The following is a 72,089-nucleotide window of genomic DNA, read 5'->3' on the forward strand; positions in this document are numbered from 1 at the left end:
ATTTTTCTCAGTTCATAAAGTTTGATTTCTTTTTCTATCCACTGTCAGTGTGGCCTGCCTTGGAGTTTATTATCTGAATTCGATTAACTTGGATGAACTTATTCCATCTAAAAACTACTATTACCTTTCTAATGAAAGAATTGAGTAAGAGAATAATTCTAGGAGATAGTGCTGTCATGCAAAAGCACATTTTTGCTCAAAGCAGATTTCTTCTAATTCAAATGGGCTGTTGACAACTGTGCACCACTAAGTATACATATTTATTTGACTATATTTAAGTGTTTCAGGTACTACACTTATAATAGAAATATTAAACATCAAACTTAAGGTAGCAGCATTTGAGTTATCATTCAAGGCCATGGATTTCCCTCCTTGTTATTTAACCTACATGTACATATGCTGCAACTCTTTGTCAAATTGACTGGAATATTAATAACTCTTGATCCAAGCTCTAGCTACCCAATTCAGTTCCATGAGACCATGAGGTAGAGTTGAGAAACTAGACTCAGGCAGGTCTGGAGTCTTGAACCAAATAAATATTTGTAAAAATTGGAAGATAAATTCATTCTTAAGAGGGAGTAAAATGCAGACATCCAGCTGGATATCTCTCTGTAGCAGTTGGAGAAAAGAGAAAGGGTGAAAATTTTGCAAACCAAATATTGTATTTATTAGAAAGGTACCCAGTGGTACGCCTTCCTGCATAGAGAGATAAGTGTTACCTTCTCATATAGCTCCTTCCTACTATTCTTCCTTGCACGGTTTACCATCATGGCTTTTCCAGGGATAACTCAGATAATCTTAGCTATCTGCTACACTTTTATGTTGGACGGCTCTTTTATTGTGTCTCACATCCTCTTTGTTTCTTTCATCCTCTACAGAAGATACATGCTCATCCTAATCCACCTGGGGGAAACTAACTGTCAACTTTTTGCAGAAGAGCGTCTGAGACAAAATCTAAATATCTCCCACCTCCATACCTCTGCTATTCTTATTACATAGATTTTGGAACAGAATGTTTTCTTTACTCTCTGACCTAAATTACAGAATCACTATCATTATGTTGTCTCTTCATTTAAAAAAAAAAAAAACCTGAAACTGTAATATTCCTCACATAAATGTCACTTTTTGGATGGCACTGGGTTTTTTGGGTTTCTGCCTGACACTTTGCACTCCAATCATGGCTAACAACCAGAAATCACAGAGTCTGTTACAAGGAGGTCCCCTTTGGTATTAGGTGATTTGCAGTAATAATAGTAGCAGTGTGAATAATTGATACTGTTCCTATGGTCTCCCCACTCTCCCGGTCTCCAGCTGCATAATAGAAGTCTCTGGGAATCTTTTTATCCACTGTCCAGAAGACACTCACTTACAGGACTAGTTATGAAATCCTAAAGACAACAATAGCCAACTCTATGGACAGGATTCTATGGTTTTCAAAATATTATAATGCAGGATAAAGTGCCCATGGAACTTTACCACCACGACCACTACTATCACTGCTACTGCATTTGAAATACTTCAGCCAATCTCGCCTTCTCTGAACTGTTACAAGGCTTTTGGAGAAGCAATCTTTCCGCTATCTTATGTGAAAAAACAAAAACAAGCAAACAAAAAAATATTGCCATTGAGTATATTCCGAATCATAGCAAACTTAAAGGGCAGAGTAGGACTACTCCAAAATGATTCCAAGTCTGTAAATCTTTATAGAAGCTGTCTCACCTCTATACCACTGAGTGGTTGGTGAGTTCAAACTACGGACCTACTGTTTTGCAGCTGAGCTATTAGCCACTGAGGCACCAGGGCAACCTCTGCTCCCTTATACGTCTCTTCAATTCCATTTGAGGCTATATGTTTTTGTATCACCTCTTAATCACAAATTCCTTAGGGTATTATTTTTGAGCCCTTACGTGTTCTTTCCTTGAAATTTTTTGACAATAAATTCCGTGTTATTGTTTTAGCAATCATCTATATACTAATCATTAATAATCTGTGTTTGAAGCTCCAGTCTCTTCTCTGCATTTGAGTCTTATATATTTGGTAAGTCTTTATAGAAATTTGCTTAATTCTGTGTATGAATCTTGTATTAAACATGTACAGAATTGAACTTGTCATCTTATTATCTCTCTTCATTTACACTGCCAGTAAAGTGTGCCTTCATCTACCCAGTCATTAAAGCCAGGAAAAGACTAGCTGGTCTTTTTTTTTAGTGTAGGTAAGATTGTGGGAAAAGGCATATTCAACAAGTAGCTGGTGCACTGATCTAGCACTGTTTGCATGGTTATTACATTTAGGAGAGCATGCGGGCATCTTTAATTAGCAAATCATTTTTATATTAAGCATATTTTATGGGTGCAATCAGAGAATATTTCACGTAAAAATATACCTTATGTTTTGGGCTTTTCATTAAAATATAATTTCCTGATTACCAGCTCAGAATATATGTTAGATTAGGCCTACTAATATCCATGGGATAACCCTTGAGAAAATAATATGAGACTATTTAGTCATCACTCTGCTAATTTTTTTTAATAGGTTAGCATTTTAAAACTTATATTGTTTTCCTGTACTATTATAACATCCATCAGCTTGCTTCTTCCATCCCACCCCTGTCCCTCATCTATGTTCTCCCTGCAATGTGCTATATGCAAGGAAGTCAACAATTTAAGTTTTTTTTTTAAGTGAATCAAAGAAATAGCTACTGCATTCAGTATGAGAACTGCAGTAATAAAATTCACAAATTTATTTTCATAGCATCTATCGCTTACATTTGAGCAACTCGTTGTTCAAGACTAATGAGATTGAAAAATGTTGGCTGATAGCTGAAAGAATCATGACTAAAATTGTTCATATTCTTATGATTTTTTTTCTTTGCAAAATTTTTGATAACTCTGGTCAAAGACATTACAGGTTTCAGGAACTAGGTAACCATTTTACCTTTTAAAATTATTTTGAGAAAGAGAAAAACAGAAACAAATATGGAGTGCTGTAAAAGTGGCAATCAAGAAATCCTCATAAGCACGACCCTGGCATATCTAGAATTACTTTCTTGCTTTCATGCGTATTTTATCCATTTCAAAAGCCTTTCCTCAAAACATAACCAATTCATCCATTTATTCTTTCATCCAGGATATACAAACCGAGTATCTAGTAAGGCAAAGGATCACATTCAAGAGTAAGGATGCAATGCTGTACAGGAAAAAAGAATCGCTGTTCTCATGGGGATTCTATTTTAAAAGTGACTTTCCAAAGTGCATTTAATGTCACTAAATATCAAACCTGCCCACCACTTTATTTGCCAAAATTTCTTTCTTCTCAGCTCAAGGCAAAGCGCCATTTGTATATTTACATATTCATACAGTTCCTAAGTTATATTTTTAGGGTCTCATTTCCATTTGTAACACTAGTTCCCTTTCTGAGCCTCAGATAATATAAAGCTCCTTTAAAAAACAGATACTGTATCTAAGTAAGTTTTTTTATTTGCAAAGTCTATAAGCTGTATTGAATATGAAATATGAAATAATATTTCTTTTTATGAAAAAGTAAATAAATAGGTAGATTATTTCCTCTTATGAGAGGAATTAATAAGAGGACTTCATGTGGAAGAGGATAATGGTTTTACAGTACACTCTTTTCTTGCTATTGATTTGTTGTGTATTCAGAGTCGCTGTTATGAGTAAAGCCACTCCTGCCTTTTCTCTCTCCACCAGACACTTACTGACCACTGATGTCTCTAATACCGGAAGAGTTGCAGCATCATCCGGCAGATCTTCTTGGTCTTGACAGTGTAAACAACTGGATTGAGCACTGGAGGGGTGAGAAAGTGCAAATAAGAGAGCAAAACAAGGATAGAAGGGAAAGTTCTCTTCCCAAATCGGTGGATCATGGACAGTCCAATGAGGGGAATGTAGAAAAGCAGCATAGCACAGATGCGGGAGACACATGTGTTGAGGGCTTTGAGGCACTCGGCTTTTGAGGTGATGGACAGCACTGTTTGGAGAATCAGCCCATAGGAGAGGACAATGAGTACTGAATCCACCCCCACTGTGGAGAGCACCACAAAGAACCTATAGGCGCTGTTGATGTGGGTGTCAGCACAGGCCAGCTTCATGACGTCAGGGTACAGACAGTAAGAGTGGGAAAGCAGGGGATTCTGGCAGTAAGGCAGCTTCTTCAGCATGATGGGGGCTGGAATAAGGAGACCAATACTGCGCACAACAATAGCCCATTCCAAACTGGCAACCTGGGTGTTTGTGAGGATGGTATCACAGCAAAGAGGGCTGCTGATGGCGACAAAACAGTCAAAGGCCATGGTCAGCAGCACAGAGGACTCCATGATGGAGAATGTGTGGATGAAGAAGAGCTGTGCCAGGCAAACACCCTTCGCCACCTGTCTGAGACCCAGCATGTAGATGATAATCATGGTAGGCAGCGTGGAGGCAGACAGGCCCAGGTCAGACACTGCCAACATGGACAGAAAGTAGTACATAGGCTGATCTAGGAGGGTCTCTGACCTAACCATCCAGAGGATCAGACTGTTTCCTGCCAGAGATGCCCCATACATGGCACACAGGGGAATGGAGAGCCAAGCGTGCACAACCTCAAGGCCTGGGAGGCCTGTTAGGAAGAAGAATCTGTCATTGCTGTTGGAGTCTGACATGATGACCTGGAGAGGCAAAACTCTAGGTGTAAGTGCAGTCAAAAACTCTAGAATCTAAAGAGTTGATGAATCAAAACATATTACTCAAACTAGGACCTTGCAACAACTTTCTCTACAGTGTAGTTCTGAATACTCACATGTCAAATATTTCCTTTTAAATGCGAAGTAATCCAAAGCAAAGGACACAATTGTTTTCCCGACAGAAGGAGATTACACATGAGCTGTCTGAATCAGAAGACATCAAAATAAACCTCCCAAAGAAATGGAGATTGAATGAAAAACTGGTCAGGAAGGGACCTGAGACTATCTTGACTCCATCTGGTCATTGTGCATATTCTCAAAGTAAAACCAAGCTTTTTGAACTAATTCGTGTGTCAGAGTTGAATGTAAAATTCAAGGTATCCTCAGTTTCTGATGTCTTGCTTTCATAACTTCAAACCGTCAGGTTAGTAAATATTTATTTCCATAATAAGATAAATGTGAGAATTACACTAAAAGCTTATTGTTGAATATTATAAAATGTTTTTCTGGCATGTCAAGGTGTTCATACTCCCCACACATATTTTTGGAAAATATTTTTAAAGGAATGAAATTGTTGAATAATAAATTATATATTCTTCTAATTTTGTATTTTTTTCTCAAATTTCTGACTCTAGGCATGTATGTGTGCTGATAGACGGATCTAAGAGTCTGAATGTGAACTGAAACTCAGGAATGTTAGAATTAGGAGGAAGTTTATAGGCCTTCTGACATCCCCCAGCATTGTATTGGTCAAGGTCCAATGACTGAAAAAAGACAAAAAATCCATCAAAATAACATCTCATGTAGGCCTCATTTCACACTACAGTTTGTCCCCCAAGTCTTTGCCTTTGACCTCAGTAGACATCCGAGTTGCCCACACAGCTATCTTCCAAGATAGATTCCTTCATATCAGAAACTAGTAGAAGAGAATTCTATTTTAAAGCACCCTGTAATGTCTCTTCAACATAAATCAAGCCTGGGGTTTTCTGGGAACCCATTTTATGAAAAATAGCCAATACACTCAACTGAATTTTCAGAAGTCTTATAAAATACCATATTTTTTTTCCCCAAGAAGGCATTAGCTTTAGCCTTAATTACACACACTTTCAATTCATTTGTCTCCAGATATGTGCTTTAGTATGCAACTCCTTCTTAAAAAAATCCTGATTATGAACGCTGTAACTTTTCTGCAGGTAGCAATGTTCAGGTGTAATCTTTCTTATTTATATTTCACTTTACAGTACTGTAAAGTCATTTTTTCATCTATAATTTCAGATCTCCTTAACCCTCTACATTGGAAGTTGAAGATTTATTACGCTTTGTTTCCAGATAAGGAAATAGATCCTGCAAGAGAATAACTAAATAATACTCCCAAAGACTTATATTCAAAAATCTTTATTTGACAAAGGACTAGAACAAAATCCTGGCCAATTCCATTATTTTCCTTCTATATGTTATTTTATTTTAAAAGATAGAGGTAGCCGTCTGCTGTGTTTTGAGAATCAGAAGCCCGAATTGACTTTCAGCCATATATCTGGTAAGCTAAAATTTTCATGAAATCCTCATTTAAAAAAAAGTATAATAGCCACTTCAGATTTCACTATCTGCAGCCACATAGTCTATTATAAAGCCCAATTCATTTGACTAAATGTGTTTTTCAGTAAATATTGGCAAGCACTCGTGTTTTTACGTGCTGATATATCAGAGTGGATAAGACAGGTACAATTATTTATGTGATGATCATGAACAAGATGAACACAAATAGAGATAAGTATTGTTGCGGATATAAGACTCAAAAATGTGATCAATGTTACTGAATTGTACATGTAGAAACTGTCGAACTGGCATATGTTGTGTATATCCTCAACAACAACAAAGTAAATAAAATTATTTAAAAATGTTGTATCACTGCTAATTTCTTAGTTTTGCTGAAATCACTATGCTTATATAAGACATTAATACTAGAGGAAGTTGGGTAAGGGATACATGGGGATTCTCTGTACTAACTTTGCAGCTCTTCTGTAAATTCAAAATTATTTAAAAACAAAATATTGAAAGTAAATAAATAAATGTTCTTTACTCTCTAAAAAATAAAAAAGACTATAATGTGCCCTGGTGGAAGGGCTGCCCATGAGCACATGAATTTTAGGTTAAGTGTTCTAGAATAACTCTCAAGGAGGAAGCTGTTGAAGTAAGCTTAGAATTGAAAGAAGGCAGCCATTTCAAGAAGTATGTGTACAAGTGTGACTGTGAGTGTGTGTGTCCATGTGTGTGTGTGTGTATGTGTGCCAGAGAAAGAGAGATATTTAGAAAAACATCAGGTAAAGGGAAAGAGCATGAATCTTTACTGTCTACTGTAGCTGATGCAATGGGTGGGTAGCTGGAAGATAGAAATCTGTTCTAACTAGAGTGGGGTACTAGAAAGAGAGGTAGTAGACTGATATAATTTAGATTGCAATTTATCTCTGAGAAAAGCTATTCATTCATCTTATAAAAATGAACTCTGCAACTGTGCTTACTAGGTATACAATCTGATGGTCAAAGAGAATAACTCATTAAACAGTAAAATATATTATTGCTCTCCAAATGGCTATTAATGCAGACATGGTGGAAAGGAAAAGGTTAATAATTAAAAGTCATAGCTTGAAACCCCTAGCCCTCAGTTGAACTACTGAAGATCCCAACACATACTAAGTTTGGTGATGGTGTTTGCAGTATCTGAGTGTTTTCCATAACAAAACTTTCACACTTTCTTACACTTTTAAGAACTATTCTAGGATTTTTCTGATTAATTATACAATCCCCTGTAGATTTGACATGTGAAAACACAAGCACAGGAAACCTCCTTGGCTTGAGCAAAATCAAATCAGCAATATTACTTTCATTGTACCAACCAGGACAATGAAATGAGCATTAGAAAACAAAGATTTGCTATCTATAGATACATGGAACATGTCTCATGTGTTTTTCTAATTCTCATATTTATCCATACACCTGGTATTGGACATGTCTAAGAGACTATTTGTTGTAAGAATAAACTCAGTGATTAGAAAGTACTGCAAGACAAAAGCAAGAAACATGCTTTTTGATCCTAGCTTCACAACAAGCTCACTGAATAAACATGACCAAATCTCATATTCCCTTTGGGGCCCTATAAATTGGAATATAGCATACCCTCCCTGCTTACCTGATTGTGTCATTTGAAGTTCCTAGAAATTATTCAGTGCAACATATGTTGTGAAATATATAATTCAATATTATGGTAATTGCCATTATAATCTGCTGGGGACAATTGGAACATTTCTTATCTATAACCGAGTAGAGGATTGAGCAGAAGCTCATTGGCCACAGATTATGAGAATGGACTCTAAACTAATTGCTTAAAGGAGTTCTCCCTGCTCACTGGTAAAAGAGCTCCAAGCCTGTGGCATGGCAGGAAAAGCAAAGTGGGAAGCAGTACTGTACTTTCCCTCAAATCAATATGTAGTCTTTGTCCACCCACATGAGAATTTACATCGAAAGCTCACTGAAACTCATACTGTGTCATGATAACAAAAAAATGAAGGTACTTATTTCCCCAAAGAAATCTCTCAACACTATATGCATGCAGACTGTATTAAGGATGTGTGCATCAAAAATGGGAAATTTTTAATAACAAAGTTGAGTCAAATGTATATATTTTTAATTTAGGCTGTCTTTTAATCTTAAAATTCTTACAATTTTAATCTTCAAAGTCTGTCTTCACAGTAGATAAATCAAGTATTTAGGAGAAAATACTTAATATCAATAGCTACAATCTTATTGATTCAGGCTATACCTCTGTCATTTTCTTTTTTTTTTTTTCCCTTCAAGGGGAAAGAGACATATTCTAGCCTTCTCCCGGTCCCATTCTCTTCCACCAACTTCTCTCAATCTTAGCTTAACTTTATTGAGGGACAGAAATAAAATCTTCCCATAAATTCAGATACATCTACATCAAGATTTATTTAAGAAAAGGAAGAGTTTCCAGTAGGCTTCTAGCCTTTCTCTTATTAACACATTCTACTGGTCATCTGTTTTGCAACAGCACATTTAGTGGAGATCTTTAAGGAAATTGTAGCTCACAATTTCTTCTGGAAGATACCTTTGCATGTCAGTTCTGTTTTGTCTGTCTAGTCCTCTGATGTGCTGTCATTCCATCATTTGCCATAAAGCCTATTGTTACCATCATCAAACATATGACTGTTTCTTTCCTTTCAAAGCACCGCAATATTAATTCACCCTTAAAGACAGCAAAACTGGGTATATTTCTTCCCTTGGTTAGATTTCAGTGGCAAAGAACTTTTAATGGGTAGTAATGTTACAGCAGCCTGACCAATACTCCAGATATCTTGTCCTTCGGGAACACAACAGGTACCCTAGGGTTGAGGAAAGTCATTACCAAACATGTTTACTATGTGCTATAGAGAGCCTCCAGGACTGGGAAATCCTTGGGCCTTTTCTAAGTCTGAATTTTTCAGTTTCTCACTATCCCAGGTTGATGCAAGTCTAAAGCATAAGCATAGAAGAAAGAGGAGCTCCTTTAAGGGGTCCCATTATTGTGGTCTATGGTGCTGACCATCTAAGCAGAGTCTACACTAAGGCAAAAGTATGGAATGTGTGTTAGAATAAAGGCATGGGGTTGTGAACGGCATTGCAGGAAGAGGGTCAAGATAAACTGAAGAACAAAGGCTAGAAACAGCTATGTGTACATGAGGCACAACAAGACTCCAGGTATCTTTTCTATATCTGGAATGCAAAGTCTAAACCAGAAAAACTAGATATATGAGAGAAGAAATCTTAGTAAACTAGGAAATGTACATATATGAAAGAAGAAAACTTTGTATGCCATACTAAGGTATTTTAACCTCCAAACTCAACTCATATGACAGTTATGTAATGAAATGTCCCTTGAAATCATCTAAACAATTAAGGCTGACATTAGTGGTCAGTCCCCATTTTCCCACGTGATCAGCTGGAATTACACAATTTGTTTTTTTTTTTAATTTTTCTCAGTTCATGAAGTTGGATTTCTTTTTATATCTACTGTCTGCGTGGTCTGCCTTGGAATTTGTTACCTGAATTCGATTAACTTGGATGAACTTATTCCACCTAAAAACTACTCTTACCTTTCTAATGGAAGAATTGAGTAAGAGAATTGTTCTAAGGGGTAGTGCTCTCATGTACACGTACACTTTTACTCAAAGCAGATTTCCTCTAAATCAAATGGGCTGCTCTATTACAACTGTGCACCAGTAAGTATCCAGGTGTATGTCACTATGTTTAAGTGTTTCTGGTACCACAGTTAGAATAGAAATATTTAGCATCAAACTTAGGGTATCAGTATTTATCATTCAAGGCCATGGATTTCCCTTCCTTGATGTTTAGCTTACATGTATGTATGCTGCAATTCTTGTTCAAATTAACTGGAATTTGGATAACTCTTGATCCAAACTCTAGCTACCCAATTCTGTTCAATGAGACCATGGGGTTAGAGTTGAGAAACTAGACTCAGGCAAGTCTGGAGTCTTAAACCAAAAAATTTTTGTAAAAATTGGACCATAAATTCATTCTGTGCATCTTAAAGATAGTAAAACACTGATATGCATCTGGATAACTCTATGGCAGCTGGAGAAAAGAGGAAGGGTGAACACCTTACAAAGCAAATATTTCATGTATTAGAAAGATATCCAGTGGTATGCCAGGCTGCAGAGAGGTAAGTGTGACCTCCCCATATAGCTCCTTCCTACTCTGCTTTTTTGCAAAGTTTACTATGTCATGGCTTTTCCAGGGACAACTCAGAAAATGCCAGCTACCTCCTACACTTTTATTTTGGATGGTTCTTGTTATTTTGTCCCAGGTCCTCTTTGTTTCTTTCATCCTCTACTGAAGATATATGCCCATCCTAATCCACCTGGGGCAAACTGACTGCCAGCTTTTCGCAGAAGAATGTCTGAGACAAAATCTAAATATCTTCCACCTCCATACCTTTGCTATTCTTGTTGCATAGATTTTGGAACAGAAAAATGTTTTCTTACTCTCTGACCCAAATTACAGAAAAAAAAAAAATCACTATTATTACGTTGTCTCATTAAAAAAAAAAAAAAACTGAAATTATTCTATTCCTCAAATAAATCTCACTTTTCTGCCTGACACTTTACACTCCAATCATGACTAACAGCCAGAAATCAAAGAGTCTGTTACAAGGAGGTCCACTTTGGTGTTAGATGATTTGCAGTAATAAGAGTGCCAATTTGAATAATTGATAATTTTCCTATGGTCTCCCCACTTTCCAGGTCTCCAGCTGCATAATAGAAGTTTCTGGGAATCTTTTGGTCCACTGTTGAGAGGACACTCACTTATAGGACTAGTTATGAAATCCTAAAGACAGCAATAGCCAATTCTGTGGACAGGATTCTATGGTTTTCAAAATATTATAATGCAGGATAAAGTACCCATGGAACTTTACCGCCACGACCACTACTATCACTGCTACTGCATTTGAAATACTTCAGCCAATCTTGCCTTCTCTAAACTGTTACAAGGCTTTTGGAGAAGCAATCTTCCCACTATCTTATAAAAACAACAATAAACCCATTGCCGTCGAGTCTATTTTGACTCATAGCAACCTTACATGGCAGAGTAGAACTACCTCAAAGTGATTCCAAGGCTGTAAATCTTTACAGAAGCCGTCTCATCTCTATACTGCAGAGCAGTTGGTGGGTTCACACTGCCGACCTGTTGTTTAGTAGCTGATCTATTAACCACTGCTGCAACAGGGCAACCCCTGCTCCCTTATACATCTCTACAATTCTGTTTGAGGCTGTATGTTTGTGCATCACCTCTTAATCATTAATTCCTTAAGTTATAATTTTTGAGCCACTATGTGTTCTTTCCTTGAAATTTTTTGGCAATAAAATCCATTTCATTATTTTTGTGATCATTTATATACTAATCATTAATAATCAGTGTTTGAAGCTCTAGTCTCTTCCCTGAGGTTGAGGCTTATGTCTTTAGTAACCTGTTGTACAAATATTTTTAATTCTGTGTATGAATTAAACGTGTGCAGAATTTAACTTTCTATCTTATTATCTCTATTTACACTGCCAGTAAAATGTGCCTTCATCTACCCAGTCACTAAAGTCAGGAAAAGGCCAACTGGTCTTTTTCCAGTATAGGTAAGACATATTCATCAAGTAACTGCTGCACTGATCTAGCACTATTTGTACAGTTGTTACATTTAAGGAAGCATGTAGACAACTTTAATTAGCAAATCATTTTTATATTAGGCATATCATATGGATGCAGAAAATATATCACTTAAAAATATACCTTCTGTTTGGGCTTTTCATTAATATATAATTCCCTCCTTATCAAATCAAATTAAAGTGTTAATATATGCCTACTAATATCCCTGGGATAACCATTGAGTAAATACTATGAGACTCTTTAGTCACCACTCTGCTATTCTTTTTTTAATAGGTTAGCTTTTGTTTTTTGTTTTTTTTTTAATTATAATATTGTTTTCCTGTACTGTTATAACATCCATCAGTCTGCCTCTTCCATCCCACCTGTGTCCCTCATGGATGTTCAACTTGCAATATACTATGTGTGAGGAAGCCAACACTTTAAGTTTTATTAAGTGAATCAAAGAAATAGCTGCTGCACTCAGTATGAGAACTGCAGTAACAAAATTCACAACTTTATTTTCGTAGCACCCATCACTTACATTTGTGCAACTCAGTGTTAGAGACTAATGAGATTGAAAAATGCAGGTGATAGCTAAAAGCAAATTGTATTCTTGTGATTTTTTTCTTTGAAAAAATTTTTGATAGCTCTAGTTAAAGACATTACATGATTTAGGAACTAGATAACCATTTTATCTTCTAAAATTACATTAAGAAACTGGATTGAGCCCTGGGGGGTGAGATAGTTTAGATAAGAGAGCAACACAGGGCTAGAAGGGGATGCTGTCTTCCCAAATCAGTGAATCATGAGCACAGCAATAATGGGAATGTAGAAGAGTAGTACAACACAGATGTGGGAGACACATGTGTTGAGGGTTTGAGGTGCTCAGCCTTCGAGGCAATGAGCAGCACTGTTTGGAGGATCAGCCCATATGAGAGGACAATGAGCAATGAGTCTACCCCCAGCGTGGAGAGCACCACAAAGACCCCACAGGTACTGCTGATGTGGGTGTCAGCAAAGGCAAGCTTCATGACGTCCAGATGAAGGCAGTAAGAGTGGGAAAGCAGGTGATTTTGGCAGTAAGGCAGCTTCTTCAGCATGATGCGGGCCGGACTAAGGAGACCAACACTGCACATCACAATGGCCAAGCCCAAGCTTGCGATCCAGATGTTTGCGAGGATGGTGCCAGAGCGAAGAGGGCTTCTGATGGCCACAAAACAATGAAAGGCCATGGTCAGCAGCACAGAGGACTCCATGATGGAGAATGTGTGGATGAAGAAGAGCTGTGCCAGGCAAACATCCACCACCACCTCCCTGACACCCAGCATGTAGATGGTGAGCATGGTGGGCCTTGTGGAGGCAGAGAAGCCCAGGTCAGTCAGTGCCAGCATGGACAGAAAGTAGTACATGGGCTGGCGAAGGGTGGGCTCTGATCTCACCAGCCACAGGAAAAGGCGGTTCCCTTCCAGGGATGCCACATACATGGCACACAGGGGGATAGAGAGCCAGGTGTACACGGCCTCAAGGCCTGGAGGCCGGTTAGGAAGAAGGTGTCATTGTTGTTGGAGTCTGACATGATGATTTAGAGAGGCAACACTCCATGCAGAAGTGCAATCACAGACCCTAGAATCCAATGAGTTGATAGACAAGAACATGTACCTCAAACTAGGACCTTGCAAGAACATTCTCTACAATGTTGTTCTGAATACTCATAGTCCAAGTGTTTCCTTTTACCTAAAAAGTGAGACAAAGCAAATGTCACAGCGTTTTCACTGACAGAAGGAGATTATGCATGAGTAGTCTGATTCAGCAGACACCAAAATAAACTTCCCAAAGAAACAAAGATTGATTGAAACACTGGTCAGGAAAGGGACTGAGACAATCTTGACTCCATCTCTTCATTGTGCATATTCTGAAAGTAAAACCAAGCTGTTTCAACTAATTCATGTGTCAGAGCTGAATGTGGATTTCAAGGTACTCTCAATTTATGACACGTCCTGCTTTCATAACTTCACTATGTCAATTAGTCTACATTTATTTCCATAATGGAATAAATGTGAGAATCACACTGAGAGTTTGTTGAGGAACATTACAACATCTTTTCCTGGAATGCCAATGTGTTCACGCTCTACACACATATTTTTAAGGAATGAAACCATGGAAAAATAAATTATATGTTTCTAATTTTATATTTTTCTCTCAAAGTTCTGAGTCTAGGTATGCATGTGTGGTGATAGGTAGATCTAAGAGTATGAATGTAAAATGAAACTCAAAAAAATTAGAATTAGAAGGAAGTTTAAAGGCTTTCTGACATTCCCCAGCATTGTATTGATGATGGTCCGGTGACTGTAAAAAGACAAAAAAATCATCAATAAATAACATCTCCTATAGACCTCACTGTATATTACAGTTTGGGGATAGAGCCCTTGTCCATAATGTGTATGCCTTAGAACTCAATGATACCTGAGCTGCCAAGCCACATATCTTCCAACATAGATTCTTTCATTTCAGAAACTAGTAGAGGAGAATTCTATTTTAAAGCATCCTCAAAACCCTCTTCAACATAAACCTAGTCGGGAGTTTTCTGGAAACCCATTTTATTACCAATAGTCAATACAATCAACTGAGTTTTGAGGAGTCTTATAAAATTCTCTCTCTATATAATATATATTTTTTTCCAAAAAGACATTAAGTTTAGCCTTAATTATGAACATTTCAACTCATTTCTCTTGAAATGAGCACTTTAGTATGAAACTACTTAAAAAAAAATCTAGATTATGGATCCTGTAACTTTCCTGCAGGTGGTGATGTTCAGGTATAATTTTTCCTATTTGTATTTCACTTTACAGTACTTTAAAATCATTTTTGCATCTATAATTTCAGATCACCTTAATACTCTTCATTGTGAGTTGATATTTCATTATGCCTGGTTTTCAGATAAACAAATAGAGTCTACAAGACCATGACTAATAATGCTCACAAAGACTTATATTCTCAAACCCTCATTTGATGAAGGACTGGGACAAAATTGTGGCCAATTCCATTATTTTCCTTCGTACATTTCATTCTATCTTAAAAGACAGAGGTAGTCCTCTGTTTGCTTTAAGAATCAGAAGCCTGGGTTGACTTCCACCTACATGTCTGAGTAAGCTAAAAACTCTCATGAAATCCTGATTAAAAGAAAAAAAAAAGAATATATATATATCTATACATATATATAAAATAGTCATGTCAGATTTCACTATTTGCAGTCACACATTAGTCGTTTGACTAAATGTTTATTCAGTACATAATGACTGGTAAGCACTCATGTTTTTAGGTGCTGGCATTATAATGGTGGATAAGAGGTGAAATTATTTCTACTATAAAGCATCATGAACAAGATTAACACAAATAGAGATAAATATTGTTAAGGATATAAAACAAAAAAATGTAATCAATGTCACTGAATTGTACCTGTAGAAACTGTTCAATTGGTATATGTTGAGTATATTCTCAACAACAAAATAAATAAAATTATTTAAAAATGTATCACTGCTAATTTCTTAGTTTTGCTAAAATCACTATGCTTATATAAACCCAGTGAAAACCCAGTGCCTTCGAGTTGATTCCGACTCATAGCGACCCTATAGAACAGAGTAGAACTTGCCCATAGAGTTTCCAGGAAGTGCCTGGTGGATTTGAACCACTGACCCTTTGTTTAGCAGCAGTAGCGCTTAACTACTATGCCGCCAGGGTTTCCTAATGCTTATATAGACATTAATATTAGAGGAATTTGGGTAAAGGATACATGGTGATTCTCTGTACTATCTTTGCAATGCTTCTTTAAATTCCAAACTATTTAAAAACAAAACATTGAAATTAAGTAAATAAATGGTCTTTACTCTCTAAAAGAAAAAGACTATAATGTGGTCTGGTAGAAGGGCTGCATATGAACATGTGAATTTTACGTTAAGTGTTCTAGAATAACTCTCATGGAGGAAGCTGTTGGGGTAAGATTAGAATTGAAAGAAGACAGCCATTGAAGAAGTATGAGTATGTGAGTGTGTGTGTATGAGAGACAAAGAAAGAGAGAAACTTACAGAGACATCAGGTAAAGAGAAAGACCATGAATTGTTTTTGTCTACTGTAGCTGTAGAAATGTGTTCTAACTAGAGTGGGGATATCACCAAGAGAGGTAATGGACTGACATAATTTAGAATGCAATTAATCTCCAAGAAAAGCTATTCATTCATATTAAAAAATTGAATTCTACAACTGTGCTTTACTAGGTATACAATCTGACACTCAAAGAGAATAACTCATTATAGAGTAAAATATATTATTGCTCTTCAAGTGGCTATTAATGTGTTCAAGGGAGGAAAGGAAAAGGTTAAAAATTAAGAGGCATAGCTTGAAACCACTAGCCCTTAGGCAAACTGTGGAAGCTCCCAACAGGTGCTAAGTTTTGTGATGGTGATGGCAATCCTGACCAGAAATACACTCAGACTGGGATGGCACGATGCCTTTTTCATAGTCATTAAATATAAACGTAAAGAGGGGTGGCGATTATAATCACCAAAGACATTGTCTTATTGGTGGTAATTGTTTTAGGAATATTATCAAGTTGATGATCAGATCATCTATTTTTTAGGATAACTTATACTGCTGTGACCCAAGCCATGGTATTTTCAATCACCTCATATGCATGAGAAAGCTGGACAATGAATAAGGAGACAAAAGAAGAACTGATGCCTTTGAATTATGATCTTGGTGAAGAATATTGAATATACCATGGATTACTAGAAGTATGAACAAATCTGTCTTGGAAAGAAGTAGAGCCAGAATGTTCCTTAAAAACAAGGATGGCAAGACATCATGTCAAGTGCTTTGGACATATTATCAGGAAGGACCAGTCCCTGGAGAAGGATATCATGTTTGGTAAAGTAGAGGGTCAGAGAAAGAGAAAGACCCTCATCGAGATGGATTGACATAGTGGCTACACAAAACATAGCAATGATTGTGAGGATGGTGCAGGACCAGGCAGTGTTTTCCTTTGTTGTACATGGGGCCTCTATGAGTGAGAACTGACTAGATGACACCTAACAATAGCAATAACATCCTGCTATGAGAAGTTGAAAAATTTCTTTTACCTCTTCTACATATGGTTTTATATATTTTCAATAATTTATTGAAAGATGGAAGAAATATGGAAAATAATATAAATAAGTTGAAAGAATGGTTAAGGACTTCATCTAAAGAGGAAGCTGCTTTCCAAGTAACAGTTTGAATTCTCAGTATCTGTGAATTTTTCATAACAGAACTGTCACAATTTCTTACACATTTATGAACTGTTCTAGGATTTTTCTAACTAATTAAACAATCCCCCTGCAGATTTGATACTTGAACACAAAAGCACAGGAAATGTCCTTGAGGTGAGCAAAATCAAATCAGCAATATTGCTTTCATTGACCTAACCAGGACAATGAAATGAGCATTATAAAAAAAAAGGTTTGATAACTACAGATACACGGAGCATGACTCACTTATTTTTCTGTTTCTCATATTTATTCATGCACCTGTACTGGACATGTTTAAGGGACTATTTTTTGTAAGAATAAATTCAGTGATTAGAAAAATATGACTGCAGGGCTAAGCAAGAGGCATGCTTTTTGATCCTAGCTTCACAACAAACTCACTGAGTAAACATGATCAAACTCCATATTCCCCTTGAGGTTCTGTAATTAGACTATAGCAATGACCTCCCTGCTTACCTGACTGTGCCTTTTGAAGTTTTCTAGAAATTATTAAGTGCAATATATGTTGTGAAATATATAATCGAATATTAGGGTAATTTTCATCATTATTTCCTCTGCTGGGGAAGATGGAACATTTCGTTCCTTGTCTATAACTAAGGAGAGGAGTGAGCAGAAGCTCATTGACCACATATTATGAGAATGGACTATAAGCCAATTGCTTAAAGGAGTTCTTCCTGCTCACTGGTGGGTAGACTTTAAAAGAGCTCTATGCCTGTGGCTTAACAGGAAAAGAAAAGTGGGAAGCAGTACTGTACCTTCCCTGGAATCAATTTGTATCATTTCTGCATACACATTAGAATTTACACCAAAATCTCATTGAGACTCATACTCAGTGTCACAATAATCAGAAAATGTAGGTTCTTATTTCCCCAAAGAAATCTCTCAACACTACGTACATATGGACCATATAAAGGTGGTATGCTTCAAAAATGAGGAATTTTTAATAACAAAGTTTTGTTTTGTTTTTTTCAATTTAGGCTATCTTTTACTTATTCTTAAAATTCTTATAATTTAAAGCTTCAAGGTCTGTCTTCAAAAATGATAAATCAATTATTTAGAAAAAAGTTACTTAAATCAGTACTTATGAGTTTATTGATTCAGACTACGCCTCTGTCACTTTTTTTTTCCCCCAAGAAGAAAGAGACTTATATTCTCGCCTTCTCACCATCCCATTCTCTTCCACCAAACTTTCTCAATCTTAGTTTGACTTTTTTGAGGGGAAGCAACTAAATCTGCCCATAGATTCAGATACATCTACATCAAGATTTATTTAAGAAAAGAAGATTTTCCAGTGGGTTTCTAGCCTCTCTTTATTACACATTCTATTGGTGAACTCTTTTGCAACAGCACATATGGAGGAGATCTTTAAGGAAACCGTAGCTCACAATATCTTCTAAAAGATATCTTAGAATGTGGGTCTTGTTTTTTCTGTCTAGTCCTCTAGCTTGCTGTCACTCAGTTGTTCACCATAAAGCTTAGTGTTGCCATCACTAACACATGCCCCTTTCTTTCCTTTCAAAGCTCCACTATATTAACTCACCCTTAAAGACACCAAAGCTGGGAATATTTCTTCCCTCCTTTAGATTTCAGTGCAAGGAACTCTTAGTGAGAGGTAATATTACAGCAACCTGGCCAATGCCCTGGATATCCTGTCCTTGGGGAACACAACAGGTACTGTAGGATTGAGTACAGTCATTACCAAACATGTTTACTATGTGCTATAGAAAGACTCCATGACTGGGAAATCCTTGGGCCCTGTCTAAATCTGAATGATTCAGATTGTCATTACTCAAGCCCAGGTTGATGCAAGTCTAAAGCATAAGCATGGAGAAAAGAGGAGCTCCCTTATATAATCTTCTCATTCTGGCCTAAAGTGCTGACCATCTAATCAGAGCTCACACTGAGGAAAAAGTATGGATTGTGTGTTCAAACAAAAGTGTATGGGTGTAAAGTGCAAGCCAGGAAGAGGGTCAAGAAAAATTAAAACACAAATGCTAAAAACATCTAGGTGTACATGAAGCACTACAAGACCTCAGGTGTCTTTTCTGTATCTGAAATGCAAAGTCTAAACCAGGAAGAGTAGATATAGATGATAGAGATAGAGATAGATGATATAGATATAGATATAGACATAGACATAGGCATAGACAGAGACAGATATAGATGATGTAGATAAGACATAGGCATAGGCATAGAGATAGATATAGACAGATAGAGATAGAGATATGAGAAAAGAAAATTTTGTATGTCATGCTGAGAAATTTTAACCTCCTAAACTCAGCTAAAATGGCATTGATACAATGAAAGCTTTCTTGTGATCATCTAAACAACTAAGGCTGGCATTCAGTGGCCCATCCCCATTTTCCCAAGTCACGAGTTCAAGATTTATAATTTCTATTTTTTTGTTTTTTAATTTTCTCATTTTAGAAAATTTGATTTCATCTTATACCCACTGTATGGCCAAATTTGGAATTAATTAGAGGATAAGTTATTAGATTTTGATTACCTTGGATGAATTCCACCTGAAAACTACTATAACCTTTCTAATGGAAGAATTGAGTGGGAGAGTTATTCTTTGAGCTACTAACCTTATGCACATGCACAGTTTTGCTCAAAGCAGACTTCTTTCAATCCAAATGTGCTGTTCCTTCACAATTGTGCATCAGTGAGTATGAATGCATTTGAGTGTTTCAGGTACCACACTTAGAAATCTTTAACACCAGACTTATGGTAGCAGTATTTGGGTTATAATTCAAGACCATGAATTTCCTTTCCTTGATATTTAGCCTGTGTATATGTATGCTGTAACTCTTATTCAAACTGAATGGAATATAAGTAACTCAGTCCAAGTCCTAGCTACCCAATTCTCTTCCATGAGACCACACTTTAAAGTTGAGATGCTAGCCTTGGGTAAATCCGGTGTCCTGAACCAAATAAATATTTGTAAAAGTTGGTAGATAAATTCATTCTGTGGATCTGAAGACACAGTAAAACAAAACAGACATGTGTATGACACCTGGAGAAAAGAAGTGTTGAAAATTTTGCAGAGCAAATATTGGATTTATTAGGAAGGTATCCAGTGAAATGTCAGACTGCAGAGAGATACATGTTACCCTCTCATAGATCTCCTTTCTATCCTCAATTTCTGCGTGCTTTCTTACAGAGTTGATTGTAGCCTGGCTTTCCCAGACACATCTCAGAAAATCTCAGCTATCTCTTATGCTTTTATGTTAGACAGCTCTTGTTAACGTGCCAATAAAATATTTTAAAAAATGTAGCTCAATAATCCATTCATTCTTTCATTCAGCAAATAAAATTGAAATGCCTAATATATGCAAAGCAGTACATTCAAGAGACTGGATACTTTGGTGAAAAGGGAAGAAAGAATTCATTCCCCATGAGGATTATATTATAGTAGAAATTTTCTGAAATGCATACAATGTCACTAAATCCCAAATCTGCCCAACTTGTTTGCCAAAATTTCTTTCTTCTCAGCTGTTAGTCCAAACACTATATGTGTTTTTTTTTTTTAATAAATTTGTTAAATTCCTATTTTTTAGAGTCTCATTTCCATTTAGAATACTAGTTTCCTTAATGAGTCTTAAGGACTTAATGTGAAACTCTCCTACAAAACAAAAGCTGTATCATATATTTTTGGAGTCTATAATGGAAACTAGTGTATTGAACATAATAGGTTTTTAATTAATATCATACTTTTTTAATGGAAGACTAAGTAAATGAGAAGGTGGATTACTTCTTCCCATAAGTGAGAGGACTTCATGTAGAAGATGATGTCTCCTTTACTTTCTACTCCTTTCTATGTGACTCATTCTATGCTCAGAGCAACAACTATACTAGAACCTCTCCAGTGTTTTCTTTCTACAGCAAAGATTTAATGAGCCTGGATGTCTCTGATGCCACCCCGACTAAACCTGAAGAGGCGCAGCATCCTCACTCGAACTTCCTTGGTCTTGATAGTGTAAACAACCGGATTGAGTACCGGCGGTGTGAGAAAATGAAGATAGGAGAGCAGCACACGGCAGGATGGGGAAGCCCGCTTCCCAAATCGGTGGATCATGGACAGGCCAATCATAGGTGTGTAGAAGAGTAGCACAGCACAGATGTGGGAGACGCATGTGTTGAGGGCTTTGAGGCGCTCAGTCTTTGAGGCGATGGACAGCACTGTTTGGAAGATCAGCCCGTAGGAGAGGACAATGAGCACTGAGTCCACCCCCAGCGTGGAGAACACCACAAAGAGCCCATAGGCGCTGTTGATGTGGGTGTCAGCACAGGCCAGCTTCATGACGTCAGGGTGCAGGCAGTAGGAATGGGAAAGCAGGTGATTTCGGCAGTAAGGCAGCATCTTCAGCATGATGGGGGCCGGAATATGGAGACCGATACTGCGTACCACAACGGCCAAGCCCAAGATGGCAACCCGGGTGTTTGTGAGGATGGTGCCATAGTGAAGAGGGCTTCTGATGGCCACAAAACGGTCAAAGGCCATGGTCAGCAGCACAGAGGATTCCATGATGGAGAATGTGTGGATGAAGAAGAGCTGCACCAGGCACACGTCCACAGCCTGGCACCCAGCATGTAGATGGTGAGCACAGTGGGCAGCGTGGAGGCAGAGAGGCCCAGGTCAGTCAGTGCCAGCATGGACAGAAAGTAGTACATGGGCTGGTGAAGGGTGGGCTCTGACCATACCACCCAGAGGATCAGGCTGTTCCCCACCAGGGAAGCCACATACATGGCACACAGGGGAATAGAGAGCCAGGTGTACACAGCCTCAAGGCCTGGAAGGCCTGTTAAGGAGAAGAAAGTGTCATTGTAGTTGGAGTCTGACAGGATGACTTGGAGAGGCAGAACTCCAGGTAGAAGTGCAATCACAGGCCCTAGAATCTAATGAGTTGATGGGTCAGAATATATACCGTAAATCAAGGCCTTGCAAAGATTACCCACAATGTTCTTTTGACAACCCGCAACCTTATAATTTGCCCAAGTATTTCCTCTAGTCCATAGATAAGAAGTCATTCAATGTAAGGTGAGCTCAAACTATTAGAATTAATTCTGCCTAAATGGTAAGCCTGACTTAGGAGCTTTACAGCAAAATATACTTCCAAATCAGTGTTTGAAATATGGTTCTGGAAAGTGACTGAGGCAATCTTAGTTGGTCCTCCATATTGGAAAATTAACTCTAGATTCCAATATAGTTAGTGTGTTAGATCTCGAACCAAAATCCGAGTGTTCTTACTTCCTGTTCAGTCTCTTTTCATCACTTTATGCTGCCTTTCAATAGGCATTTCTACAACATGGTGAATATGAGAATTTAGCAGAGAAATCATCTGTTTATAATTAAAAAAAAAAAAATCCTCCAGAACATGGCAGCACACCAGTGTGAGCACGCAAACACAACCTACAAACACACACCATGCAAGATGACAAACTATTGCAAATATTTTAGACATTTATATAAATACGATTCCTTATCTAAGTGTAGTTATGTATGTGGTATACTAATTAAATAGAATAAATCTTAACTCATTACATACTAGAATGGATGCCTTAAGGTAAATCTGGAACTATTCTGCATTATTCTAATTAGAATACACAAACTAGGAAAAAAGGCATTGACTTGCCAATGAATCAATATTTAGATCTACTTGTAAATTAATATCCAGAGAAATATCAAATCTGGAAATAGATCTCTGTTTTCTGCCTTGAACTTTGGGCAGTTTTATATCCTACGTGTCAGCTACCTCCCTATATTTAATCCAGTATAGGTTTCCTCTTCCAAGAAGACAGTGAAAGGTAACTGAGTTTGGAAGTGTTTTCACTTCCCTCCTAATTACAAAGGAAGGAAACTTTTTGGAGTTCTCCAGAAATGCAAAACATTAAAGAACAATAACTGGCAAAGATGAATTAATTTGAGGGGTCTAATTTATTCTCATATTCAGAATTTTTTTTTTTTTTTTGTATGACATCGTTTTTCCCTTTAATTTATCTCCTTCTAATTTGTCTTAGGGTATGCAACCTAGCATTCCTTTCATTTTGAAAACAGTCTACCAACTGAATTATACCACCTTTTTCTTCTTCGGATAACAGTATACAGGTGCAATCTATTACATTTGTATTTCATATAATTTACAAAGCATTTTTATATATACCATTTTGAAGTACCTCAACTCATAGGACTTGTCAGATTAGTTTTTTCATGCCTGGTTTCCAGAATAGGAAACTTAATCTTTAAGAACTCAAGTATGTAACTTTCCCAAGCCACACATGTCCTTAAAGGAGGAATTTTTATATCAGGACTGAAACTAATCCTGGCTGACTTAGTGGTTTGCACTCTGAATATTGTCACCTGTAGCTGAAGACAAATGTCAGTTCTTAATAAACAGACCCAGAATACTCACAGGTATCCTTATATCAAAGTAAGCTAAAGACTCATAAGTTAATAATCATTTTTTTAAATTTCTTGTATGATGGATTCTTCTGGTTTATCCTGTTGTAATCAACTTTATTATATCAGATTAGATGCTTGCGTTTTCATTCAGTAGCTAACAACTGTTCTAGGTATTGATTTAGATGATGTAAATAGAGCTATGAAAAGAAAGTCTCAGTAACGAAAAAAACATTGAAGATTATATGCAAAGAAAATAAAAATGTGGAAAGAGAAACATATATTTTAAATTAAGAGTTTAGGGAATAGCTCTCTAAGGAGATGGTATTTGAACTAAGAAGATAGCAAGAAGTAGCAAGACAATCAGATATTGGTGCGTGCATGTATGAGTGTGATTTTGAGTGGGAGGGGATATGTAGAGGAGTATCATGAAAAACCTCAAATTCTTAGAGCTCCAGTTAACTAAGAGACAGGAATTTACTCTAGCTGGATTTGAGATAGCAATAAGACAGATAAGGAGCCCTGGTGGCAAAATGGTTAAGTGCTCAGCTACTGACTGATAGGTTGGTGGTCCAACCCACCAGCTGCTCCACAGGAGAAAGAGAAAAGACCTGGAAATCTACCCTCATAAAGATTACAGCCTAGGAAAACCTATGGGGCCATATAGGGTGGAGTGAGTTAGAATTAACTCCAGGGCACACGACAAGAATAATAAGATAACAGAGAGTACAAGAACCAATGCTATTCCTCGAGAAAAGTGAATTTCACCTAGAAAGAAAGAAAAGTAAACAATTCTCTGAATATATATATATAGAGTGGCTCTGAAAGTTTGGACCTCAGACTAGTGGTATGAGCAATAAGTAGGAACTTCTAAGAAATGTAAATTAATCAGGCCCCACCCAAGACCTATTGCATGAAGATTTCTTGAGTTGAAGCCTGGCATTTGGTGTTTCAACTATCCCCCCAGGTGATGCTGATGCACACCAAAGTTTGAGAACTATTACCATGCATCATCAGGTATAGTATTACTTCTTAAAAATTTGAGTGCAGTGTTCTTGAAGGCTCACTAAAACACAGGTGGGAGGAGAATCAAAGGTTATGAATTAGAAGGAAAAGTACATCTTTAGACAAAGAAAGAAACCTCACTCCTCTTTGCTAAGCTCCGAGATGGTGCCCGCAAGCATGCACAGGCACGAACACTAATTCTTTGATTGAGATGCCCCGAAGGATTTTACCACATATCATTAAAATCCAAACAGCATATGGTAATTGTAATAAACAAAACCATTATTTTGTTCCTTATAGTTTATTGAGAAGAGTACCAAATTGTTAATAAGGTAATCTGTATTTTGGCTACCCTCTGCTGCTGTAAAAATTTGAGCAAGCTGTTTTATCCCTTCTACATATATCATTATGAATTTCTAGGCAGTTATTGACAGAGCTAATGTGAAATAAGATGAAAAAAATGGTGAAAGACATTGGCTAGAAAGAAATGTACATTTGAATTAACTTTTTAAATAGTCTCTATCTGGGAAACCCAACTTACATTCACTCTTCACTGTTTCTTTAAGTTCAGAGAAAATCTTTAACATGCCTTTAACAAACTAAAAGGTCCTTTGTTTCACCCATACATCTCAGTGCAGGCAAAATCAGGACTCTTGATTTCATTGCACTTAGCCTTCAATTAAAAGGACGTTATGAAAAAGTTATTGAGATTCTCATGTATGTGGGGTAGACTATATTTGTATATTTCATGCTCATCTCACTGCCTAGAAGATGAATATTTCTTATAGTTTCTGTGTATAGTGTGTGTATGTGTGTGATTCATTTTTTGTGTGTGCATTTTAATTTTTAAGAAATACCTGTTGAAAGAAAGGCTTTAGCAAGAGCGTTGTTAAAAAAGCAGCACACTTTTTTCTGGCCTAGGTTTGCAAATAAGTAAGTGAAACAAAATTGGGGCAAATATCTTAATAACTTAGAGGTTCTATAAAAGTAGGATATAGCAGGCCTGCATACACACAATGCATACACACAATCACCCGAGGATTGGATTATTTTCATTTTCTTAAAATTTAATGAATGCTTTCTAAAATTTAAATACATATACATACATAGTTTTTTCAGTGTTAATTTGTATGGTCTATAGAGTCTGTTAGGGATGATAAAACATGACTGAAGGGAGGGTTAAGTATGAGCTATTTCTCCAAAAATTTAAGAATGTACTATGAGCTCTTTGTTAACAGGAACTGTTCTTTCTGGCTGGTAAGCAGGTTTACAATCAGCTGTAGGCTGTGGCTTCATGGAGCAGACAAAATAGGAAGTCGTGTTGGTTTCCAAAGTCAACGCCTATTTCTGCAACCATATTAGGATTTAGAGCAACAGTATTAAAAGCCCATGTTCTGCCAAGATAGTAATAAGAAGATGGGTTCGTGTTCACAATAGATTCTTCTTTCACACTCTATACATAGACTCACATATCCCATATTGATTTCAGTTTTTCAATTTTCTAAAAAGGTGAATGAGAGAATTGTACTACTTCTTGTATCATACCAGTGTCATAGGTTTACCCGAAGATAAAATAAGATAGTGGATGGAAGAGTTCCTAGTATTATGTAAAGTGCTTAGAAACTAAATAATAGTTTTTAATGTTTGTTCTCTCATTATTTCTTACCATTATTACTTACCATGCTCAAAATGTGAGGAGGTTTTTCAAGGATGATTCTTCATAGATTTAGAAAGAATTACAGTTTATCTTGATCACCTTAGATTTTTTGATTTACATCATCTCCCTTTCATCTTTCATCTTGCAAGAAGACATAGACAGTCTTTTCAGACTGCATAACCCAGCAGTCCCCCACGACATTCTGTTCCTTAAACTTTCCTTCATCATAGCTTGCCTCTCTTGAGAGTCAAATAATCAATCTGCCTAGAGATTCAGGTACACACAAACAAGGCTATACTTAAGACAAGGGAGACTTTTGCCAGTGAGTTACCAGTCCATCTTTTAATTGCACATTTAATTGATTTCCTCTACAACAGCACATTTGAGGAAGTCTTCAGGCAACTTATACAATAGCTCCTAGGTTGTACCTGAAGTGACCGTACCATTTCTCTCTCTGAATCTTTTATATACTATCCTTCTTCAGAATCTTACCTCAAAACATATTAACATTATTAGTAAAAGAACACTAGCAAGAACCTTAGGAGATGGTCTTTCCCCTTTTTTCTTCAAAACATATTTTTGACTCACCCGTAAGGAGGCAGGAGCTGAAAACACTCCTTCTCCTTGGGAGTCCGATGGCATTGAATCTTCAATGAAGAGTAATTTTACAGCAAGCCAATCAGTGTCTGGGACTCATTCCCTCAGGAACACAGCAGACACCATTGGCTTTGCAGCAGCAGCTGACTTTAACCATGTCATTGCCAGACAAGTTTTTCAATGGGATATAAAGAGACCCCTGTGTGATTGGAGAATCTTTGGACCCCTCTCCAAGTTGAATGTTTCAGTTGGTGATTCCTCTTATATGTGGTTAAAATAAATAAATGAATGAATGAATAAAAAAATAAATAGATAAATAAATAAGAAACACTCTAGATTGTAGTCATTTTTGTTTATGGGAATAAGAAAGATAGCACTGAGTGTGGGTAGAGAATGCACAGCTTGACTAACATAGCTGATGCCACTAAGTTTCACATGAGAAAACGATGTATTGATAAATGTCATGTTCCATATAATTTTGAAAAAACAATGACAACTATATATAAAAAAAAATATATATATATATATAAAATAAAACAAAAGGGACAACAGATGTTAATACTTTTTTGACATAGTCAATCATCTCATAGGATTAGTTTTCTTGGTTTGAAGTCCTGTGGGAAATTCTGTCAATTGGCATAATACAGTTCATAAAGTTTATGTTCTACATACTGGTTTGGTGAGTAGCATCTAAGGTTTAACAACCTTGAGAGACACCACCTAAGATACAATTATTAGTCCCTATTCGTCTGGAGCAGAAGAGAAAGAAGGAAACCCAAGAATCAAAGGAACTGATCTATGGGACTAATAGTCTCCTCGAAAGTCTTTACCTTGAGACCAAAAGAACTAGATGGAGTCCAGTTATCAGTATCAACCTTCCTGATCAGGATCACACAGATGGATCCTATAGAAAGGGAGAAAAATGTGGAACGAAACTTCAAATTCTCAAAGAACTAAGAATTCTGGACCCTATGAGATTGAAGGAATCCCTGAGGCTATTGGCCTGAGACACTCTTTAAACTTGAGCCAAAACTATCCCCTGAAGTCAACTTTTAACTAAATAGCATGTAAGCTCAAAAAGTAAAGAATGTCACCCTTGAATACAGTGCTTTTTAAAAAAATTAAATATATGAAACAAAATGGACAACAGTTACTCTAAAGCATAGATGAGAAGGTTGGAAGGAAGTGAGACAAAATTCATGGCAGTAGAACAACTAGAACATTTTCTTGGTACCAAATTCTTAGTCATCTAGTGCTGCTATAGCAGAAATACCTCAAGTGGATGGCTTTAATAAAGAGAAATCTATGCACGCACAGTCCAGTAGGCTATGCATTCAAATTCAAGGCATCAGCTCCAGGGGTAAGTTTTCTCTCTGTGTGGGCTCTAGAGGAAGGCCTTGGTTATCAATCTTCCCCTGGTCTAGTAGCTTATCAGGTGCAGGGACCCCAGGTCCAAAGGATACGCTCTGTCTCGGTGCTGCTTTATTAGTGGTATCAGGTCCCTACTCTCTGCTTGTTTCCCTTTCCTTTTTTCTCTGGTACGATAAGAGGTAGTCCAGGCCACACTCCAGGGAAACTCCCTTTACATTGGATCAGGGATGTGAACTTAGTTAATTTAAGGGTGTTACGATCTCACCCTAATCCTCTTTAACACAAAACTATTACAAACACAAAATGAAAACCACACAATACTGGCAATCATGACCTAATCAAGTTGACATACATTTTTGGGAGACACAATTCAATCCATGACAACCCTCTACAAGATGGGTTGACACAGTGGCTGCAACAATGGGCTCAAACATAACAATGAGTGTGAGGATGGCACAGAATGGGCAGTGTTTTTGTCCTGTTGTACATAGCGTCGTTATGGTCAGAACTGACTCGAGGGCACCTAACAACAACCACCACCAACCCTGGTAACCACTAATGAACTTTGGTCTCTACACATTTGTCTGTTCTTGTCTTTTTGTATAAGTCATACAATGTTTGTCTTTTTGTGATTAATTTGTTTCACTCAGTATAATGTCTTCAAGCTTCATTCATGCTGTCTCACGTAACAATAGTTCATTTCTCCTTCTGGCTGAATAATATTCCATTGTATGTATGTACCATATTTTGTTTATTCATTTTTCTGTTGATGAACATTTAGATTGTTTCCACCTTTTTGCTATTGTGAATAATGCTGCAATGAACACTGGTGTACCTATGTCTGTTTGTGTCACTGGTTTCAAAACCCTTGAGTATATTCCTAGCAAAATAGTTGCTAGGGCATATGGTAGTTCTATTTTTAGCTTTTTGTTCTATTTTTATTCTTAGTTTTCCACAATGGTTGTACCATTTTGCATTCCCATTAGCAATGGATAAGGATTCCAATTTTCCCACATCTTCACCAGTATTTATTATTTATTTATTTGTTTTATCTTAGCTATCCTACTGGGAGCGAAATAGTATCTCATTGTGGATTTAATTTTCATCTTTACAACAACAACAAAAAAAAGGGACCAGCTCCAGAGACTACTTACGTACAACCAAACAATTCACTGGTTTTGGCTTCTTGGTTTGGAGGTTTAGGGTCATGGTTTCATGGGACTTCCAAGTTAAATAGCCAAATACCATGTTTAGTACTTCTTTCCTATCTCTAGTTTATTGAGTAGTGCCTAGGGTCTTAAAAGCTTGCAAACCATCATCTAAGGTACAACAATTGGTCTCTATTCACCTGGAACAACAGAGAAAGGAGCATCAGCAATATGAGAAAGAAATGGAATGTGTGGTTATCGCCTCCATGAATAACTGTTTCCTTTGCTGGGAGATCAGAACTGAATGGTGCCTCACTATCATTACTGAATGTTTTGATCAAAGATTCTATGGAAGAATCTTCATTCAAAGGGGGAAAATATAGAACATAATTTGAAATTCCCATGGAATCCAGACATTCTGGAGCCACGGAACCTGGATTAACCCCCAAAACTATTGCCTTGAGTTAATCTTTTTTTTTTTTTTTTTAATGATTTCTCCTCTCTTTTTTTAAAATTGTGCTTTAAGTGAAAGTTTACGATCCAAGTCAGTTTCTCATACAAAAACTAATACACACATTGTGATGTGACCCATACTCCTCCTCTCCACCCTGTATTTCCTGTGTCCATTCAACCAGCTCCTGTGCCCCTCTTCCTTCTCATCTCGCCAACAGAGAGGAGCTACCCACATAGTCTCACGTGTCTACTTGAGCTAAGAATCACACTCCTCACCAGTATCATTTTATGTCTTACAGTACAGTCTAACATTTTTCTGAATAGTTGGCTTTGGGTTTAGTTTTGGGCTAAGAGAGAGTCCAGGGGCCATGTCCTCTGGGGTGCTCCAGTCTCAGTCAGACCATTAAGTCTGGTCTTTTTACTAGAATTTGAGTTCCACATCCCGCTTTTCTTCTGCTTCTTAAGAGATTCTCTATTGTGTTCCCTGTCGGAGCAGTCACTGGTGGTAGTTGGACACCATCAAGTTCTTCTGTCTCAGGCTGATGGAGTCATCCTGAGATAAACTTGAAACCATGAACCAAAAGGATCCTCAAAGACTATTTTTTTTTTTTTTTTAGTAATATTTTACTGTGTTTTGGGTGAAGTTACATAGCAAGTTAGGGTCCTCTTTGATAATATCCACACAAATTCATCTACACATTAGTTCCATTTTTCACGTTGTGCCAACATTCTCATTAATTGTGTTCTGCTTGTTCCGTTTTCACTATAGTCATGCACTGCATAACATCAGTTAGGGCAACGTCCCACCTTGTTTATATCTGTGGTCCCATAAGGTTATAATAGAGTTCAGAAATCTCAACTGGAGAACAGGACTTAGCAAACATAACAGCTTCCTACGTGCAACACTTGTGTCTCACATCTCTTGCATAAAAAGTGATTGAGCTGACAGGCATATAATGGTACAGTACATATATAACTTATAATACATAAGTCTTGATTGTCATAATAAAGGCCTACCTTACTGCCTAATGTATGTACTGTACTGTACTTTCTGTCTAAACAGTTTACCTTGTAACAGTGTATGTTTTGACTGATAGGCAGCAACATTCAATCTAGTGTATCATAGAGATATCTGTCTGTTTAATTTTCTTTAGAAAATATTACTGTGAAGTGCATCATGGCTCCTGAATACAGCAAAACCAGTGCTAGTGATACAGCAGCAAAAGGCAAAGGAGAAGTATCGATTTGGAAGTGAAAACAAGACGAAAGTGGAAAATCAGTGAATGCTATTACTCGTGGTTTAGGCATGTCACAGTTGCTAATTATGACAATCATCAAAAACAAAGAGAAAATTATCCAAATTGTTAAAGGATCAGCTCCACTGAAAGCTAGAAGGCTAATGAAAATGTAAGAGGTAGCTATATCAGACATGGAGAAATTGCTAATGATGTAGATTGAGGACTAAATATAAAAGCAAATCCCTCTCAGCACGTTAAGGATCACTGCTAAGGCACGGAGCTTGTTCAAAATTTAAAGAAAAAGCAGGACCAGACTACGATATGGTACTCACACAATGTCCAAATCAAATAACGTCCCATTTCAGAGAATGTGTCGTGGACATTAAGAGACACATAATGTCCCCAGTTTAATTTCTTAATTTGGTTATTTGCCTCTTCTGCTTCCTTTCTTGTCATTCTAGCCAGTAGTTTATCTATTTCGTCAGTCCTTTCAAAGAACCAACTTCTGTTTTTTTTCATTCTTTCTACTCTTTTTCTGTTTTCTTTTTCATTAATTTCTGCCATGGTCTTTATTATTTTCTTTTTTTTTATTGACAGATTTTGGCTTTTTTGCTCTTCCTCTTCTATTTGTTCAAATTCTTAGTTTAAGTTATTGGTTTTAGATTTTTCTCTTTTTAATGTAAATATTTATTGCTATGACTTTCTCTCTGATTACTGCTATTGTGTCCCAAAGGTCTTGATGTGTTGTGTTTTCATTTTCATTTGATTCCAAGAATCTTTTTAGTTTCACTTTGATTTCATCTATGACCTGATAGTTTTGTAGTAGTGTATTACTTAGCTTTCATGTTCAGGTAGACCCTGACTTACAACATATTCGAGTTACAATGAACCATACTTAGGACCACCTTTTTTTTTTTTTTGTAAATCTTATTGTTAGTTATATGTACTACATACAATGCTGCAATACATAATTTGCTGACATTATTATTCTCAGGTGTTCACATTCAGATGTTCAGTATTATCATTAAGAGAGATACTGATAATAAAAGGCAATAATAATGAAAATAATATCAAATGAGGTATTCAATTGACTTATAATGGAGCTGTCAGAGTGGAACCCCACATAGTAAGTGGGGGAATACTCATATTCATCTTTTTTACCTTACTTTTCCTGCTGTTGATTTCTAGCTTCATACCATTATGGTCTGAGAAAATGCTTTGTGTGATTTCAGCCTTTTTAAATTTGTTGAGACTTTGTATCCTAGCATATGGGCTATTCTGAAAAAGGATCCATGTGCTCTAGAGAAAAATGTGCATTGTTGAAGTCTTCTTAAAACCAAAAAATAGTTTAGCTTAACTAGTAATGAAAGTCTGCCTTGAGCACTGTGTTCTTTTAAGAACTATCTATATGAGGTCAAATTGACAACAGCAACTCAAAAGATTAGATAGGAAATGTCAGGGGTAGTAAGTTTATAATTTAGAGAAGAACAATTTGGAAAAGAAGGGTGAGAATGATTGCACACCTTCAAGAATGTAATCAATGTCTCTGAATTGTACATGTAGAAACTGTGTATGTTCTGCTGTGTATATTCTCAACAAAACATAAAATGAATTATAAAAAAACAAAAACTAGAGAACAATTATAAGAATGAACTTTGTATTTTCATTAGAAAAAAGTACAAGCCAGAGAAGAATGGAATGCTTTTTTTTTCTTTTATTACTGTTTTTAAACTTTTTTTTGAAAGAATTTTATATTTACAGAAGAGTTATACTGATAGTATAGAAAGTTTCCATATACCTTTTGGTGAGATTCCCCTAATGTTAACACTTTACATACCATGATACATTTATCTAGTATAAGAAATATACACTGACAAAATACTATTAACTAAACTACAGACTTTACTAAGATCTCCATAAAACCAAACCAAACCTAGTGCCATTGAGTCAATTCCAACTCATAGTGACCATATAGGACAGAGTAGAACTGCCCCATAGAGTTTCCAAGGACCGCCTGGCGGATTCGAACTGCCTACCCTTTGATTAGCAGCCGTAGCACTTAACCACTATGCCACCACGGTTTCCAATAAGTTTCTATTAATGTACCTTTTACTTCCAGGATTCAACCACGGATGCTGTTGCTGTTTATAGATACCATCAAGCCAACTCTAACTCGTAGTAACCCGATGTATTAGAGAACAAAATGTTGCCTGGTCCTGAACCATCCTCACAATAGTAGGTATATTTAAGCCCATTGGTGTAGCCACTGTGTCAATCCTCTTTTTGCTGACTCTCCATTTTATCAAACAAGATGTCCTTTTCCAGAGATTGGTCCAAAGTAAACAAGACAAAGTCTCACCTTCCTCACTCCGAAAGAACTTTCTGGCTATACTTTCTCCAAGACAGATTTGTTCTTCTGACAGTCCATGGAATATTCACTATTCTTCCCTAACAGCATAATTCAAATGTATCAGTTCTTTTGTGGTCTTCCTTTATCATTGTCCAGCTTTCCCTCATGCATATGAGGTGATTGAAAATACCATGGCTTGGGTCATATGCACCTTAGTCACCGACAATCTTGCATTCTGTCATCATGTCTTTTCAGTCTCCTTTAATCTGTGACAGTTTCTTGCTTTTTTCTAAAGTTATAAATTTGGGGGACGAACACCAAAGAGTTGATGTGACGTTCACACTGCAACATATTAGCAAATAAATGATGTGGAAATGACTTAATACTTGTGGAGTTAAACTTGATTAGATAGTATAATTAGAGTGTAACAGATTTTTTCACTCTAAAGTTACTATTTTCCCTTTTTCAGTCTCTTTTTTGTTAGCAGTGAATCATTGAGTCCAGCCTATACTTAAAAGTCATTGCTGTCAAGTTGATTCTGACTCATTGCAACCCTGTAGGACACAGTAGAACTGCCGTGCAAGGTTACTAATGCTATAATCTTTATAGAAGTAGATTGTCACATCTTTCTCCCTTGGAGTAGCTGGTGGGTTTGAGCCACCAACTTTCAGATAGCAGCCAAGATCTTTAACCACTGTGCTGCCACGGCTCCTTAGAGGACTTAAAAAAACAAAATAAAACTTGTTGCCGTGGAGTCTATTCTGAGGCATAGCAAGGAATGGCTGGTGGTTAGCAGCCAAGGCTTGACCATTACACCACTACACCACTGGGGCTACTCATAACCACTAGGGGAGGAAGATTAAAAAAAAAAAAAAAAATTTTTTTTTTTTTTTTCTGGGATAGCTAATAATTTGTGAACATATGTTAAAATTTTAACATTCAACAGAAGATCTTGTTTACAGCAATCATTGCCCTGGTGTGGGAATGGCAATTTTTTATTTCCCTCATTTCCTCTACATTGATGTTTGGAATTTTTCTGCAAGGAAGAACTCTTTCTTCTCCCCATTTATGTATATGTTTGTTTATATACATAAATGTGGGCTAATGGATATTTATTTTTCTGTTGGTTATAATCAAGTAATAATATTACTTATTTTGGTCCTAAAATTTTTCCACCTTTGGGTATTGAGAGCTTTTCGGGTTGGCTATTGTGTCACTTTGACATGTCCTTATTTTTTTCTTTTTGTTTGCATTTACTTTCTAACACAACACGATTCAAGATCAAATCACAGTTTCCCTGTCATTTTCTAGGGAGGCGCAGTTTTTCTTTTATTGTATAATGAATTAAGATACCAAGATCTTGGTGCTAGGTGTACACATTACTACTGGCTATCATTGCTCCAGGCCCTCACAGCAGACAACTAAGAAATATATGTAGAAACTCTTAGCAGTGTTTTACACACACATACATACACAATGCAATCTCGGTTATATACCTTTATCTTTATATATGATTATCCATTTGTGTGTGTGTATGAAAACATTTATATATATGTGTGTGTGTACATATATATATATATATATATATCACTAGAAGTTAGAATTCGCTCAACAGCAATGGGTAAATGTTATTCTATACTAATATCTCCATCTGTAATCAAGCACCATAGGGTTCATTCTAGTTTTCCCCTCTTGATTATTTAAACATAATTTAACACTTTGTCAAAATCCATAGAGCTGAAGACACCAAGGGCAAACTTTGCTGTATGTAAATTTTATAAGAAACAAAATGTTGGATAGAAGATTCCAACCATATTACAAATATATGATGTAATCTCAGTGAGGAATGTGGGGGAAAAAAAGGAGCTAGTTTAAGTAACTTGAAAGCATGGTTTTTGACTTAGCACTATAACGTTAAAGATGAAAATAATTGTACATAATCATTGATCTCTAGTTGGCAAGTTTGTTTCCCACAGGAGTATGCACTAATAATTTTGAAATTACTACATATGGTAATAGGGATGAACCAATCAAAAACAAATAAATGAAAATAGAATCCAGATTCCTCACTGTCAGAGAGGAATTACAAATAAGGAAAAATATATTTAAAGTTCTATGGAAAAAAAAATTAGACAAAACAAAAAACTTCCAAACTATAGTTTTAATCTGGAAAAAAAAAAATCTTCTTACTTAAAGGGAAAATAAACATAATTTCAAATGAACAAGAATTGTATTTAAAAAATAATAAAGTAACTTTTTAAGGCTGAAAGAAAACTACAGTAGTTGTAAACTTTTAGGAAAAAATCCTGGTGGTACAGTTGTTAAGCATTTGGCTGCTAATGGAAAGACTGGTGGTTCAAAACCACCAGCGGCTCCATAGGAGAAAGGTATGGCATTCTGCTTCTGTAACGTTTACAGCCTAGGAAACATTATGGGACAGTTCTGCTCTGTCCTATATAATCTCTACGAGTAGGAAGTGACTCGATGGCAATATGTTTTGTTTTTGGTTACTCTTAGAGAATACAGATTATCTCATATGGTAACTAAAAAGTAAGTATAATTCTCTCATTTTTTAATTTATTAGCATGAAAATTGACTATATAGTGTAAATTGTTGTATGCCCAGACAGTGCAATATTATTCAGAAATAAAAAAAGGAATAATACATAAACCACAAGGATGAATCTCAATATAATCATGCTGAGTGAAATCAGTCACCCCCCCCCCCAAAAAAAGAGTATATACTTTATGCATTTATTTATATACTGGCCTAGAAAGATGCCGAATAATCTATAGTAACAAAAAGAATCTCAGTGATTCAGACAAAGTGTGGTGGTGAAAGATGTCAGGGAAGGATTACAAAATGATAACAAGAAACTTGGAGTGATGGCTATGGTCATTACCTTAACTGTGGTGGTGATTTCATGGGTGTGTACATATGTCAAATTTATCAAAATATTCACTGTAAATAGGTGCAATTTATTAAAGCCAATTATATGTCGATAAAGCTGTTAAAATGTTAGTAAAATAGACATTCATGAAATATTATGAAAGGCTGAAGGAGGGTCACCTAACACAACAAGCAGTGTGATAAGAGGGTGACGAAAGGTATGTTCAGTGCAGTGATGCTATATGCATATGCATGTGGTGGCAGGAGGGGGGAGGGATGTCAAAAGAAGAAGACTATTAGGCATTGCAGGCAGAATTACAGGATGAACTACTAGTCAGACACCAGAAATTGCAATTGTTCACACGGCACTTAAATATTCAAACAAAAATGTGTTTCAGGAATGAAAAAACCCAAGGCAAGGTCTGTTGAGAGGTAAGGTCAGATCAAGGAGGAATTTATTGCCATGTTTAAATATTTCATCTAGTTAAGTGCTTAACTACTAAGTGAAAGGATGGCTGTTCAAACACACCAAGAGGCACCTCAGAAGGAAGACCTGGCAAGCCATCTACTTCCAAAATATCACAGCCTTGAAAATTCTATAGAGGACAACACGTGGGGTCACCATGAGTTGGAACTGACTTGATGAAAACTGCTTTGGTTAGATTTTATTCGTTTACTCTCCACTTAAAACACATCACTTCAATTAAGTGTCTCTTGAAATCTCACATTTAAATGGACCAACCCACCCTCTTTGGTGTCCTTCTTCTAAGCCACGCTGTCTGCTGCCAAAGCAACTCTGACATGCTGGAAAATTACAAATGTACATACCTCCTTCCCTGAATTGATTTAACCTCTTTACATCAAGGAAGCACTATTCTGTATTCTTTATACTTTCAATAGGAGATGACTCAGGACAGCTGAATAAATATATCTTTCATAAATGACTATGTAGGGGAGACATAAAATACTGACAATATGTTCATTTTCTCCTTCCCATCCCAACATTGTAAATGCTGTTGAGTCAATTCCGAACTCATAGCAACCCTATAGGACAGAGTAGAACTGCCCCGTAGAGTTTCCAAGGAGCAACTGGTGGATTTGAACTGCCAACCTTTTGGTTAGCAGCCGTAGCACTTACCCAGTACGCCACCAGGGTTTACAATACTATGTGACTCAAATTATTAGCACTTAATTGTCTTACTTGACCTACTTCTGGTTATGTTTAATAAAGTAAATCTGTCAGAGAAGTTAACCGTCAATTCAGTCCAGTAAGAGACCATGACAAAGTATGGAAATCAAGTTCTCCAGCTTTGACATGGTTCATGAGAGCCTAGTCATTTCTTGTAAAACAGCCACATTGAGGGAAAATTGAGTTGAACATGGAGTCTGTCACTCAAGATCATGGTAGTGTAACAGAGCACAAAATTTTCCATGTATTTATTAGGAAGAGAGGACCTGTGTTTTAATTTTTATTTAATGGCAAGAGAATATTGGGGGTTCTACCCACCTCTCATACCTCTCATATGTCATGGAGGCTGAAAATATACTGAACTGCATAAAACGTATGTCGTAACACATTCTACTAGAGTTATTAAGAGCTTTATTTTTTCAAATTCATTTCAAAATTCTGATGTGTTTTTTATTTGGTTCATATTTTCCAGTGGAATAACACCTATATTTATTGTGCAAATCAAAATAAAATCATATTATTGATTTCACATATTTGCTAAATTGCCAAAAGTACACTTAAATGAGACATCTGTACCTTACTTTTGAAGGATTCTAGGTTTTTAGCTAGAAGAGATCTTAGATGCCATTGAATCTTACGCTTAAAATCTGCTTGTATTTACAGGTAAATAATATTCTTTTCAAGAGGCTATCACTTTTCCCCATAATGGCCTTAGTTTTTCACGGGCTGAGATTAACTTTTGCAGAATGAGAAACATATTTTTTCCCCTGTTGAACCGGGATTGTTCTGATGAGAGGGACAACACCACAAAGCACTTCAATCAGTGATTTTGAATAATAAATTAACTGATAAGTTAAATGCAAACTGCACTCTACTTCTCCTCTGGGATGTCTTCAGGCAGCCTTTCTGTAGGTCTGAGATATCACCACCACTATTTTATCTCAGTGGCTCAGAGCTTTTTGTGGTAGACCATCCTCAGAATGCGCACTCGAATCTCTTTGGTTTTGACACTGTAGACAACTGGGTTGAGCATTGGAGGTACAAGAAAGTGCAAATAGGAGAGAAGCATATATACCTGTGCTGGTAGGTTCTTCTTGCCAAAACGATGGATCATGGACAGGCTGACTAATGGAGTATAAAATAGTAGTACAGCACAGATATGGGAAATGCAGGTGTTGAAGGCCTTAAGCCTCTCAGCATTGGAAGCAATTCTGAGCACTGTCTTTAAGATCAGCACATAGGACAGGAAAATGAGCACAGCATCTAGTCCCAGAGAGGAGAGCATTACAAAGAGTCCAAGGCCACTGCTCACTTGAGTACTGAATCTGGCCAGTCTTAGAACATCAGGGTGAACACAATAGGAATGAGCCAGAGCACTCACAGGCTGGAATTGCAGTTGTCTGAGGAGCACAGGCAGGGGCAAATGGAGGGCAACACTACGGGTCACAATGACTAGCCCAATAGCCCCAATACGCTTGGTTGTGAGTATGGTGGCATAGCGTAAAGGCTCTCGGATAGCCACACAGCGATCAAAAGCCATAGCCAACAACACAGCTGACTCAATGACTGAGAAAGTATGAATAAAGAAAAGTTGCACAAAGCAAGTTACAGCTTCTACCTTCCTCTGGCCCAGGAGAAAGACAGCTGCCATGGAAGGCAATGTGGAAGCTGAGAGGCCTAGGTCAGCCATTGAGAGCATGGAAAGGAATAGGTACATGGGTGTGTGGAGACTGGGCACAGACTTGACAATGTACATGACGGTGATGTTGCCCAGCACAGAGAGAACATAGATAGAACAGATAGGAATAGCTGTCCAGCAATGAGCACTCTCCAGCCCAGGGAGATCCATCAGTATGAAAAGGAAGCTGCTGGCATTACTGTTGTTACGAATTGCCATAGTAATCTGGGAAGGGCTTGTCCTGGACAAATTGTAAACAAAAAAAAGGGTGTTATTTTTTTTCCTATCATCTCACCCCACCAGGCATCCACGGCCCTTGCCTGACAAGTAATATTGTTCTTCTACTCCCCTTACATTAATCAGTCTCATTTGTCTGGAGCTTTCCACTAGAGGATGATCCTGATCCCCTTTGTGATGATTTCCCCTAGGTTTCAGCAGTATACTTGGGTCATTTAGAGAAAATTCATTCCTCATCTTGAAGATGATGCAAGGTTTAAAAACGGAAATGACAGCTCCATGCTGAGAGCATAGGGACCAGCTGCATAAACTAGATTATCTTCATTATCAGGATATGGGGTTCTAAAAATTCTGGATAAAAATAATTTTATTAAATGGGTGGGGAATTAGAATGTAATAACGGTAACATAATGCTGGCTATGAACTCCTGATATTACCAGATTTTTTTTTTTTTTTTTTTTTTAAGAAAAGTCTCAGGATATCAGAAGTAAAAACTGTGTCAGGGAGACATCAGGAGTGGTTTGGGCTTGATGTGTACATTTAAGATTTAAAGTCATTTATCAATCCTTGCTACAAGGTGCTATGAGTTGTTTGGGGATATCTGGTAGAGATACGTGAGAGGAAGAAGATGAAGGCTGCACAACATTTTCATCTTCAAACACAATATTATATTATCAATGGCATCACAGTTATGCTAATTTTCTTCTATGTATTCAGTGTTAGCAATACAATGACAGACAATATATAGCTTCTGCCTTTGAACGACTAGTAACTCACTAGTTAAAATAGGACACGTGCATAAACTAGTTTAAGAGAGCATTGACAAAGGGGCAAATAAAGTGTCCCAGCTGTAAATTTACATTCTATTCTTAGCAACTCACCATTTCTAAGAATGATCCTGGGTATCTTCAATGACATTTATTAGAGAAAGGAATAAAGTGTGAAATCTGAGTATATGAAATTGTTACATTTGCAAATCAGATGCAACACTTTGTCATATATCTAAAGTTCACATTAAATGGTTGGAGCCTCTTTACAATATCTTAAGAAAATTCTTTTAATTCAGTATCTTCCTGGGCAGTCCATTATGGGCAGATGTGACCCATACAACAATCTTCATTATTTCTAATTCTTTTGACTCCACCTCCTTGGTATGTCAGAAAAGATAAACTGCTAGCTTCAGACTATTTAGCTTAGACACAGCATAGAGATGTACCTCATATACCTCTAGCTGCCCAAAGATAGGTATTGCTCTGTATAGGCCCTAATCACAACAGAAATGCAAACTACTGTCTCCCCAGTAGAAAGAGGCCCACAAAATAAGAGACTGAGTGGGCAGAAGCAGAGGCACTAGGTATGTGGGGCAATACCTGAAACAGGAACACAGAAAAAGAAAAATAGCAATGACCACTGCATTTTGTGAATGACGAAAACTAATTTTTTCAACATAATTCAATATCCAGTAGGTGCCAGGCACACCGCTGGACTCTGGTGAAAAATAATGGAGCAAAACCAAATTCTGATAAAAAAATTCTGATAGACTGTAGTTATTAGAAGAATAGGGTTTCACCAGTGTTAGCTGTAGGGTGGGGAGAGAGAGAGGTATTCATAAAAGACTAGGGTGCCGATTGTTTAAGGACATAATAAATCAAGCAAATGTTGGAAGCGTATTTTTGCCAAATGACTCCTTTTGATGCTTCCCACCATTAAAAGTAAGCAGACGGGGAATTATTCTCCCACATGAACTTTAGACAAGACATTTTCAGACACAAACGAGAAGGGTTGGGGGTGGCAGGGTGGAGGGAGAACCTATCTCCTTTCTTTCAACATTCCCAGAGAAAATTCATAGAAACAAACTTTGACAATTTTCAAGGTCATCTTGTTCAACTCCTGCTGAAATGATTCTACGACATTCCTGAAAAGAATGCAAAATTCAGTGTCTGAGAAAGCAGCTCATCCTATTGTGATATTTTCATAACGAATTAAGAAAATCTACCTTTCTGCAATGCCTTTTGTGCATGTGTTGCATGTTGGACAATTGTCCTATGCCCACACTTAATAAATGAGTGCCTGGAGATTTAGCAGTGTTAAAACACTCCAGCCTACGTTCTTTTCTGATAAAACAAGCCATCTGGAGATTTCCTCTATTCTCATGGTCTTAAAATGATTTGGCGTGTTTAATCTTACAGGGAGCATTTTTGTTTCAGTGGTAGAATTCTCATCTACCATGTGGAAGGCCCAAGTTAGATTTGAGGCCAATGTGCCTCATGTATATCCACCACTCATCTGTGAGTGGAGGTTTGTATGTTGCAATGATGCTGAACAGGTTTCAGCAAAGCTTCTAGACTAAGATGGACCAGGAAGAAAGGCCTGGTGAACTACATCAAAAATCAGCTGATGAATCACAATGATCTAATCTGTAACCAGTCATGGGAATGTCACAGGACCAGACACCATCTGAGGTCACCATGATTCAGAGGATAACCTGATGACAGTTAATAACAACAATATGTAATAAGGAGTAGTTATACATTTTGGATTGCATCTACAAGGAACAGAGATCCACACTATAAAATGTCTGGATTTGTCCACACAGAAATTCTAAAAATAAAATGACTAGAGTTATCAAGGAACAAAATGACAAAGCCCAGTGTTTGCATTCAAGTTGATTCATTCTTCTCCCTTGTGATGGTTTCTTCCCTGGCTCCTCATCATCATAAGCTCTAGGTATGTGTCCCAATATCAATGCCTGATATGTGTAGAATATTGTATAACATTTATGAATTCTAGGAGTCTTTTTTTTCAAAAATGTACAAATTTTTGATACTTAAGTTGCTATATTGGCTTGGGCTGGGAAGTTGCTATGTTGCCCATATCTTAGGTGGCTCTTTGGCTATACAGATCTTTTAATGTTCTGATGCTACTTCAAATCACGAAAGCTACAAAAATGGTATCTTGTAGTAACATGAACTCTCCTGAAAAGCACTACACAAACTAAGATGTATCAGTTCTTTAGAGACTAACTACAGAGATATGTTGCTTTTTTATCACTCCTATCGACTTGACAGCACTAGGTATTGCCTATACTAAATATTATCAGTGCCTCAAGCTATTCCTTTCAAGACAAAAACTCCATATAAATCTTCATCCTGGAGGATGATTTGTAAATATGTGGTGTTAGCTCGATTACAATGTTGTATGAGAATAAGAAATCACATTTCCAGTTATCATTCTTTTTTTTCTCTCTCTCCCTCTTCCTTTCTTCTTTCCTTCCTTATGATTTCTTCCTTTTACCTATTTTTCCTTCAATCTCTATCCACCATTCTTTCTTTCTTCCTTTCTTCTATACCTCTATTTTTCTTACTTTCTTCCCTTCCTTATATCATTTCATCCTGCCTTTCTGTTCTTTCCTACACTAATTAGTTATCAATATTTGATATGAGTCATACATAAATGTAGTTTGACTTGCAGTTGATCTTAACCTCTAAGGGAAAGAATTGAGTGATTGTTGAGTGAGGAAAGACGGATTGTTTTCCAAAGGTATAGAATATATTATACACAATGAAACCCGTGAGAGCCGGGACTCAGCTGTACTGTCTTCTTTTTCTGTGCCTTCCAAGTTTTCTGCTTTTGGCAGGGTGATTATTAGCACTTTAAATTACTTCTTATTAAAAATCCTACCCTGCTGTAGTTTTTGAGTTTTCCTTCTCTGACAGGTTTCCACCTTACACAGTGTCTGACTTCCACAGGTTTTACTCTTTGAGAAGTAAATGGAAAAAAAAAAAAAAAAAACACTGCCATCGAGTTGATTCTGACTCATAGTGACCTGTAGGACAGAGTGGAACTGCCCTGTAGGGTTTCCAAGGATGTAAATCTTTATAGAAGCAAACTGCCACATCTTTCTCTCACAGACCGGCTGGTAGGTTCAAATCGTTCATCTTTGGGTTAGCAGCTGAGCACTTAAACATTGCACTACCTGGGTTCCATTTTCTTTGAGGAGTAGAGGTAATTTATACCTCCACCAAGTGTCTTTGCAACCTCAGAGATCCTCATACAGAGTCTGAAACCATACTTGAGATGGCCCATGACTTCTCTTGCCCTTCGGCCCAGGTTTACAACCCAAAAGAACCATTAAAAATTCTCCCTAATTTGATGTAGCCTAGGCTAAGGCATTTCCATCACTTACCAGACCCCAGAACAAGGACACAAACTCTGTGGATGGTGGTGCAGCTGGAGCCTTGTGAGGCTCCCTGTCTTGAACACAATGCCAAGAGAGTAGGTTTATAAAGCCCTGGTCCTGGTGGTCCCAGGAGGCCACGCCAGGTCTCTGTGGTATAGGCTTGTAGAGCAGCATTAAGTCAAATGTGCATTGGCCCAAAAGAGCTGGTTGTTGCCAATTGTTATTGGTCTTTGCCAGCTGTCCAGAAGAACACATGGTAGAGACTTAGAACACAAAGCCGTATCTTCTGTTGTATTCTGTTCTTAGCTCTTTAGATATTTAAGTCACCCCACAGACATTAGAAATCTGGGCACAAGAAACAACTTGAACCGCTTTTAGATCTTCAGGGTGTACAATCCTTTATTTCCTTCAAGCAAAGCCTGTCCATCAAATTGACCAGTTTTCTTAGGTTGTAAATATGTTGGGGATGGGAGTGAAATATATATGGTCTATGATTCATTGATATATGTGATAAAATTTTGCCCTTATTGGAGCCTTATTTTTCTTTAAAAATTCTCACTCAAGTGTAGCAAAATATTATAATTATACTCAAAAGTAGAAAAATGTGTAGGTGCTTGTTGTTTTATATTCTGCATTTTGGAGTGCTTGATATGTTTTATAATGAGCATAATAAGAAATATATAAACAAAAGAGAGAGAATAGGGTGGAGAACAAAATTGAAAGAGCTCCAAACAATATTAGAGGAAATTTATTCAAATGTGAAGATTAATTGCTCTTCTTTGAATAAAGAAAATTTCAATATCTCTTTGAGATTGAAAGGAAGTATTTGATGGCAGATCTAGAGATAAATAACCTCTTGTCTGTGAGCAGGTAGTGAAGAGATGCTTTTTCTTATAACCACAACTTCTTTTTGGTTATTGTTATTGTTCGTTTGAACATGAAGATAGCAGAGTTCTATTCTTGAAGTGACAAAATTATAAAAATGAAGAATGGATTAGAGGTTGCTAGATGTTAAGAGCTGGAGCCCTGGTGGCACAAGAGGTTAACCATTTGCCTGCTAGCCAAAAGGTCTATAGTTTTAATACATCAATTGCTCCTTGGAAATCCTATGGGAACAGTTCTACTCTGTCTAATAGGGCTGCTATAAGTCAGAATTGACCCACTCTTGAAGGAATTTTTTTTTTTTAAGGGTTACGATGGGGTGGGGGTGCTGAAGGAAAGTAAGTATGGCTATAAAAGGACAGTATGAAGGATGCTTGTAGTGATGGAATGTTCTGGATCTTGACTATATCAATGTCAATATCCTGGTTGTGATTGTGTGCTACAGTTTTGTAAGATGTTACCTCTGGGGGAAACTGGGTAAAAAGTACATCGGATCTCTCTGCATTATTTCATACAACTGTATGTGGATTTACAATTACCTCAAAATTAAATCGAATTAAAAAAAAATAAAAAGCAGGCATAGTGGTATGGCTGACTTGAGGAGAGTTGTGAAAGTTTAAAATTACAACTTTGGATAACAGAATAAGCCATCAAGGATTTCAGCAATATTTCTGACACTCAAAGACTAAATGAGTAAGAGATTCTTAATTTGTGGTAATTTCAATTTGAGAAATCAAGTGCTGTCCTTAATTAGGACTAAAAAAAATACAGGTGTAAAAGCAGAAAAAACAAAGGTATTTAAATCAATTCCAAGATTAAGTTTAAACTTGAAAGGTTAAAAAGCACACACACAAGAATTGCAGTTCATGGTAATACGGAACACAATGAAATAATGATGACTGTCATAGATTTGGGGCCCTGTGGGTGCATTGGTTAAGAGCTTCAATGCTATGCTTAATATTCATTCAAATCATAAAATAGAAATTATTTTACAGTTCATGGAACCTAATACTCCATGTAATTCACTAGATCTAGTGGTCAGAGTCTTTGTGGACATTTGAGGATCGGGAACTCTTTGTTTCATTAAGTATTCTACTTCTTATTGTGATAGCCATCATTGTGAAATTAAACCCTTTTTTAGGAAACTCATACATGAAAAAATCTTCAACATCAAAATCACTTATACTTTAGGCAACTATTCCCTATCTTCTGTATGGTACTCAGCGTTGAAAATATATCACGTAGGCACGATGATATTGGAGATAAAGTAGGTTTTATTAATTACAATGTTGATGGTAATGCTGAACATCATAAGATGATTAAAATGATCATAAAGATGATAAAGTTGATGACTGCAATGATAATTAAATGGGAAAGAGAAAGCCCTGCCAAAAGTTTCACCTAGAGTTTTCTTTGCCTATGATCTATATTGCATTGTAATCCAGAAATTTTGTTATTTTTTTTTGTTTGGGTGTTGCTATTGTTTTCTCATTGCAACTAAAGTATTTTGGTCATTTACTCTCAAGTATACATAGTGGATAGATAACATATGGTTTCATTTCATGGTGGGGTAGGTTTTTTTTTTTTTTTTTAACAAGAAAGCCTCAGAGAAATGTTTGGCTTATAGTAAGTAACCTGCAATAAATTCCAATGCTAAACAGAAAACAGAATAATTACAATAAATACAAGAAAAATGATAATGAAGACAGTAATATTAACTGTGGCACATGGGAAATCAAAAATGGGGAGATATAGAGTATATTCTAAGATAATGTATGAATGGATGAAATATGGAGACAACTTCATATATTATGAAGGTATTTTAAACACAGAAATATATCATTGTATTAAATTCTGCCTAACACACCTGTGCTTTTTTTTTACAGCGCCATGTGAGCCATCTGGTTTACAAAGGATAGGACTTAACCTCAGCATGATTTCTATGTAACACATTAAAGAGGTCAGTTGTAGGATAAACAATTCAATAGTCTTCACTGATTTACATATATGTCAAATAGTTTTACGTCCACAATTTTAAAATTTAAGGGACCCCTCTAAGAATAGATCAAAGATGCCATTGTTAGTTTCATCCAAGGATAGGAGAAGACTCAGCCTGGAAAACAAGTACTTGGCTTTATTAGCACCTTAGAAAATTATTTCTCTATAGTCTTAATCCTAGTGTAAGTCATAGAAAGAAGTATGCCATAAAAAAAAAAAAAAAAAAAAACTTTTGTTAAGCATTCTCACCAGAATTAACTTTTATTTCACACAAATGGACCATACCTAGCCTTGTCTCCTACATGCTATGGATAATCCAATAAATTTTAATCGCTCTCAAACTTTCAGCATTAAGAACTGCAAAAAGACAATGACAATAGTACATTATACATGTATAGTCAATCTAAATAGTGGTGTAAGGAATGGACAGTTATTGAATAAAAATGGCACAAAGTCTAATGAAGGGCTTGTCTTCTGGAAAATGGAAGAACTGAACAAACCATGTTTTCTGAAAAATCTTCCAAAGTCTGTGCTAAAAACTAATTTTAAAAGGGAATTTACAAGATAAAATTAAGCAGTATCTATAGCTGAAGCAGTAGATCATAGCCTGTGCAAGTTACGAAAATAAAATATACTAAGACTTTGACTTCTCAGTCTCCTAATGAAGAGAAATTTTTTTTTTTTTATTTCAGATGAAAATATTGGATTAATGCCCATCTAGTGTTATATCCATTTATCGACATGTATGTCATAAATGAAATTCAGGATTCTCCAGGTCCTTTCTTGATGAAGAGTTTCAGAATTTTATCTCGTATCTGCTTGGTTTTCACCACATAGACAATGGGGTTCATCACAGGAGGAATGAGGAAGTGCATGTTAGCCACGAGCACATAGATGTGTGAGGGAAGCCTTGGGCCAAAGCGGTGTAACATCGACAGGCAGATCATGGGGGTGAAAAAGAGGACCACAGCACAGAGGTGTGAAATGCAAGTGTTGAGGGCCTTGAGGCGACCACCATGGGATGCAATGCTTAGCACGGTTTTCAGAATCAGCACATAAGAAAGGAGAATGAAGAGAAAATCAAGTCCCATAGTGGAAAGTACCACAAACAATCCCAAGATGCTATTGATCCTAGTGTTGGAACAGGAGAGCTTTATGATGTCAGGATGCAGGCAGTAGGAATGGGAAAGGACATTGGAGTGACAGAAGCACAGTCTCCTCAAGAGGATGGGAAGAGGCACCTGTACAGTCAAGGTTCGTACAAAAATGGCCAAACCTATCCTGGTAATTATGCTATTAGTAAGGATGGAGGAATAGTGCAATGGACGAGAAATGGCCACATAGCGGTCAAAGGCCATCGCCAGGATGACAGCTGACTCAGAAACCTGGAACAAGTGAATGAAGAACATTTGAGTAAAGCAAGCAGAGAAGGTCAGCTCTCGGGCATCCAGCCAGAAGATCCTTAGCATTGTGGGGAAAGTGAAGAGGGATAGACCTAGATCAGAGGCAGCCAGCATGGCCAGGAAGAGATACATAGGCACATGGAAGGTCTGCTCCCTCCATATAACCATTATGATGGTCACGTTGCCAACCAAGGAAATGAAGAACATGGCACAGAAGGGTATGGAGATCCAGATGTGACAAGCTTCCACTCCAGGAATGCCTGTCACCAGGAAGGTGGAGAAAATGGAGCTGGTGCTATTGACAGGAACCATGATACCAGAGCTGCATGTCTTGTCTAAAACGAGAAGTATTGTACCAAAACCAAATGTTAAAAATTTGACATTCTTTTTTTTTGTACCCTACGAGTGCATATACCTTGGAATTAAAGGATACCAGCCTCATGAAAATTCTTCTTTTTAAACTGACCCTATATCTAATATGAGATTAAATAACTGTTTCCAGGAAACCCTGGTGACTTAGTGGTTAAGTGCTATGGTTGCTGACCAAAAGTTGGGCAGTTCACATCTACCAGGCACTCCTTGGAAACTCCTCAAGAGGAGGGGAAGGGGCTTCTTGTAAACTCCATTGGGCAGTTCTACTCTGTCCTGTAAGTGTCAGTATGAGTTAGAGTCAACTCAATGGCAATGGTTTTGGTTTACATCCTAAATCTCTAACTAGAAATAGTGCCTTGTCTATTGATCAAATTCTCTAGATATTTTAGCTAATTGAAAAAAAAAAAAAAACTGAGTTTTAACCTAAGTCATAAAGTTGATATAATAATATTTTAAAATATAAATTCCAAAACAAATAATTTTTTATGAAATTCTAAATAATGCAGATTTATTATCTTGCCCCATAATTACAGTAGCACACTATTCCAGGAAATTTCTTTCTGCCTTGATGATGCATGTTAGACCAATGGCTCACAGCATGATTTGAGCTGCTATTTTTATCTTCAAAGAGTTGAGTACAAAAATTGAAAATAATCTTGTAGAAAATTTTGTATGAGCTTGGCATAATAATCCTATTTTTTCTTTAATAAAATGTCTAGTCTTGTATTTTGTATTCTTAATTATTTTTATTTTATTTGATACAAATTCATTTTTATAATATTTTAAGAACTAATGATATGTGTTGGATTAGAAAACTTTTTTAAATAGACTTTCACCATCACATGGCTTAAGAAGTAATCTATTATGTGAAAACTCATTCAGAATGTAAGCTTATGGTTTTTTTCCTTATTTTATACATGTAGGAAAACAAAAGATGATACTTCTATATAATTAACGAATACAAAAATAATTATTGATTAAAGATAATTTAAATAATGGTGTTTGTAGTCTCTAATTTTAGAGGGGCAATGTTTATAAATTTATTTTATACAAAAATTATTATTATATATTATAATATATAATATTATTATAATATTGTATATATTAATATATAACATAATAAAAACAACTAGTGGGCAGTTTTTTCTTATCAAGTAATAGAAAATTATTAAAATATGCTAACTTTATGAATTTAATTCAGTATTGGCCATTTTCTCTGATTATTCATTTAACCAAATATTTATTTAATCAAATATTTAATAAACAATATTTTTTCTGTGTGTCTGTCTCTGAAACAGGTTTTACAGTTGTGCCAAAGAAAAAACTGGCACAAATAATTTTTTTATTTAAAAATGACATCTTTCCAGTATTCAACTATAAGGTACAATATGTCAGAGATAAGGTCACTTTTATGGTCTATTTTACCAAAAGTTTTTTTATCCCAGATGAAATCAGCTGTGTACACACTTGAATCTCTTTCCCACAGGTTACAAAGCATACATTTTCTGAGCTCACCTCCGATCATGTTCTGTGTTTATGAAACTAAACAGACATAACATATACACTCTTCTCATCCATATGTAGCCATCCCCACAATAAACCTCACACGTACTTACATAAACTAACCATCTCAATTCCTAAACATCACTCATTCACTAATGCTGTTCTTTACATTTTTTCCTTTGTGGACATATGCACTTCAAAATCTTCAGCCCCTCCATGGAACAAATAGACCCTAAATGTGGTGGCCTAAGTATTTTCCATCTTCTTCAATTCACATGTCCCTTAAGTCCAATCCTTGATCAGGGAAGAGTCCCAGAAAAAACAAAAATAAAGGACTCTTTTCACATAGTCTTACCCACCTTGACCTGGTATTCACTATAAGAAGCATAAGGATCCTGTCCACTGATCTCAGCTTTCATTTGAGACGTTATTCAATATTTCAAACTCTCAATCGTGGTCAATATGGAAGAGACATTCAGAAGTCACAAGAAGTGACTATCTAGCATCCTACACACTATCTTAAAATAAATAAATAAACAAAAAGAATATTGAAATTAGCCTCAGAAGCTTTACGAGCATTTTTTAATCTTAAACTTTTCTAGATCAGGGAATATGAAGGGGGATCTAGAAACTTGATCTCCATTTGATAAGAGCATACTCTCCTTAGTCCAAACATTGTGCCAGCTGGCATCAGCTGCCAGCTTTCTTAAATCTCTTCCCGATTCACATATTCTTGGGCAATTTCAGGGTCTATACTCTAGTCTCAAGAGATATTAGTGTTCAGACACAAAACTGAACCTCATTGTCAGGGTCTCCATGAAACAAAAAAAAAAAAAGAAAGAAAAACAAACCCAGCCCTCCCAAGCCAATGCTGACTCATAGCGACTTTATAAGACAGAGTAGAACTGCCCTACAGGGTTTCCAAGGAATAGCTTGTGGATTCAAACTGCCAGCCTTTTGGTGTGAAGCCAAGTTCTTAACCACTGAGCCACCAGGGCTCGTGGTCACCATAAGCATGGATAATTCCCCATTCCTGCAGTCTAGGACTACTTCCATCACATCTTTCCTTTTGGTTCATCATCATTTTCCAAATATGTCAGTTGCTAGAGAAAAAGAAAGAAAGAAACAAACAAAACAAAACAAACAAACTAAGGATATTTTATCAGGAAGGAAACACTTTCCTGGCCTGTGGGATTCCTTGTAAAACAACATAGAGTTTTCCTAAGAATTAATTTATACAAAGTTCTTTTGATCTTAGTTCTGTTTCCAAACTCAACTCAGGTAAACCTTGATTTCTCTCTCACCTGGCATCTCAGGGCAGTTTGGTTGATGAAACTTCACAAAGGCAGCTTTCTCTTCCACCCATGATCAAGAATGCCCGTTACCTGTTTTGTTCTGCTTTATTATTCATGCAACTCTCCCCTAAGAATAGGAATCATCTGGGAACACCTCCTTTCTTGAGCTAAAGAGTTATTATTAACACCATTTACCTCCTAGGGATGCCCTAAGAAGCTTCCACTTCTTTGCATCGGGTGTGTTGAAAATCAAACCAATCAACATAGAGTTTCACATGGTAGATATTAATACAGTTATCTCATAATTCAATTAAAAGATGAATTGTCTATATTTTGGGATAATTCATATTATCTTTAATATAAATTTTGGGAAGTTCCAAAAGTTTATTTCCTCTAAACGTCCTTATTGAACTCTATTTTTTTAAGTATGTTAGGTTTTGGACATGTTACTCTATTAAGTATACGTAGAAATTCCCACAGTAATTTAAACTATAAACTATATATGTCACATCTTTCCTGTCCCATTCTCATCTGTCTCACATACCTACTAACCTTACACAAACAAATAAACATATGTCAGAGTACCTTTCTGACATGCAATTTTAAATGAAAGGCCAAATGGTTTGCAAATCAAACCCAAAAATCCAAGGGCATTTACCAAGAAATGATCCCATCGCTCTCAAGTAGAATCCGACTCATAGCAACCCTGTAAGACAGAGTAGGACTGCCCCATATGGTTTCCAAGGAGCGCCTGGGGGGTTCAAACTGCTGACATTTTGATTGGCAGCCATAGCTCTTAATCACTACACCTCCAGGGTTTACATGGGAATTCAGAGTGCTGGTCAAAATTCAACGAAAGTAAAAATTGTATAGAAGTACATTTACACAAATACACTCAAATGAGAGCAAATGCATTGGGAAAATCTGAATAAGGTAAATAAATTACATGTATTGCAATACCCTGATTGTATTATTATACTGTATTTTTGTACTATAAAAAAAAGTTATTGTTGGGTTAACTGGGTGAAATATATGATGTAATTTCATTACCATTGCACAAGAATCTAAAATTACCACAATAAAATTTCAATAAAAAATAATGAAAGTGGTTAGATTATTGAGGCTATATCAGTAGAGTTACCTTAAATAAATATGGACTAGGCAATTTTAAAATGAACTATGTCTTTTTTTTTTTTTAACTTGTACGCTTGTGTGATGGTTGAGATTGTGTGTCGATTCGGCTGGGCCATGATTCTCAGTGTTTATATGTGATCACTCTCATGATGGGATCTGCTATATGCAGCCAATCAGTGGAAAAGGAGTTTCCTTGGGGGCGTAGCCTGCATCCAAATACAAGCAGACATTATGGCTTTTTGCTCCCTCTGGGTCCTGTGGCTGCTTCCCGTTTGTTTGACCTCCAGTTCTTGAGACTTGAGCTATCAGCTTGTCTGCCGATCTTGGGATTCTATGGTCTTCACAGCCTGTGGGCAGAGCGCTGTTCTCCGACCTGCCTATCTTGGGGTCACCTGTCCCTGTGGCTACGTGAATCAGGAGAAGCCTCTATCCTAATCCACGCACTTGGGACATTCCAGCCTCTGCAATGGTGTGAGCTGTTTCTTTGATATAACTCCCTATATATATTTATATGCTTTACTGGCTTTGCTTCTCTAGAGAACCCAGCCTAAGACATCTTGCATTTATAATTCCCAATGAACAAGCAAATCAGTTTTATCCTCATTTTATCTTTTGAAGAAACTGAGATAAAGACAGAAAGTTACTAACCCTTAGTAAAATACTAAACCTAAGTATGGAGGTAATCTGGGATTCAAAGGTGATTCTTATTCCAAAGTATATGCTCCGTCCAATTAAATAAATAGCAAAAATAGGATAAACATTACAATTTGTATCAGATCTTAAATGGATTGGCAAAATGTTTCTTCCCTAAAACTGTAGGTTTATTTTTACTGAAAGGACACAGTTAAAAGAGCACTTGAATGCAAATGTAGGTAAACCATTATTTTGAAAACCTGGCATCTTCAATAAGGTAAGTGCCTTGAAATCAGATCCCAATCCCCTCCTTCCAGGGTTTGTTGTTGTTCCAGTTTGTTATTGTTTTTATTTTTTGTAACCCTCCCCAAAAAAGTAAAGTCTGTATTATTCGTCTTCTGTGTCCATTGATGTTTCTGCTCAGTTTCCAGCTTATAAAAAAAAAAAAATCCATTGCCTCTGAGTTGGTTCCCATTCATGGTGACCCCATGTGTTACAGAATAGAACTTCTCCATAGGTGTTTCTTGGCTGTAAATTTTATGGAAACAGTTTGAAAGGCTTTTCTTCTGCAGAGTTGCTGAGTAGGATCAAACCTCGAACTTCTAGGTTAGGAGCCAATTGCAAACCCCTTGTGCCACCCAGGGTTTCCTTGTTCAACAATAGCCTTAAAAATATCAGACCAAATTTCCTTAGCTGCCTGGCAGCCATCAGAAGAGAACACAATGGAGATGAGCTCTTTCAAAGACTCAAAATTGTCATAGTTTGCCTAGTTTCATAGTTCCATGGAAAAGTCCACTTACAAGGTAAAGTTAAGTGTACTAAGTGAAAAAAAAAATTGGTGAGGGGGGAAGAAGAGTTATGGTATAAAAGATATTATTTACTGTTATGTACATTTACAGGCAAGTGTTTTAACTTTGTGTCTGCCAGAAGTGATAGATAACAATGTTGGTAAAACATGCTTGCTGAAAGTGAAGAGGACTTGCGGCACTTACTGACAAAGATCAAAGGCTACAACCTTTAGTACAGATTACACCTCTACATAAAGAAAACAAAAATCCTCACAACTGGAACAATAAGCAATATCACCATAAACAGAGAAATATGGACGCTGTAAAGGATTCCATGTTATTTGAATCCATAATCAACACCCATGGAGGCAGCAGTAAAGAAATCAAATGACATATTACACTGGGCAAATATACTACAAAAGACCTCTTTATAGTGTTAAAAAGCAAAGATATCACTTTGAGGACTAAGGTGTGCCTGACCCAAACCATGGCGTTTTCAATCACTCATAAGCCTGTGAAAGCTGGACAATGAAGATGGAAAAATTGATGACTTCAAATTATGCTGTTGGCAAAGAATATTGAATATACCATGGACTGCCAGAAGAAGGAATAAATCTGTCTTGGAAAAAATACGGACAGAATGCCCCTTAGAAGCGAGGATGGAGAGACTTTCTCACACATACTTTTGGACATGTTCTAAGGAAGTACCAGTCCCTGGAGAAGCACATCATGGTTGGTAAAGTAGAGGGTCAGCAAAAGGAGGAAGACTCTCAGTGCTATGGACTGACAAAATGGCTGCAACAATGGGCTAAAATATATCAGTGATTGTAAAGATGATGCAAGACCAGGCAGTTTTCATTCTGTTGTACATAAAGCCACTGTGAGTTGGAACTGACTAGAAGGTACCTAACAACAACAAAAAAATCAGTGAACCTTTTAAAATAAAAAAGAAATAAAATGGTTGCTTTTAATGCATGATAGTTACATGAATTAATCTCTGTGAAAATTCAATAAGATATACTGTAAGTTTTTTTTTATAACCTATACATAAGTTGGAAACCCTAGTGGCATAGGAGTTAAGTGCTACAGCTGCTAACCAAAAGGTCAGCAGTTTGAATCCGCCAGGCGCTCCTTGGAAACTCTACGGGGCAGTTCTACTCTGTCCTATAGGGTCACTATGAGTAGATATGACTCTATGGCAGTGGGTTTGCTTTCTTTTTATACATAAATTGTAAGTTTAGTCACAAAATTAATGAATGCATTGTGATTGGGAAAGTTGATTAATTCTTAAACAACATCCCAAGTTATCTTAATTCCTAATCAATAAGTAAATAATATTCCCTTCTTTGATATCCATTTGGTGTCTCCTTTCTTATTGCTGTAAAATATCCATTCAAAATCTTTCTTTTTGTTACAGCACTTGGAAGTTGGTTTTAGCCATCAAGCTATCTTCAAAGCATAGTCCTAAGAAGCCCCACTAAAGTATTTTTTAATTTATTTTTTACTTCTTTTGTGGTAAGTATAGAAAGTATTAATGAATTAAAAAAACATATGATAGCTATAAATTCAATTTTGAGAATTCATCCACTCCCATAGTCCCTAATTTCTTCAAATTTTCAATATTAACAATTTGTGTTTAAATTAACTAGTGACACTTCCATTATCAGACCTTAAAAACAATCATCATTCAGAATTAGTATAATCCTCCATGTCCTATCTTTTACCATGATCACTCTCTGACTTCATAGCACCAGATCTTTGACCTTGAGATCGCTAATCCCAACCCCTCAAATCCTCACATTTCTCTAAATCTATTTACAACTATTGTATCAGCTTCTCATGACTCTTGTAACAAGTAAGCACAAATTTAGTGGCCTAAAACAAGACAACTTTATTATCTTACAGTTCTGGATATCAAAAGTAGAAATTGTGCACTATGGAGGTGAAATCAAAGGCTATATTCCTTCTGGATGCAAAGCAGGAGAATTTGTTCTTTGTTTTCTCCAGCTTCTAGAGACTACCCACATCTCTTGAATGGTGTTTACACCACTCAAACCTCTACTTCCTTCATCACATCTTTAACTCTGACTCTGATCCTCTTACATCCCTCTTACAAGGATGCTCATGAACATATTTGTCCCACATAGATAATCCAGGATAATCTACAAAACCAATTTTTGCCATTTAGGATAACATATTCATAGTTTATGAGGATTAGAACATGAACAACTTCAGGGATCCATTATTCTACTCAACACAACCATCTGTACTTTGTTTTCTTCCATATTCACCATGAACCTAACAAGCACCATTGATATCCTTGCTTTTTATTATTTTTTTCCTTCTGTGCTTTTTAACTCTAAACTCAATCTTGAAATTAAGTTGACTATCTTTATCTTTCTCCCCCATGTGTCTGTCAGTTTGTCATACTGTGGGGGCTTGGGTGTTGCTATGATTCTGGAAGCCATGCCACCAGTATTCAGATACCAGCAGGATCATTTACGAAGACAGTTTCAGCTGAGCTTCCAGACTAAGACAGACCTGGAAGAAGGACCTGGCAGTCTACTTCTGAAAACCATTAGCCAGTGAAAACCTTACGAATAGCAGCAGAACATTTTCTGATATAGTGATGGAAAATGAGCTTCCCAGGTTGGAAGGCACACAAAAGATGACGGGGAAGAGCTGCCTCCTCAAAGCAGAGTTGACCTTAGTGATGTGGATGGAGTAAAGCTTTCAGGACCTCCATTCATTGATGTGGCACACCTCAAAATGAGAAGAAACAGCTGCAAACATCCATAAATAATCGGAAGGTGTAATGTACTAAGTATAATCTAGGGAAATTGGAAATCAAAAAAAAAAAAAAAGAATTGGAATGCATAAACATCGATATCCTAGGCATTAGTGAGCTGAAATGGACTGGTATTGGCTATTTTGAATCGTACAATCATATAGTCTACTGTGCTGGGAATGACAACTTGGAGAGGAATGGTGTTGCATTCATCGTCAAAAAGAACGTTTCAAGATATAACCTGAAGTACAATGCTGTCAGTGATAAGATAATATCTATACATTTACAAGGAAGACCAGTTAATACAACTATTATTCAAATTTATGCACCAACCACTAGGGCCAAAGATGAAGAAACAGAAGATTTTTATCAGCTGCTGCTGTCTATAATTGATCGAATATGTAATTGAGATGCATTGATAATTACTGACAATTGGAATGCGAATGTTGGAAACAAAGAAGAAGGATCAGTAGTTGGAAAATATGGCCTTGGTGATAGAAACAATGCCGGAGATCGAATGATAGAATTTTGCAAGATCAACAACTTCCTCATTGCAAATACCTTCTTTCACCAACATTAACAGTGACTATACACATGGGCCTCGCCAGATGGAACACACAGAAATCAAATTGACTACATCTGTGGAAAGGGATGATGGAAAAGCTCAATATCATCAGTCAGAACAAGGCCAGGGCCAACTGTGGAACAGACTATCAATTGCTCATATGCACGTTCAAGCTGAAACTGAAGAAAATCAGAGCAAGTCCACAGAGCCAAAATATGACCTTGAGTATATCCCACCCGAATTGAGAGACCATCTGAAGAATAGATTTGATGCATTGAACACTAGTGGCAGAAGACTAGATGAGTTGTGGAATGACGTCAAGGACATCATCCATGAAGAAAGCAAGAGGTCATTGAAAAGACAGGAAAGAAAGAAAAGAGCAAGATGGATGTCAGAGGAGACTCTAAAACTTGCTCTTGAACATCGACCAGCTAAAGCAAAAGGAAGAATTGATGAAGTAAAAGAACTGAACAGAAGATTTCAAGGGGCCTCTCGAGAAGACAAAGTAAAGTATCATAATGACATGTGCAAAGAGCTGGAGATGGAAAACCAAAAGGGAAGAACATACCTGGTGTTTCTCAAGCTGAAAGAACTGAAGAAAAAATTCAAGCTTCGAGTTGCAATAGTGAAGGATTCTATGGGGAAAATATTAAACAATGCAGAAAGCATCACAAGAAGATGGAAGGAACACACAGTCATTATACCAAATAGAATTAGTTGACGTTCAACCATCTCAAGAGGTGGCAAATGATCAGGAACCGAGGGTATTGAAGGAAGAAGTACAAGCTGTTCTGAAGGCATTGGCAAAAAACAAGGCTTCAGGAATTGGTGGAATATCAATTGAGATGTTTCAACAAACAGATGTAGCGCTGGAGGTGCTCACTTGTCCATGCCCAGAAATATGGAAGACAGCTTCCTAGCCAACTGACTGAAGGAGATCCATATTTATGCCTATTCCCAAGAAAGGTGATCCAACTGAATGTGGAAATTATAGAACAATGTCATTATATCACACGCAAGCAAAATTTTGCTGAAGATCACTCAAAAACGGCTACAGCGGTATATCCACAGGGAACTGCCATAAATTCAGGCCATCAAGAGGCAGTTGTTCAGACAGAACAAGGGGATACTGATTGGCTTAATATCAGGAAAGGTGTGAGTCAGGGCTGTATTCTTTCACCACACCTATTCATCTGTATGATGAGCAAATAATAGAAGAAGCTGGACTGTATGAAGAAGAACGGGGCATCAGGATTGGAGGAAGACTCATTAACAACCTGCGTTATGCACATGACACAACCTTGCTTACTGAAAGTGAAGAGGACTTGAAGCACTTACTAATGAAGATCAAAGACCACAGCCTTAAGTATGGATTGCACCTCAGCGTAAAGAAAACAAAAATCCTCACAACTGGACCAATGAGCAACATCAGGATAAACAGAGAAAAGATTGAAGTTGTCAAGGATTTCATTTTACTTGGATCCACAATCAACAGCCATGGAAGCAGCAGTTAAGAAATCAAAAGACCCATTGCATTGGGTAAATCTGCTGCAAAGGACCTCTTTAAAGTGTTGAAGAGCAAAGATGTCACCTTGAAGACTAAGGTGTGCCTGACCCCAAGCCATGGTATTTTCAATCTCATCATATGCATGTGAAAGTTGGACAACAATTAAGGAAGTCCAAAGAAGAATTGACGCCTCTGAAATGTGTGAATTGTGGTGTTGGCGAAGAATATTGAATATACCATGGACTGCCAAAAGAATGAACAAATCTGTCTTAGAAGTACAACCAGAATGCTCCTTAGAGGCAAGGATGGCGAAACTGCGTCTTACATACTTTGTACATGTTGTCAGGAGGGATCAGTCCCTGGAGAAGGACATCATGCTTGGCAGAGTACAGGGTCAGCGGAAAAGAGGAAGACCCTCAACAAGGTGGATTGACATAGTGGCTGCAACAATGAGCTCAAGCTTAAGAACGATTGTAAGGATGGCTCAGGAGTCAGGCAGTTTTTAGTTCTGTTGTGCATAGCGTCGCTGTGAGTCAGAACTGACTCAACAGCACCTAAGAACAGCATCTTTATCTTTCTACTCTACACCTGTTTTTTAATTCTTATTCAAAAAGCAGTAGCTTTTTTTTTTTTTAGATTGAATGCTTTACAATTTAATGACATCCAACTCACCTCGTGTCTCAGTGCCAGCATTATATTGATAAAACCACTGATGGCTATCTCTAATCCACAAGTACACTTTTAAACTTTCACGACTTCCCCAGGGCCACATATATAAATCATCATGCTGCCCCTTCATTAAAAAAAAAAAAAGTGATGACTGTAAGGAAAAGCACGGCTTCACTTCCTGTTCATATGCACAACAAAAATATATTTCTAGATATGTTATGAAATCCTTCCAATCACAAGGAGAGAACTATAATCTCCTTTGTTAAAGAAGCTCTATCTCTACTTTGAATGAATTTCTTCAAATAGCATCTGAGACTTTTTCAATCTTCCTTCACCCAAATTTTTCCTTTTCTTTTATGTATTATTATTTCTAATAGAATAGTTTAAGCACTAATATCTCACTTGGCTGCCACCAAAAAGCTGGCAATTCAGGTCCACCAATAGCCTCCTTCAAAGAAAGGCTTGGTGATTACTTCCAAAAAATCAGCCATTGAAAACTCTATGGAGCACAGCTCTACCTTGACACATACAGGGTCACCATGAGTCAAAGTCAACTCGAAGGCAAGTGGTTTCTTTTTCTTTTTTTGGTTTTGAATCGGATGCAGAAAAGAAAACAACAAACATCTTTTTATTTAATACTTGTTTCTACTAAATGATGTTTTGTCAGACTTGATGTAAAACACAGTTTTTAATGTAAAACACCGTTTTTAATGTAAAACACCGTTTTTAATGTAAAACACATTACCATAAGGGTAAAGAGTGACCAGCAAAAACAGTGAAGAAAGGATCATTGAAAATTTGGTACTCCGTGAGAGCAGCAAAAACTTTTTCAAAAATTGCAACAATCAACTTTTTAAAAACTCTAGAACACAGACCATAGAGCATTTATTCAACAAAAACAGCTGAATTGTACTAAAAACTGTGGGCTTTAAGACGTTTTAATTTGTTGTATTTACAGAACTCACCTTCCAGCTTAGGAAAAAAAAAACTCCTTGCCTTTGAGTCAATTCCAATTCATAGTGACCCCATGTGTTACAGAGCAGAACTTCCCCATAGAGTTTTCTTGTCTGTAATTTTCAAGGAAGCAGTTTGTCAGGGCTTTCTTCTGCAAAGTTGCTGGGTAGGTTCAAACATCCAACATTTAGTTTAGGAGCTGATTGCCAACACCCTGTGCCACCTGTGGCCCTCCTGCTCAGCAATAGTCTTAAAAATATCAGAGCAAATTTCCCATGCAGTCTGGCAGCTATCAGAGAGAGCACAATGGAGATGAGTTCTTTCAAAGCCTCAAAATTTTCACTGTTTTACTTGTTCTGTAGTTCCCTGGAAAAGTTCACATTCAAGGTAGGGCTAAGCGCACAAAGTGCAAAAAAAAAAAAAAAAAAAAAGTTGGCAGGGGAGGATGAAAGGTTATGACATGACAGATGTTACTCACTGTTACGTGCAGTTGCAGTCAAGTGTTTTAACTTTTTGGCTATCAGAGTGATAGATGATAGTGTTGGCAAACAAAGGATTAGCCATAAGATTTAATAACCATAAAGATAAGAATGAGATGTTCATATGAACTTTGAAAGCTTACACATATTCCTGGGATTCTAGGAACAAAACCAAAAGCAAACCCACTGTTGTCGAGTTGATTCCGACTCATGGTGACTCCATTCTAGAAATCAGTACACATATATAAGGCTGTTCACATGCCCAAGAATGTGTGCACGCTCAGGAAAGACCTGGCATAACAGTAAGCTCTCACCTCTGGCTAACCTTGAGAGTATGAACAAACAGCAAGTGAAGCCAATGTGGAGGTGTAAACTATCCGCTGAATAGCAAAGGCATGCCCCATCATGCATGCAGAGCAACTTGGCAGAGACCAGGAAACCTACTGTTTCCAGACATTTAAGGAAACCTCCATTCAATCATTAGCCGTCCACTGAACTGAGTGGAAACTTCAGTGGACACAGAAGACAAACAATAAAGACTTTACAGATTTAAGTTATAAAAGTCACTAAACAAAAACCAAAAACAACAAACTTTAACAACAACAAACCCTGGAAGGAAGGGAGCAAAATCTGATTTCAAGGCACTTACCTTATTAAAGATGTCAGGTTTTCCCAAAGTAATGGTTTAGCTACATTTGCACTCCAGTGTTCTTCTTTCAACTGTGTTCTTTCAGTAGAAATAAATCTATTGCTCTAGGGAAGAAACACTTTATCAATCCATTTCAGGTCTATGCAAATTATAATGTTTATGTTATTTTTACAATGTATTGAATTTTTTTTTTTTTTTTATTGAATTGGAAAGAGAATATGCTTTGGCATGAGAATCACCTTTGAATCCCAGATTACCTACATATGAAGTATTTTAATAAGGTTGAGTAATTAATATAGCTTTATCTCAGTTTCTTCAAGGATAAAATGAGAATAAAAACTGATTTTCTTGTTTTATGAGATGTAAATGCTAGAGTACATGTAAAAAAAATAAAGTGATAGAGAGTTCTTTTTAAAATTACCTAATTCAATGTTATTTAAGGAAACTCTACTGATACAGCCACAGCATTCTACCTTCATTATTTTTTTATTGACATTTTATTGAGGTAATTGTAGATTCACAAACAGTTGTAAAAAATTACATACTGAGACAGGGTGCTTTAGCCAGTTTCCTCAATTATAATTTTTTTTAAACTATAGTATAATATAAAGAACAAAAATATAGTATAATAATACAGTCAGGATATTGTTGTAAACACAATCCATTTATTTTATTCAGATTTTCTCAATTCACTTGCACTCACCTATGTGTATTTGTGTTAATTTACTTCTACACAATTTTCAATTTCATTGAATTTTGTCCAGTACTGTAAATGCCCTTGAATATTTGGGTTTGATAAGTAAATTTTTTGGCCTTTCATTTAAGATTGCTTGTCAACCAAGGTACCCTGGACGTGGGGCCAAGATGGCAGAATAGATAGATAGGTCCTGTGAGCCCTCTGACAACAAAGACCCAAAAAAAGAAGTGAAATGAGTGTATTTATGACAAGCTAGGAGCCCTGAACATCAAAGGCAAGGTTAGAAAATGAACTGAGGGGCAGGAGGAGGAAGAGACAATTCAGAAGAGGAGAAGAATTACCGGACCTGAATCTCCGTGAGACCTCAGGCACCATTCCTGGGAGCGGCTGTGGCGGGTTGGTACTAGCGTTTGGCCACAGTTTCCTCAGGAAGAAGCAGCCAGCCACACAGCCTATTCTCACCTCCGGAACCAGAGAACAATGGCGATCTTAGCAAAAGCTAGGTACATGGCATATTTTACCACGCCTCCCATGTACAAGCCAGCTTCAGGGACTGTTGATTTCCCTGGCCTGAGATAGTACCTAGAGCCATCCTCCAAGCCCTGGAGAAGGAATAAATTCGCAATTAAGGGAAAGAAAATTTGCCAGCTCCACTAACCAGGCGAGCTCAAGACAGAAGTGGCTTCCATCCAGGCATAAACGGTCTGTGGACTTTGACTAACTTTCCCCTCTTCATGGACCTGTGTGAGCCTATTTCAGGAGAATAGGCCCTTGTTGGAAGACTACAACTGTTTCAACTGTGTGGTAGAGTGGTGGGTGTTTGATGTTTGACACCATTTTGCCTATTAAACAGGGTCCTCACGTACCCACATCAGAGGATTGAGGACTGGTGGTTCCACTCAGGTCACCCAGCCACCAGCAACAGGGGTCCAAGGATAACTGGTAACTCCTAGTCCTTACAACCAAAAACACTGGGTGCCCATGGTCTATCTGCAGAACCCACCCACCTGTATGCTCAAGGAAACAGGGACACACTTTCCTCAGAGAAACTTGGGGGATGATTCTCAGCCCCGTGTCTTGTTCAGAGCTTGATCCCCTTCTGAAACCAGATACCAGTACCTACACCAATCACCCCTGCCCTTCTAAGGCTGTAGGACAGAGCCTGTACCACACACTTGATGATCAGCTACCTGGACAAATGAGCTGAATTCATACAAGAAAAGCAAATGGACTCCTAGATGGATATACCTGATAATAGCTCTACCTATCTGGGGACAGGACCTCAGAGTTCCAAAGGTGAAAATAATCAAGCTAGCTCACTCAAGCAACCCATTTGGGCATATCAAAAAAAAAAAAAAAAAAAGCAAGAAGCTAGGATACGTTAAGCAAACATAAGAAAAATTAATACAATAACTAATAGATGGCTTGGAGACAACAGTAAATATCAAGTCACATAAAGAAACAGGTCATATTTGCCTCAACAAGCTCTCAAAACAAAGAATAAAGGGATCTTCTAGATGTAAGTGCATTCCTCGAATTACAGGAGACAGAATACAAAAGATTAATATACAGAACCCTTCAAGACTTCAGGAAGAAAGTCAGGCATTATGCAGAACAAGCCAAGGAACACACAGATAACATAACTGAAGAAATAAAAAAGGTTATTCAGGACCATAATGAAAAATTTAATATCCTGGAAAAATCCATAGACAGACAGCAATCAGAAATTCAGATTAACAATAAAATTACAGAAGTAGACAACTCAATAGAAAGTCAGAGGAGAACTGAGCAAGTGGAAGGCAAATTTTCTGAACTTGAAGATAAAGCACCTGGCACCAATATATTTGAAGGAAAATCAGATAATAGAATTAAAAAAAGAGAGAGAAGAAACCTTAAGAATCACATGGGACTCTATCGAGAGAAATAACCTACAAGTGATTGAGAGAACAGGGAGGGATAACGGAAAATACAGAGAGAATTGTTGAAGATTTGTTGGCAGAAAACTTCCCTGATATCATGAAAAATGAGAAGATATCTACTCGAGATGCTCAGTGAGCCCCACATAAGGTAGTTTTTAAAAAGAAAGTCACCGAGACATATTATAATCAAACTTGCCAAAATCAAAGATAAAGAGAAACTTTTAATAGCAACTAGGGATAAACGAAAAGTCACCTACAGAGTAGAGTCAATAAGAATAAGCTTGGACTACTCGGCAGAAACCATGGAGGCAAGAAGGCAATAGGATGACTTATACAAAAAACAGAAGGAAAAAAACTGTCACCTAAGAATTATATATCCAGCAAAACTGTCTCTCAAATATGAAGGTGAAATTAGGACACTTCCAGATAAACAGAAGATTACGGAATTCATAAAAACCAAACCAAAACTACAAGAAATACTAAAAGGAATTCTTTGGTTACAAAATCAATAATATCAGTTATCAACCCAAGACTAGAACGCTGGGCAGAGCAATCAGATATCAACCGAGAGAGGGAAATCACAAAAATAAATCAAGATTAAAAAAACGCTCAAAACAGGGAAACAGTGTTGTTATTATACAAAAGAAGATGGCACCAAAATAATAAAAAGGGACTGAGAAACATGGTCCTAGGTCTTTCATATGGAGGGGAAAACAGGCGATACAAAGAAGTAAAACTTAGGTTTAAACTTAGAAAAATAGGAGTAAAGATTAAGGTAACCAAAAAGGAGATTATTCTACACATCAAAATAAAGCACAAGAAAAAATAGAGACTCAGCAGAAACAAAATCAACAACAATGAAGAAGAAAAGACAACATATAAGGGTAAACTACTCAGAACAAAAAATTAAGTGGGAAAAAGCAACTGTCAACAACACACACAAAAAGAAATCAAAATGACAGCACTAAAATCATATATATCCACAATTACAGTGAAAGTAAATGGACTAAATACACCCATAAAGAGACATAGAGTAGCAGAATGGAGAAAAAAGCATGATCCATCTATGTGCTGCCTACAAGAGAACCACCATAGACTTACAGACACAAACAAACTAAAACTCAAAGGATGGAAAAAAATATATCAAGCAAACAACAATCAAAAAAGAGCAGGAGTGGCAATATTAATTTCTGACAAAATAGACTTTAAAGTTAAATCCGTCATAAAGGATAAGGAAGGACACTATATAATGACAAAGGGACAATATACCAGGAGGATATAACCATAATAACTATTAATGCAACCAATGACAGGGCTGCAAAATACATAAAACAAACTCTTATCAGCACTAAAAAGTGAGATAGATAGCTCCACTATAATAGCAGGACACTTCCCACCACTTTTGGTGAAGGACGGACATCCAGAAAGAAGCTCAATAAAGACACAGAAGAGCTAAATGCACAACAACCAACTTGACCTCATAGACATATACAAAATACTTCACCCAACAGGGCCAAATATACCTTCTTCTCTAGTGCACATGGAACATTCTCTAGAATATACCATATATACATAAAAAAAAATTTTTTTTTTCTTTTTTTTTTTATAGATCATAAAGCAAGCCTTAGCAGAAGGCAAAACACTGAAATATTACAAAACATCTTCTCTGACCATAAGACCATAAAAGTGGAAATCAATAACAGAAAAAGCAGGGAAAAGAAATCAAACACTTGGAAACTGAACAATACCTTGCTCGAAAAAGTCTGGATTATAGAAGACATTAAGGGTGGAACAAAGAAATTCATAGAATACAATGAGAATGAAAACACTTCCTATCAGGACCTCTAGGACACAGCGAAAACAGTGCTCAGAGGTCAATTTATATCAATATATGCACACATACAAAAAAGAAGGGCCAAAATAAAAAAAAAAAAATTATCCTTACAACTTGAACAAATAGAAAGAGGGCAACAAAAGAAACCCTCAGAGACTACAAGAAAACAAATAATAAATAAAAATCTGAGCAGAATTAAATGAAATAGAAAACAGAAAAACAATTGAAAGAATTAACAAGACCAAAAGCTAGTTCTTTGAAAAACTTAACAAAATTGATAAACCATTGGCCAAACTGACAAAAGAAAAATGGGAGAGGAAGAAAATGACCCAAATAAGAAATAAGATAGGTAATATTACAACAGATCCAACTGAAAATAAAATTATCATATCATATTACCATGAAAAATTGTACTCTAAGGAATTTGAAAAACTAGGAGAAATGGTAGAATGACTAAATAGACCCATAACAAAAGAAGAGATTGAAAAGGTAATCAAAAAACTCCCAACAACAAGAAAAGCCCTGGCCCAGATGGCTTCATTGCAGAGTTCTACCAAACGTTCAGAGAAGAGTTAAAACCGCTACTATTAAAGGTATTTCAGAGCACAGAAAAGAGTACACCCAAACTCATTCTATGAAGCCAGCATATCCCTGATACCAAAACCAGGTAAAGACACCACACAAAAAGAAAATTACAGACCTATATCCCTCATGAACACAGATGCAAAAATCCTCAACAAAATTCTAGCCAATAGAATTCAACAACATATCAAAAAAATAATTCACCATGACCAAACGGGATTCATACCAGGTATGCAGGGATGGCTCAACATTAGAAAAACAGTTAAGGTAACCCATCATACAAATAAAACAAAAGACAAGAAACACACGATCTTAACAATTGATGCAGAAAAGGCAATTGACAAAGTTCAACACACATTCATGATAAAAACTCTCAGCGAAATAGGAATAGAAGGAAAATTCTTCAACATAATAAAGGGCATTTATACAAAGCCAATAGCCAACATCATCCAAAATGGAGAGAGCCTGAAAGCATTCCCCTTGAGATTGGGAACCAGACAAGGATGCCCTTTATCACCGCTCTTATTCAACATTGTGATGGAGGTCCTAGCCAGAACAATTAGGCTAGATAAAGAAATAAATGGCATCCAAATTGGTAAAGAAGAAGTAAAAGTATCTCTATTTGCAGATGACATGATCTTATACACAGAAAACCCTAAGGAATCCTCAAGAAAACACTGAAACTAATAGAAGAGTTCAGCAGAGTATCGGGGTACAAGATAAACATACGAGAATCAGTTTGATTCCTCCACACTAACAAAAAGAACATGGACAAGGTAATTACGAAATCAATACCATTAACTGTAGCCCCCAAGAAGATAAAATACATAAGAATAAATCTTGCCAGAGATGCAAAAGGCTTATACAAAGAAAACTACAAAACACTTCTGCAAGGAACCAAAAGAGACCTACGTAAATGGAAGAACATACCTTGCTCATGGATAGGAAGATTTAACATTGTAAAAATGTCTGCTTTACCGGAAGCGATCTATACATTTAAGGCAATTCTGATCCAAATTCCAACCACATTTTTTAATCAATGGAGAAACAAATCACCAACTTCATATGGATGGGAAAGAGTCCCAAGGTAAGTAAAGCATTACTGAAAAAGAAGAACAAAGTGGGAGGCCTCACTCTACCTGATTTTAGAACATACTATACAGCCACAATAGTCAAAACAGCCTGGTACTGGTACAACAACAGACACATAGACCAGTGGAACAGAATTGTGACTCCAGACATAAATTCATCCACATATGAGCAGTTCATATTTGACAAAGGCCCCAAAATAGTTAAGTGGGGGAAAAGACAGTCTTCTTAACAAATGGTGCTGGCATAACTGGATATCCATCTGCAAAAAAAATGAAACAAGACCCATACCTCTCACCATGCACAAAAATGAGCTCAAAATGGATCAAAAACCTAAATTTAAAATCAAAAATGATAAAGATCATGGAAGAAAAAATAGGGACAATGTTAGGAGCCCTAATACATGGCATAAGCAGAATACAAAACATTAGTAACAATGCAGAAGAAAAACTAGATAACTGGGAGCTCCTAAAAATCAAACACCTATATTCATCCAAAGACTTCACCAAAAGAGTGAAAAGATCACCTACACTGGGAAAAAGTTTTTAGCTATGACATTTCTGATCAACACCTGGCCTCTAAAATCTACATGAGACCACAAAACTCAACTACAAAAAGACAAATTGGGCAAAAGGTATGAACAGGCACTTCACTAAAGAAGACATTCAGGTAGCTAACAGATACATGAGGAAATGCTCACGATTATTAGCCATTAGAGAAATGCAGATCAAAACTACAATGAGATTCCATCTCACTCCAACAAGGCTGCCATTAATCCAAAAAACACAAAATAGGAAATGTTGGAGAGGCTGTGGAGAGATTGGAACACTTATACACTGCTGATGGGAATGTAAAATGGTACAACTACTTTGGAAATAAATTTGGTGCTTTCTTAAAAAGCTAGAACTACTATATGATTCAGCAATCCCACTCCTTGGAATATATCCTAGAGAAATAAGAGCCTTTAGATGAACAGATATATGCACACCTATGTTCATTGCAGCACTTTAGATAATAGCAAAAGATGGAAGCAACCAAGGTGCCCATCAACGGATGAATGGATAAATAAATTATGCTGTATTCACACAATGGAATACTATGCATCGATAAAGAACAATGATGAGTCTGTGAAACATTTCATAACATGGAGGAACCTGGAAGGCATTATGCTGAGTGAAATTAGTCAGTTGCAAAACAACAAATATTGTATAAAGCCACTATTATAAGAACACGAGAAATATTTTAAACAGAGAAGAAAATATTCTTTGATGGTTTCAAGAGGGGGGAGGGAAAGGTGGAGAGGGGTATTCACTACTTAGATAGTAGTTAAGAACTATTTTAGGTGAAGGGAAAGACAACACACACAATGAAGGTGAGGTCAGCACAACTGGACTAAAACAAAAGCAAAGAAGTTTCCTGAGTAAACTGAATGCTTCGAAGGCCTGCGAAGCAGGGGCAGGGGATTGGGGGCCATGGTTTCAGGGGACATCTAAGTCAATTGGCATAATTGAATCTATTAAGAAAACATTCTGCATCCCACTTTGGAGAGTGGCGTCCAGGGTCTTAAACACTAGCAAGCAGCCATCTGAAATGCATCAATTGCTTTCAACCCACCTGGACCAAAGGAGAATGAAGAACACCAAGGACACAAGGTAATTATGACCCCAAGAGACAGAAAGGGCCACATAAACCAGAGACTACATCAACCTGAGACCAGAAGAACTAGGTGGTGCCTGGCACAACCGATGACTGCCCTGACAGGGAACACAAGAGAGAAGCCCTGAGGGAGCAGGAGAGCAGTGGGATGCAGACCCCAAATTCTTGTAAAAAGACCAGACTTAATGGCCTGACTGAGACTAGAAGGACCCTGGTGGTCATAGCCCCCATAACTTCTGTTAGCCCAGGACAGGAACCATTCCCAAAGCCAACTCTTCAGACAGGGATTGGACTGGACAATGGGATAGAAGAAGATGCTGGTGAACAACGAGCTTCTTGGATCAAGTATACACTTGAGACTATGTTGGTATCTCCTATCTGGAGGAGAGATGAGAGGGCAGAGGGGGTTAGAAGCTGGCAGAATGGGTACGAAAAGAGAGAGTGGAGGGAAGAAGTGGGCTGTCTCATTAGGGGGAGAGCAATTAGGAATATATAGCAAGGTGTATATAAATTTTTATATGAGAGACTAACTTGGTTTGTAAATTTGCACTTAAAGCACAATAAAAATTTTGTATAAGGTTAGTAATGTGTGAGACAGATAAGGATTTGGCAGGAATGGTATGACAGATATAGTTCATCTTTTAAATTACTATGGTAATTTCTACATATACTCAATATTGTAACATCAAAAATGTGTCATATTTGAAAAAAAAATAGAGTTCAATGAGGGAGTTTACACAAAATAAACTTTTGAGGGTTCCCAAAATATATTACAAAAAAATATGGATTATCCAAAAATATAGATAGTTCATTTTTAATTGATTTAGGAAAAAACTGTATTAATATCTACCGTATGAAACTCCATGCTGGTTAGTTTGATTTTCCACACACCTGATGCAAAGAAGTGGGAGATTCTTAGATCATCCCTAGGAAGTACAAAGTATTAATAATAACCGTTCAGCTCAAGAAGTGAGGTGTTCCCAGAAGATTTCTATTCTTAGGGGAGAGCTGCATGAATAATAAAGCAGATCAAATCAGGTCATGGGCATCCTTGATCATGGATGAAAGAGAAAGCCACCACTGTGGTGTTTTAACAACTGCACTGCCTTGAGATGCCAGGTGGGAGAGAAATCGAAGTTTACCTAGTTGAGTTTGGAAACTGAACTAAGATCAGAAGTACTTTGGTAAATTAATTCTTAGGAAAACTCTAGCCTGTTATACAACGAATCCCAGGGGCCAGGCAAATTTTTCATTCCTAAGAAAATATCCCTAGTTTTTTTTTGTTTGTTTGTTTTGTTTCTTCTTAACACCTGATATGTTTGGAAAACGATGCTGAGCCAAATGGAAAGAAATGGGTGTAAGTATTCCTAGACTGGAGAAGTGAAGGACTATCCATGCTATGGTGGCCCTGCCCATGAGGTCCAGTTTTATGTCTAAAAACTAACATCCCTTGAGACCAGGGAGTATAGATCCTGAAAATACCTAAGAATACATGAATGGGAAAGGGCTTTAAGAAATCTGACAGCTGACACCAGTTGACACAATACTTCGACTAAGCCGAATGTGCTCATATCATATGGAGACTGAGTTTCCTAGATTCCCCTCATATTCCCTGACCTGGAAAAATTCAAGATTAAAAAAAGGCTAATAAAGCTTCTGAGGCTAATTTAAACTTTCTTTTTGTTTATTTATCTATTTTTTAAAATTCTGTGTAGGATACTTCTTAGTCACTTATTGTGACTTCTAAATGTTTCTTTCATATTGACCAAGATTGAGAGTTTGAAAAATTGAATAACATTTCAAGTGAAAGCTGAGATCAGTGGAAAGAATCCTTATGCTTCTTATCCTCAATACCAGGTCAAAGAGGGTAAGACTGAGAAAGAGTCATTCATTTTATTTATTTATTTATTTATTATCTATCTATCTATCTATCTATCTATCTATCTATCTATCTATCTATCTATCTATCTATCTATCTATCTATCTATCTATCTATCTATCATCTATCTATCTATCTATCTATTTATTTATTTCTAGGACTCTTCCCTGACCAAGGATTGGACTCAAGTGGCATATGAATTGAAGAAGATGGGTCCGGCCACCACAACATTAGTGGTGAGTAATGGTGACTGCCAATCTTTTGGTTAGCATCCAAGCTCTTAACCACTACATCATCAAGGCTATTTAAGACGGTTCGTTTATGCAAACATGTGTAAGGTTTATTGTGGGGATGCTTACATATGGATCTGAAGAGTATATATGTTATGTCAATTTAGTTTTACAAGTACTGAATATGATCTGAGGTGAACTCAGAAGATGTATGCTTTGCAACCTATGGGAAAGAGACTCAAGTTTGTACACAGCAGATTTCTTTTGGGATAAAGAAATTTTGATAAAATAGACCGTAAATATGACCTCACCTCTGATATATTATACCTTATAGTTGAATATTTGACAGATGTCTTTTTAAATAAAAAGTTACTTGTGAAAATTTTGGTCTTTTCTCTAAATGTAAAACCTATTTCAGAGACAGGTACATAGAAGAAATATTATTTATTAAATATTAAATAATCAGAGAAAACGACCAATATTGAATTAAATCAATTAAGTTAGCATATTGTTATAATTTTTCTATTACTTCATTAGAAATAAACTAACCATTAATACAAATATATAGTCACAGGGTAAACTATTTTCATATAATAATAAATAAAATTATAAATATTGCCCCATAAGATTAGATAGAACCTACAAATTCTCTTTAAATTATCTTTAAACAATCAAACATTATTTTTGTATCTATTAAATATATAGAAATGTCATCTTTTGTTTTCCTGCATGTATAATTTAGGAAAAAAAAATAAGTTTACATTCAGCAATAAGTTTTCACATAACAGATTAGCTCCTAAACTATGTGATGATGGAAAATCTATGCAAAAAAAATTTCTAATCCAACACAAATCATTAGTTTTTAAAAATTATAAAAATGAATTGGTATCGAATCAAATAAGAAAATAAAGCATACAGTACACGAGACTAGAAATTTTGTTACAGAAAGTATAGAATTATAATGCCAAGCTCATACAAAATTTTCTAAGAGATTATTTTAAATTTGTGCAC

The 72,089-nt window shown here is 36.7% G+C and overlaps 4 protein-coding genes and 1 pseudogene across 4 annotated transcripts; all 5 read right to left on the minus strand.

Moving 5' to 3' along the window:
* Positions 1 to 3,520: 3,520 nt before the first annotated feature.
* Positions 3,521 to 4,684, minus strand: LOC100668772 (olfactory receptor 51G2-like). The gene has a single exon (XM_003421469.3). The coding sequence runs from the start codon at positions 4,655 to 4,657 to the stop codon at positions 3,731 to 3,733; it is 927 nt and encodes a 308-aa protein (XP_003421517.2). The 5' UTR covers positions 4,658 to 4,684; the 3' UTR covers positions 3,521 to 3,730.
* Positions 4,685 to 12,562: 7,878 nt separating this feature from the next.
* Positions 12,563 to 13,544, minus strand: LOC100668494 (olfactory receptor 51G2-like; annotated as a pseudogene).
* Positions 13,545 to 20,811: 7,267 nt separating this feature from the next.
* Positions 20,812 to 29,420, minus strand: LOC100668213 (olfactory receptor 51G2-like). Its single transcript, XM_010600957.3, is given in 4 exon segments — positions 20,812 to 21,759; positions 21,762 to 22,080; positions 27,671 to 27,744; positions 29,366 to 29,420. Coding segments are annotated over 4 exon segments (1,134 nt in total). The 3' UTR covers positions 20,812 to 21,073.
* Positions 29,421 to 38,395: 8,975 nt separating this feature from the next.
* On the minus strand, positions 38,396 to 39,489 carry LOC100667924 (olfactory receptor 51G2-like). Its single transcript, XM_003421467.3, has one exon. It carries the CDS (start codon positions 39,373 to 39,375, stop codon positions 38,428 to 38,430), a length of 948 nt encoding a protein of 315 aa, XP_003421515.1. The 5' UTR covers positions 39,376 to 39,489; the 3' UTR covers positions 38,396 to 38,427.
* A 7,675-nt stretch (positions 39,490 to 47,164) lies between these two features.
* Positions 47,165 to 48,633, minus strand: LOC100667638 (olfactory receptor 51G2-like). The gene has a single exon (XM_003421466.3). The coding sequence runs from the start codon at positions 48,166 to 48,168 to the stop codon at positions 47,215 to 47,217; it is 954 nt and encodes a 317-aa protein (XP_003421514.1). The 5' UTR covers positions 48,169 to 48,633; the 3' UTR covers positions 47,165 to 47,214.
* Positions 48,634 to 72,089: the final 23,456 nt, after the last annotated feature.

The sequence above is a fragment of the Loxodonta africana genome, chromosome 7 (genome assembly GCF_030014295.1).
Source record: "Loxodonta africana isolate mLoxAfr1 chromosome 7, mLoxAfr1.hap2, whole genome shotgun sequence".
NCBI classification, from domain to species: Eukaryota; Metazoa; Chordata; class Mammalia; order Proboscidea; family Elephantidae; genus Loxodonta; species Loxodonta africana.

Excerpts from the sequence above, each read along its gene's own strand:
- LOC100667924 (XM_003421467.3), bottom strand. The coding sequence starts at position 39,375 with ATGGCAATTCGTAACAACAGTAATGCCAGCAGCTTCCTTTTCATACTG.
- LOC100668772 (XM_003421469.3), bottom strand. The coding sequence starts at position 4,657 with ATGTCAGACTCCAACAGCAATGACAGATTCTTCTTCCTAACAGGCCTC.
- LOC100667638 (XM_003421466.3), bottom strand. The coding sequence starts at position 48,168 with ATGGTTCCTGTCAATAGCACCAGCTCCATTTTCTCCACCTTCCTGGTG.